This window comes from Myxine glutinosa, chromosome 4, assembly GCF_964187855.1.
Source record: "Myxine glutinosa chromosome 4, kmMyxGlut1.1, whole genome shotgun sequence".
In the NCBI taxonomy this organism is placed as follows: Eukaryota; Metazoa; Chordata; class Myxini; order Myxiniformes; family Myxinidae; genus Myxine; species Myxine glutinosa.
Window position 1 is genome coordinate 888,201 of NC_136264.1, and position 55,000 is coordinate 943,200.

The 55,000-nt window shown below is 47.6% G+C and overlaps 2 protein-coding genes across 2 annotated transcripts in view; both read right to left on the reverse strand.

The window, feature by feature from the left end:
• Positions 1-5,404, reverse strand: part of LOC137424401 (uncharacterized) — a 90,614-nt gene extending 85,210 nt beyond the window's left edge. The window contains exons 1-2 of the mRNA XM_068111820.2: positions 5,349-5,404; positions 5,074-5,196 (exon numbers count right to left, since the gene is read on the reverse strand). Of these exons, the coding sequence (XP_067967921.2) occupies positions 5,074-5,191 (118 nt within the window). The 5' untranslated portion in view covers positions 5,192-5,196; positions 5,349-5,404. The remainder of the gene's footprint in view (positions 1-5,073; positions 5,197-5,348) is intronic.
• A 23,267-nt stretch (positions 5,405-28,671) lies between these two features.
• TSPAN7 (tetraspanin 7) lies at positions 28,672-50,113 on the reverse strand. The gene is made up of 8 exons (XM_068111819.2): positions 49,853-50,113; positions 45,388-45,576; positions 37,782-37,856; positions 37,447-37,548; positions 34,554-34,709; positions 31,717-31,800; positions 29,429-29,500; positions 28,672-29,321 (listed from the first exon to the last, which is right to left on the reverse strand). The coding sequence occupies exons 1-7, from the start codon at positions 49,931-49,933 to the stop codon at positions 29,432-29,434; spliced, it is 756 nt and encodes a 251-aa protein (XP_067967920.1). The 5' UTR covers positions 49,934-50,113; the 3' UTR covers positions 28,672-29,321; positions 29,429-29,431.
• Between the last annotated feature and the right edge of the window lie 4,887 nt (positions 50,114-55,000).

The window sequence follows — 55,000 nt, forward strand, 5'->3', positions numbered from 1 at the left end:
GGGGAGGGGGGAGGATTGGAGGAAGGTGGGAGTGGGGGGTGGGAGGATTGGAGGAAGGTGGGAGGGGGGGGTGGGAGGATTGGAGGAAGGTGGGAGGGGGGGGTGGGAGGATTGGAGGAAGGTGGGAGGGGGGGTGGGAGGGTTGGAGGAAGGTGGGAGGGGGGTGGGAGGGTTGGAGGAAGTGGGAGGGGGGGTGGGAGGGTGGAGGAAGGTGGGAGGGGGGAGGGGGGTGGGAGGGTTGGAGGAAGGTGGGAGGGGGAGGGGGGGTGGGAGGGTTGGAGGAAGGTGTGAGGGGGGTGGGAGGCTTGGAAGAAGGGTGGGAGGGGGGGTGGGGAGGGTTGGAGGAAGGTGGGAGGGGGGTGGGAGGGTTGGAGGAAGGTGGGAGGGGGGGTGGGAGGGTTGGAGGAAGGTGGGAGGGGGGTGGAGGGTTGGAGGAAGGTGGGAGGGAGGTTGGTGGAAGGTGGGAGGCGGGTTGGAGGAAGGTGGGAGGAGGGGTTGGGGAAGGTGGGAGGGGGTTGGAGGAAGGTGGGAGGGGGGTTGGGGAAGGCGGGAGGGGGGTAGGAGGAAGGCGGGAGGGGGTTGGAGGAAGGCGGGAGGGGGGTTGGAGGAACGCGGGAGGGGGGTTGGAGGAAGGTGGGGAAAGGGGTTGGAGGAAGGTGGGAAAGGGGTTGGAGGAAGGTGGGAGGGGGGTTGGAGGAAGGTGGGAGGGGGTTGGAGGAAGGAGGGAGGGGGGTTGGAGGCAGGTGGGAGGGGGGTTGGAGGAAGGTGGGAGGGGGGGGTGGGAGGGTTGGAGGAAGGTGGGAGGGGGGGGGTGGGAGGGTTGGAGGAAGGTGGGAGGGGGGTGGGAGGGTTGGAGGAAGGTGGGGAGGGGGGGTGGAGGGTTGGAGGAAGGTGGGAGGGGGGTGGGAGGGTTGGAGGAAGGTGGGAGGGGGGGTGGGAGGGTTGGAGGAAGGTGGGAGGGGGGGTGGGAGGGTTGGAGGAAGGTGGGAGGGGGGTGGGAGGGTTGGAGGAAGGTGGGAGGGGGGGTGGGAGGGTTGGAGGAAGGTGGGAGGGTTGGAGGAAGGTGGGAGGGGGGGTGAGAGGGTTGGAGTCAAGGTGGGAGGGGGGGTGGGAGGGTTGGAGGAAGGTGGGAGGGTTGGAGGAAGGTGGGAGGGGGGAGGGGTGGGAGGATTGGAGGAAGGTGGGAGGGGGGGTGGAGGGTTGGAGTAAGGTGGGAGGGGGGGTGGGAGGGTTGGAGGAAGGTGGGAGGGGGGTGGGAGGGTTGGAGGAAGGTGGGAGGGGGGGGTGGGAGGGGGGTGGGTGGGAGGTGGGAGGGGGGTGGGTGGGAGGTGGGAGGGGGGTGGGTGGGACGGTGGGAGGTGGGAGGGGGGTGGGGGGGTGGGAGGGGGGATGGGGGGTGGGAGGGGGGATGGGGGTGGGAGGGGGGCTGGGGGTGGGAGGGGGGATGGGGGTGGGAGGGGAGATGGGGTGGGGTGGGAGGGGGGTTGGGGGGTGGGAGGGGGGATGGGTGGGTGGGAGGGTTGGAGGAAAGTGGGAGGGTTGGAGGAAGGTGGGAGGGTTGGAGGAAGGTGGGAGGCAGGGTGGGAGGGTTGGAGGAAGGTGGGAGGGGGAGTGGGAGGATTGGAGGAAGGTGGGAGGATTGGAGGAAGGTGGGAGGATTGGAGGAAGGTGGGAGGATTGGAGGCAGGTGGGAGGGGGGTATGGGAGGATTGGAGGAAGGTGGGAGGGGGGGTGGGAGGATTGGAGGAAGGTGGGGAGGGGGGGGGGAGGATTGGAGGAAGGTGGGAGGGGGGGTGGGAGGATTGGAGGAAGGTGGGAGGGGGGGTGGGAGGATTGGAGGAAGGTGGGAGTGGGGGGTGGGAGGATTGGAGGAAGGTGGGGAGGGGGGGTGGGAGGATTGGAGGAAGGTGGGAGGGGGGGTGGGAGGATTGGAGGAAGGTGGGAGGGGGGGGTGGGAGGATTGGAGGAAGGTGGGAGGGGGGGGGTGGGAGGATTGGAGGAAGGTGGGAGGGGGGTGGGAGGATTGGAGGAAGGTGGGAGGGGGGGTGGGAGGATTGGAGGAAGGTGGGAGGGGGGGGTGGGAGGATTGAGGAAGGTGGGAGGGGGTGGTGGGAGGATTGGAGGAAGGCGGGGGAGGGGGGGTGGGGAGGATTGGAGGGAAGGTGGGAGGGGGGGAGGTGGGAGGCTTGGAGGAAGGTGGGAGGGGGGGTGGGAGGATTGGAGGAAGGTGGGAGGGGGGAGGGGGGAGGATTGGAGGAAGGTGGGAGGATTGGAGGAAGGTGGGAGGGGGGGTGGGAGGATTGGAGGAAGGTGGGAGGGGGGTGGGAGGATTGGAGGAAGGTGGGAGGGGGGTGGGAGGATGGAGGAAGGTGGGAGGGGGGTGGGAGGATTGGAGGAAGGTGGGAGGGGGGGTGGGAGGAAGGTGGGAGGGGGGGTGGAGGATTGGAGGAAGGTGGGAGGATTGGAGGAAGGTGGGAGGGGGGGTGGGAGGATTGGAGGAAGGTGGGAGGGGGGGGTGGGAGGATTGGAGGACGGTGGGAGGGGGGTGGGAGGATTGAGGAAGGTGGAGAGGGGGGTGGGAGGATTGGAGGAAGGTGGGAGGGGGGGGTGGGAGGATTGGAGGAAGGTGGGAGGGGGCGGGTGGGAGGATTGGAGGAAGGTGGGAGGGGGGGTGGGATAATTGGAGGAAGGTGGGAGGGTTGGAGGAAGGTGGGAGGGTTGGAGGAAGGTGGGAGGGGGGTGGGAGGGTTGGAGGAAGGTGGGAGGGTTGGAGGAAGGTGGGAGGGGGGGTGGGAGGGTTGGAGGAAGGTGGGAGGGGCGGGTGGGAGGGTTGGAGGAAGGTGGCGCGGGAGGGGGTGTGGAGGGTCTGGAGGAAGGTGGGAGGGGGGGTGGGAGGGATTGGAGGAAGGTGGGAGGGGGGTGGGAGGGTTGGAGGAAGGTGGGAGGGGGGGGTGGGAGGGTTGGAGGAAGGTGGGAGGGGCGGGTGGGAGGGTTGGAGGAAGGTGGGAGGGGGGGGTGGGAGGGTTGGAGGAAGGTGGGAGGGGGGTGGGAGGGTTGGAGGAAGGTGGGAGGGGGGTGGGAGGGTTGGAGGAAGGTGGAGGTGGTTGGGGTGGGAGGGTTGGAAGGAAGGTCTGGGAGGGGGGGTGGGAGGGTTGGAGGAAGGTGGGAGGGGGCGGTGGGAGGGTGGGAGGGGGGTCGGGAGGGGGGTGGGAGGGTTGGAGGAAGGTGGGAGGGGGGCTGGTGAGGGGGGTGGGAGGGTTGGAGGAAGGTGGGAGGGGGGTGGGAGGGTTGGAGGAAGGTGGGGAGGGGGGGTGGGAGGGTTGGAGGAAGGTGGGAGGGGGGTGGGAGGGTTGGAGGAAGGTGGGAGGGGGGGTGGGAGGGTTGGAGGAAGGTGGGAGGGGGGAGGGGGGGTGGGAGGGTTGGAGGAAGGTGTGTGAGGGGGGTGGGAGGCTTGGGAGGAAGGTGGGAGGGGGGTGGGAGGTTTGGAGGAAGGTGGGAGGGGGCGTGGGAGGGTTGGAGGAAGGTGGGAGGGGGGGTGGGGAGGGTTGGAGGAAGGTGGGAGGGGGGTGGGAGGGTTGGAGGAAGGTGGGAGGGGGGGTGGGAGGGTTGGAGGAAGGTGGGAGGGGGGGTGGGAGTGTTGGAGGAAGGTGGGAGGGGGGGTGGGAGTGTTGGAGGAAGGTGGAGGGGGGGGTGGAGTGTTGGAGGAAGGTGGGAGGGGGGTGGGAGTTGTTGGAGGAAGGTGGGAGGGGGAGGGGTGGAGTGTTGGAGGAAGGTGGGAGGGGGGGTGGGAGTGTTCGAGGAAGGTGGGAGGCGGGGGTGGGAGTGTTGGAGGAAGGTGGGAGGGGGGGTGGGAGTGTTGGAGGAAGGTGGGAGGGGGGGTGGGAGTGTTGGAGGAAGGTGGGAGGGGGGGTGGGAGTGTTGGAGGAAGGTGGGAGGGAGGGTGGGAGTGTTGGAGGAAGGTGGGAGGGGGGGTTGGGAGTGTTGGAGGAAGGTGGGGAGGGGGGGTGGGAGTGTTGGAGGAAGGTGGGAGGGGGGGGTCGGGAGTGTTGGAGAAGGTGGGGAGGGGGGTGGGAGTGTTGGAGGAAGGTGGGGAGGGGGGGGGTGGAGGAAGGTGGGAGGGGGGGTGGAGGAAGGTGGGAGGGGGGTTGGAGGAAGGTGGGAGGGTTGGAGGAAGGTGGGAGTGTTGGAGGAAGGTGGAGGGGGGAGGGGTGGGAGGATTGGAGGAAGGTGGGAGGGCGGGGCTGGGTGGGGGTGGGGTGACGAGGTGGGATGGGCCGGTGGGAGGTGGGACGGGGGGGTGGGAGGTGGGAGGGGGGGGTGGGAGGTGGGGAGGGGGTGGGTGGGGGGTGGGGATGGGAGGGGCGTGGGGGTGGGAGGGTTGGAGGAAGGTGGGATGGGGTGGGAGGGCTTGGAGGAAGGTGGGATGGGGTGGGAGGGTTGGAGGAAGGTGGATGGGGTGGGAGGAGGCTGGGAGATAGGGTTGAGGAAGGTCGGAAGGTGGAAGGTGGAAGGAGGAAGGTGGAAGGTGGGAGGAGGATGGGAGATAGGGTTGAGGAAGGTGGAAGGTGGGAGGAGGATGGGAGATAGGGTTGAGGAAGGTGGAAGGTGGAAGGTGGAAGGTGAAGGTGGAAGGTGGAAGGTGGAAGGTGGAAGGTGGAAGGTGGAAGGTGGAAGGTGGAAGGTGGAAGGAGGATGGGAGATAGGGTTGAGGAAGGTGGAAGGTGGAAGGTGGGAATACAGGGGTGTGAAGAATAACAGCGGAGAATGTAGCGTCAGGTAGTGCATGTCGTGCAACCCATCGTCGTCCTACAAATTAAATCTTCCACATAAAACCCGAGCCGTCATCAAATCGGCTTTCCCTATTCTTCCACACTGTATGAAGCTTTTGACGCTCGAAGCTGATGATAAATAACAGTGTCCAACCTCAGCGGGCCATGAGACACCTTTGTCGATTACGTAAAGCGATCTGAATACGTCACGCTGCGCTCCCAAAACGCAATGACCTGCGGCGGAGCAAATAAATAATCAGCTTCGGTATTCACGTTACCAACGAGGACTTTCTCTCGCATTCACCTCGTTCGGTCGATCGCTCATTCACATCATCCTTTTCTTTCCGAGTTTCTATATCGCCCGAGAGCGGCTCTTGTTTCACCTCGTCCGCATCAAAATCCGTGTCCGTTTCTGCATCCATGTCGCCTGCATGCACAACGACAAACAGCGGCAGACAGGACACTTCCACTCAGCATCTCCCTGTCTCTCAAGGTATGCGACAAGAAAAATAATTACAATCCCCAACATCAACATAAAGGACATCATTATGAAAATTAAATAAATAAAATCCATCTTACACAAAGTAGATATTTTACTGATGCTTCTTCCCCTCAGGCACCAATGTAACCCGGAAGTAAATTCTTTTTTCGATGGAATATGTGTCGAGGTTGTATTTTCATTTGGTTTTATTTTTTTCAACACCCAAACAAAATAAAATAGCAAAGTGTCATTTGGCTAAAGCATGCTTTACATCTTCGCTCGAGTTATACTGTTACGGGATAAGGGAATATTAAAAACAAAAATGTGTGGAATCACAGCCCAACTAAACAATACGGTGATATACATTTCATAGAGAATGCAGCTGTTTACCCCATAAAACTTGTCGATGAAATAACAATTTTAAACTATAACAAACAGTAAAAACAAACCATCCAAAATATATATTAAATCGTTCATACTAATACTTTAAAATCATGTTTGCCATTGCACTCAATTACGTATTCACATCACTGCTGTGAGTACACCATGGGTGTTCCGTTAGCAAGCGGCTTGCTATCGCTTGCCAAGCCATCCGTTCTGTATCAGCCTCTTTGCAAGCCGCTCAGCCCAAACGGAGAAATCGAATAACATTGAGAGAGGCGCTTCGTTATATTAGCAAAAATGGCCACCGTAGTCGCATTCAAAATTCAAAAAGCAGTAATGTTCATTCTAATGAAGCAGCACTTACATACATTCTGCATACATGGAAGGAAGGAAAACGATACCACAACCAATGAAATGGTCAGAGGAATACCCGTTATGTAAACTCATAGTCTTATTACCTCCGCCACCAAAGGTGCATGGAGGTTATGTTTTCACCCCTGTCTGTCCGTTTGTGAACAAAATATCTCAAAAAGTTGTGGACGGATTTGGAGAAAGTTGTGGAGAAAATATTAAATAATTATATCTCAGAAACCACTTACCCCATCAATGCAAAACTTTACAAATGTCATCTAACACCGTTTCTGCATACAGTTTGAAAATGATGATGTCGTAGGTCAAGTGGTTTGGCAGCCATCTTGGATAGAAAAACGAACCTTATCCGATCAACACAAAACTTCACAAACGTGATCCCCTACCCATACCTATGCAGAGTGTACATTTTTGATGTCATATGTCACGTGGTTTGGCAGCCATATTTGCTTGAAAGCCGATACCGTATTTAAAAAAAAAAAACTCCTTTCCGAAACCGCTTCACCGATCGATGTGAAACCTGTCATGTGTGGTAAAAATGTGATACTGAAGAACAGTTTAAGGGATTTAAATCAAACTTGTTTATTTTTAGGACAGTCGACGAGGGCATCTACCTGTTGTCACGGGCAGGGACTACGTGGGGGCATATTGGTGACGCAGACACGTTGTTCTAGTTTTGGTAGTGGTTTTAAGCATTTATAAGTTAGCTTTATCATCCCTGCAATGCCACCTGACAATCATGTTAAACTGCATTCTGTAGTTGTGATGATGAACCCCCATCTTACAAGGGTTTTTGTACATTTTGGGATCCGGTAAATGAATGGTAATTTATGGTATTTATCTGTAGCTGACATTCTTTTTGCTTTTGAGTGATTTATTTTGTTGTATCATATCTATTTTATTATTGTTACTTATTTTGTAGGTCTTTGTAAGTGCAGTCTGAAAGCCCAATTCTTACAAAAGTGTTTGAATATATAATATTTTGCATACAAAATGCAATATTATTATTTGCTTTGTCATTTTGAAGAATAACGTATTGTGTTTGATGGTGTTTTAAATAATAATGTGTCTCCATGTTATTTACATTTACTTTCGGATCCTCAACCAACACAAGAACATATCCTGGCCAGTCGGCCAGCGTGTGTGCAATACAGAATCTTGCAAACTCACTGCAAACTTGCAAACTCACTCAATTCCCCCATACACATAACATCAACAGACATGATACATCCACGCAACAGGGACAATAAACAACACAATAGATAAAATAAATCATCACAATAGTTCGACCTGCGTTCCGCAGGGGCCGAGAGGAAAACCGCACCCAGGAGGTGAGTTACTACAACCCGTACCTTAATGTTGTAGTCACCATGCTTCATCTGGGACCTCAATCGACCACTACTGGAGCAGGAAACCAGACAGCGACGCCACTTGTGGAGCTGTATTTAGATACTTGACGAAGCAAGGTCCAAAGACATTTTCCTTCAGGTTGGAAAGAGATTTATTTACCTATTGCGGAGAAAACTCGAATTCAATCTACATCACCAAATACACGATACAACAGTTGAGTAGACAACAACAACAACAGGTATTTTAAGGCCATTTTCCCTGCTAGAGCGGGGGTTAGCCTTGCGGGCACCATGACAATCTTCTCCATTTTGCCCTATTTTCTGCATCTCTCCTTGTTAACCCCCTTGCCCGCATTTCTTCTTCCACCATCTTTAGCCAAGTCTTTCTCGGTCTTCCCCGTCCCAGAGTCCTGGTTGTTCCAAACTTCTTCCATTTAAGAATTATGGAGGCCACTGTGCTCTTGGGAACCTTCAATGCAGCAGAATTTTTTTTTGTAGGCTTCCCCAGATCTGTGCCTCGACACAATCCTGTCTCTGAGCTCTGCAGGCAGTTCCTTCGACCTCGTGGCTTGGTTTTTGCTCTGATATGCATCGTCAGCTGTGAGACCTTATATAGACAGGTGTGTGCCTTTCCAAATCATGTCCAATCAATTGATTGATTGATCAATTGAATTGGGCATTCGTGAGGTCAGGCACTGGTGTTGAGCTATTCGGCCTGGCTCGCAGTTGGCGTTCCAATTCATCCCAAAGGTGTTCGATGGGGTTGAGGTGAGGGCTCTGTGCAGGCCAGTCAAGTTCTTCCACACCGATCTCGACAAACCATTTCTATATGGACCTTGCTTTTGTGCATGGGAGCATTGTCATGCTGAAACAGGAAAGGGCCTTCCCCAAACTGTTGCCACAAAGTTGGAAGCACACAATCGTCTAGAATGTCATTGTATGCTGTAGGGTTAAGATTTCCCTTCACTGGAACTAAGGGGCCCAGCCCAAACCATGAAAAACAGCCCCAGACCATTATTCCTCCTCCAAATTTTACAGTTGGCCCTATGCATTCGGGCAGGTAGCGTTCTCCTGGCATCCGCCAAACCCAGATTTGTCCATCGGACTGCCAGATGGTGAAGTGGGATTCATCACTCCAGAGAACGCGTTTCCACTGTTCCAGAATCCAATGGTGGTGAGCTTTACACCACTCCAGCCGACGCTTGGCATTGCGCTTGGTGATCTTAGGCTTGTGTGCAACTACTCGGCCATGGAAACCCATTTCATGAAGCTCCCAACGAACAGTTGTGCTGATATTGTTCCAAAGGCAGGTTGGTAGTGTTACGGATTCGTCACTTCTGTTGATGTGGTTTTCATCCACTGTAAATATTTTTGATTCCATGTACTATTATTGTTTTCAAAAGGTTTATTGTTTATGATGTAGCGGTTGCCGCTGAACAGACACAATCGCCTTACACCTGCCGAGGACGCAACCACGGAGCGATCGCTGTGCCGGGCTCGCCCAGACCGCCCGGAGACGCTCAGTCTCGCCTTTCCCGGGCATGCCCGGACTCGCCTTTCCTGGGCTCGCCCGGCCCGTCCGGCGACACCCAGTCTCGCCGTTCCCGGGCATGTCCAGGCACGCCCGGCCCGTCCGGCGTCACTCAGTCTCGCCTTTCCCGGGCATGCCCGGACTCGCCTTTCCCGGGCTCGCCCGGCCCGTCCGGCGACACCCAGTCTCGCCGTTCCCGGGCATGTCCAGGCACGCCCGGCCCGTCCGGCGACACCCAGTCTCGCCGTTCCCGGGCATGTCCAGACTCGCCCAGGTCTCCCGGACACGCCCAGTCACGCCTTTTAAGGGCAAACGCTCCGGCATGAGATATTGGAGTGCTTGTATATAATGCTGCCCGATAAACGGGCTTTTCAGAGTACCCGAGTTGATTTGATGCAATAAAGAAACTCGGACGAATTCCAGCTTTTTGTCGCGTCCATTCTTTCGATTCGAGTTGGAGCACAGTTCCTTCATTGGTGACCTACCGACATGGACATGGCATTTGCCCTCAAACTGCCTACCTTCTGGGAGGCTCACGCGGCGGTTTGGTTCGCCCAGGCGGACTCCCAGTTCGCCCTGCGAGGCATCACCACCGACGACACCCGCTTCCATCATGTGGTAGCAGCACTCGGCTCAGCCACCGCGGCCCGCGCCCTCAGCCTCCTCCAGCACCCGCCAGCCGCTGACAAGTACGGCGCAATCAAGAAGCTCCTCCTCGACGCTTTCGCCCTCTCATCGGCGGAACGCGCACGGCGCCTGCTCGACCTGCCCGAGCTCGGCGACACGCGCCTGTCCGAGCGAATGGATTACATGCTCTCGTTGCTCGGGGAGCACGCCCCGGATTTTCTTTTTCAAGAGCTGTTCCTCCGTCAGCTGCCTAGCCAGGTACGCCTCGCCCTGGCAAGCACGCAGATCACGGATCCCCGCGCCCTCGCCAGGGAAGCCGACAAGATCTCCTCGGCAGGCCAACGCATCGGGGCAGCGACCTGGAGCCCGCCGCCGTCTGAAGCAACGCCCATGGCGCCCGAGCACCCGGCACGGTCGGCGGCCGAACTGCCGGCGCAATTGGCGGCCGCTACGTCGCACCGAACGCCTCCAACACGACGACTGGGGCCTACACCTGACCAGGCATGGTGTTACTACCATGCCAGGTTCGGACAAAAGGCCCGGACATGCCGACCCCCGTGCACTTTCGGCAAGTCGGGAAATGGCCGGGCCGGCGTTCATTACCAGCCATGAGCGCCGGCCACACGGGCAACTTACTTTTTATCAGGGACAAAGCGTCCGGACGGCGCTTCCTGTGTGACACCAGCGCCCAACTGAGCGTCATACCCGCCTCCGATCAGGACAGGCAGTCCGTGGTTTGCGGCCCCTCCTTGGTGGCGGCCAACGGATCAGCCATCCGCACCTTCGGCCCGCGCAACGTCACCCTCTGCTTCGGCAGCCAGCGCTTTCATTGGACTTTTGTGACCGCAAGCGTGCCCATGGCTCTGCTGGGCGCCGACTTCCTCTGCGCACCCGGGCTGCCGGTTGACGTCAAACGGCGTCGCCTCGTCAACGCCGAGACCTTCAGCTCCCTGGCATGCATGTTGAGCAGCTCCGCGCCGACCGAGCTAGCATGCGCCCTCCCGGCGGCGAACGAGTTTGCTCGCCTGCTCGCGGAGTTCCCGGCCCTCACGCGGCCGACGTTTTCGGCCGTCGCGGTACGACATGGTATCGAGCACCACATACCAACTACGGGCCCGCCGGTCTACGCCAGAGCCCGCCGCCTCGACCCAGCCAAGCTCGCCGTGGCCAAAGCCGAGTTCGACGCTTTGGAACACCTCGGCATCGTGCGGCGCTCCGATAGCACGTGGGCTTCGCCACTACACATCGTACCGAAGCCGGGGGGCGGCTGGCGCTCATGTGGCGACTACCGCTGCCTTGACGTTACCACCCCCGACAGGTATCCGATCCCGCACATTCAAGACTTCTCCGCCCATTTGGCAGGACGGGTCATTTTTTCGAAGATCGATTTGATACGGGGATACCACCAGGTACCTGTCAGGCCGGCCGACGTCCCAAAAACGGCCATCATCACGCCGTTCGGCTTATTCGAATTCCTTCGAATGCCATTTGGCCTCAAGATTGCGGCTCAGGCGTTTCAGCGCTTGATGGACGGCATGCTGTGCGACCTGCCGTTCCTCTTCGTCTACCTGGACGACATCCTCGTCGCCAGCGCGTCCCGGGCCGAGCACCTCCTCCACTTCCGAACACTGTTCCGGTGCCTCAGCGAGCATGGCCTAATCGTCAACCCGGCCAAATGCCACTTTGGCACGACGGCCATTGATTTTTTGGGCCACCACATCACCAAGAACGGGGCCGTGCCGCTGCCTACCAAGGTCGAGGCCATCACCGCGTTTCCGCGTCCCTGCTCCATCAAGGCCCTGCAGGAGTTCTACGGCATGGTGAATTTCTATCACCGCTTCGTGTCCCGCGCTGCTCAGCTCATGCGGCCCCTTTACGAAGCCCTCCGGGGCAAGCCGGCCAAACACGACGTCGTCTGGTCCACAGCCATGGACGCGGCATTTACAAGCTCAAAGCGGGCCTTCGCCGACGCAACACTACTCACTCACCCGGTGCTCAACGCTCCCATCGCCCTCACCACGGATGCCTCCGACTACGCGGTGGGCGCCGTACATGAGCAATGGGTGAACGGGGTTTGGCAGCCACTCGCTTTTTTCAGCCGGCAACTCCGGCCGAACGAGCTCAAATTTAGCACGTTTGACCGCGAGCTCCTCGGTCTACACCTGGCCGTTCGCCATTTCCGCCACCTCCTGGAGGGCCGGCCCTTCACGGCTTTCGTCGACCACAAGCCGTTGGTTTACGCAATGGCCAAAGTCACGGAGCCATGGTCGGCCCGCCAGCAGCGCCACCTCTCCGCCGTGTCGGACTTTACCACGGACATCCGGCATGTCGCCGGCAAAGACAATGCCGTGGCCGACTGTCTTTCTCGGGCCAGTGCGAACGCGGTCCACCTCGGCGTGGACTTCGCGCTTATGGCGGCTGACCAGACCACCGACACCATGGTGCAAGCCCTCCGGGCGGCGGACACGGGCCTCCGCCTGGCCGACGTCCCCTTCGCGGACACTGTCCTGCTCTGCGACGTCTCCCAAGGCCAGCCTCGCCCCATCGTGCTCGTTACCTGGCAACGCCGCATCTTCGCCTCCCTCCACGGCCTTTCCCACCCGGGCCGGAAAGCTTCCCAGAAGCTGGTGTCGGCGCGATTCGTCTGGCACGGCCTTCGACGGGATGTCCGCGATTGGACCAGCACCTGCACGGCCTGCCAACAGGCCAAGGTCCACCGACACACCCAGGCCCCGCTGGCACCTTTCACCATGCCCGAACGGCGTTTCGACCACGTCAACGTGGACCTGGTGGGCCCCCTCCCCCCATCACGGGGTTTCACACACCTGCTCACCATGGTGGACAGGACCACCAGGTGGCCAGAGGCCGTTCCCCTCGTCTCCACCACCACCGCCGACGTGGCGCAGGCTTTCATCGCCACCTGGGTCCGGTCACCTGTTTCGGCGCACCTGCGGACATCTCTTCGGACCGCGGGCCGCAGTTCACCTCCGAGCTGTGGGGCGCGGTCGCCCGCAACCTGGGGGTCAGGTTCCACCATACCACGGCCTACCACCCCCAAGCCAATGGGTTGTGCGAGCGGTTCCACCATTCCATGAAGGCCGCGCTCATGGCCGCCCTTCAGGACGGCGGCTGGACCGACCGGCTACCGTGGGTCCTTTTGGGCCTCCGCACGGCCCCCAAGGAGGACCTCCGGGCGTCCACCGCCGAGCTGGTCTACGGCCAGCCGCTACGCGTCCCGGGCGAATTCGTGCCCGACGCCACCAGTGCCTGGTCCGCAGCTCGCCAGCGCTCGGACCTCCAGGAGACCCCCCGACGGTTTGCCCCCGTGTCAGCGTCCCCCCAGCGCTTCGCACAGCGGAGTACGTTTTCGTGCGTCATGACGCACACCGGGGGCCACTCAGGCCGCCGTACGACGGACCCTTCCGGGTCCTGCGACGGGACGACAAGTCCTTCGTCATCGACGTAGGCGGCAGGTCGGACCAGATTTCGGTGGACCGCCTCAAGCCGGCGCACGTGGACATCGACCAACCATCTCGGTTGGCCCTTCCTCCGCGGCGAGGCCGCCCCCGGTCCACGGTGCCTCCCGCTCGACCACCCACCCCCACACCGGACCCCCCCCCCCCACCCACGACCCTCCAGGGGTCGCTTCGGCCGGGTCATCAGGACCCCCCTTAAATTGACCCTGCCGGTGCAAGTCGATTCTGGGGGGGGCGTGTGTAGCGGTTGCCGCTGAACATACACAATCGCCTTACACCTGCCGAGGACGCAACCACGGAGCGATCGCTGTGCCGGGCTCGCCCAGACCGCCCGGAGACGCTCAGTCTCGCCTTTCCCGGGCATGCCCGGACTCGCCTTTCCCGGGCTCGCCCGGCCCGTCCGGCGACACCCAGTCTCGCCGTTCCCGGGCATGTCCAGGCACGCCCGGCCCGTCCGGCGACACTCAGTCTCGCCTTTCCCGGGCATGCCCGGACTCGCCTTTCCCAGGCTCGCCCGGCCCGTCCAGCGACACCCAGTCTCGCCGTTCCCGGGCATGTCCAGGCACGCCCGGCCCATCCGGCGACACCCAGTCTCGCCGTTCCCGGGCATGTCCAGACTCGCCCAGGTCTCCCGGACACGCCCAGTCGCGCCTTTTAAGGGCAAAAGCTCCGGCATGAGATATTGGAGTGCTTGTATATTGTTGCGGGTATGAGGATTGCATTTTTTTTTTATTGTGTGTATTGTATTGTGGTAAATTGTTGTGTAACATTGGTTGGATATGGCCCCTCCGGCCTCCAGAGTTGTGTAAAGGTAAAAAGGGCGTCCCGGTAGTTAATTCCATGAAACACCACATTGCAGGACACTATAAGACCCTTGTTCAGTAGTTTATATCCTTATTATGTGTTTTAGGGTAAGGCCTTGTCGTCCATTAACATGACACTCCATTGCACCGAGTAAAAGAGATAGATTCCCTTCATCCCATTCCCAAAAACCTCCATTTCCCCTTTCGTAATGGCCAAGCCTCAATTTGGCAATTACATCCCCTCCAAAGCCGCCATTGACCACGAGGCAGGGTTGGGGAAGAAAGGCGGGTCTCCACCTCGTCATAGAGGGGAGGAGTAAGTCGGCCCCGCTCATCCAACCCAGAACGAGGGGTTTGGCTTGAGAGGGGGGAGAGAGAATGCTTGGGGGAAGTTCGCAAAGGGTGAAGGGCGGGGCCTATATAACCCGCCGCAGGACGCTCCCCAAGCAGACAAGCAGATGACATGAGATGGGCTGAGAAAGGAGAGGAGCTTTTACGAGAGATGAGTTGAGATCTGAGATGAGCTATGACAAGAGCTGAGTTGTGAGGTCCAAAAGCAGAGGTCATCCAGGGAAGCGCAAAAGCCTGCTATTCGTCACCTTGCTCGCCAGCGGCAGCGTCTACAGCAGCAGCAGCAGCAGCAGCGTCCCCAGCAGCCACAACGCTCGCCAGCCATTTGGGGCCTGGACGGCAGTTTGGAGCAGGGCCGTGGAGGAACGGCGGCTGCCCAACGCGCCGATTCGTGCTGCCGAACCAATTGGACTTTCCTCTCCTTCCAGCCAATTCCTATCATCATTCCCCGTGTGAGTCGTCTTTGTTTGTTCTGTCCTGGGTAGGTAATTAAGTCTGTATAAGCTAGTAATTTGCACTGTGTTACCTGTTTTTTTTCATGTCCGCTGTAAATACCCGTGACTGCTCTTTTTGCTTATGTGTGTGTAAATAATAATAAACCCCGTTACTCTTCTGTATGTCTTCTTCTTCCTCCTCTTTGCATTCGTCGTCTTAGTCTTTTCCATATTGAGTAGCTGTGGCGCGATACGGCCAACGTCTGGGTGAATCGGGTTTAGTCGGGAAAAAACTGTTTGGCCGTGGCGCCTCCGCTCGGCAAACAACATCCTTAACCGCGGACCGTAACAATTGGTGTCAGAAGTGTCGGATTCGGACCTGAAGCGTTTAACGCGCTCAAAATTACAAAGTACCGAAATTGCTTTTGTTTTATAAAACCCGAATTTTGAAATCGCGCCATGGCTGGTCAAGGCGACGGGATGCCGGTGGGAGAGATAGACGGGGTAGAGTCGACCCAGGACCTCGGGGAAATGTATGTGGATGAAAGAGAGGAGGAGAACATTGGCAATGAGGTTGAGGGGGTATCAGGCGCACAAAATGGCGTTCTCGCGCACGAGGTTTCAGGCGCACAAAATGGCGTCCTCGCGCACGTGGGTGTAGCGGCACCAAATTTTGCCGCGCCCGCGACCGTAGCAGCGCCACCGGTGGATTTGAACCTTTTTATGATGCAAATGAAGGCCCTTATGGAAAAGAATAGTGAGCAATTGGGAGACCAAATTAGAGGTTTGAAAAGCAGTATGGGACAAATGGGGAACCGGATGGAGGCTCAGAATGAGCAATTGGGGGTAATGAGGGGCGAAGCGAGGGCTCAGAGTGAGCAATTGGGGGTAATGAGGGATGAAGCGAGGGGTACCGGGGAGGGGTTAGACAATAATTTTAAGGGATTAGACAAGAAATTTGGGAAGTTCGACGACAAATTTGAGGGGTTAGACAACGGGATAAAGGAGGTGAAAAAGGGGTTAATGGGGTTAGAAAATAGGATGGAAGGCAAATTGCGGGAAATAGGGGAGCAATCCGCCCGAGAAATTAAACAAATGGGAGAGCAGATAGAGGAGGTGAAAATGGGGGTAGAAACCAAACTGGATGCTCAGAGGGATGAATTGGGACAGATGAGGGTGGCATCTACAAAAGAGAGGGAGGAGATGAAAGAGGAGATACGACGAGGTGTAAGTGAGGAGGTCTCGGGGGTACGCGAGGAGGTAAAGCGAGGTGAAAAGCGTATAGAGAAAGAGGTGAGAAATGGGACGGCAAAGTTACAGGGGGGAATAGAGGACCTGACGGAGGAGGTGGAACAGCTGACGGAGGGACAAAAAGAACTAACGGAGCAGGTTCAAAGGAACACTGCGGTACTAGGAGGGTTAAAAGCGACACAAAGAGACATCAAGGACGACTTAATAGCGACACAGAGGCAATGTCAGATGGTACGTGAGGGACTGACAACGAGGTTGGACGAGGTGACGGAGGTAATGGAGACGAAGGACCGAGAGGTGAGGACGCACATAGAGACGGTCAAAATAGCCTTAGAGGACGAACTTGAGGAGATGCACCGGGAAATAAAAGAGGTGAAGCAAAAATTAGAGGAAGTGGAAGAAGAGGTGAGTGAAATTAAGAAGAGACGGACAGAAACTAAGAGAGAAATACAGGAGGAGGTGATGGAATATGTACAAGGTCGGTGCTCAACTCATAATGGTGTGCTCACTAACCAAATAAAGAGTTTGCAGGTGGCGAAGGAGGTGCGGAGACGAAGTGCCTAGGTGAGTGGCGATATACGTGGAAATGTACATGATGTGAGGAAAGCTTCAGTCGGCTTGGGGGTTGATTTGGATCCGGGTGTTCGTGAGAGGCCGTTGGTGAAGTGTGCGACAGGTCTGGTGTGCAAAAGAGGAGGTGTGCGAGAATGTCCGACTCTGGGGTGTGTGGGGAAAAAGTGCGCGCCGAGGAGTGAGTGTGCTGTCGAGAGTGAGTCGGTCGTAGCGCGTGTGCGAGGGAGCACATGGAAGCGCGGTGTGGTGAGTGTTACGGAGGAAGTAACGGGAGAGTGTGCGAAAGAGGGTGCGCGAGGAAGGTGTGTAACGGACGGGTGCATGGGGAAAGAGTGCGCTGTCAAAAGTAAGGAAGAATGCACACCTGTGGTGAGTGTTACAGAGGGTGTAACGGGAGAGTGTGCGCAAGAGGATGTGCGAGAAAGGTGTGTAACGGACAGGGGCATGGGGAAAGAGTGCGCTGTCAAGAGTAAGGGAGAATGCACGCCTGTGGTGAGTGTTACAGAGGATGCAACGGGAGAGTGTGCGCAGGAGGGTGCGCGAGAAAGGTGTGTAACGGACAGTTGCACGAGGAAAGAGTGTGCTGTCGAGGGTAAGGGTGAGTGCGCTGTCAAGAGTGGTGGTGAAAGTAGTGAGAGTGACACGGAGCGTGAGTTGGTTGTGACAGGTGAGCGAGGATGTACACCTGGAATGGAAGGATGCACACCTGGAATGGTAGAGCGTGTGTGGGAATGCACACTAGAGTTGGTAGTGAGGCACGTGGTTGGGTGTGCGAGTGAGAGCACACCTGTGATTGTCACGAAGGAGGTGACCGAGGAGGGGGCGCGAAGAGGTGTGTTGGTGAGGTGTGCGAACGACGAGTGTGTGCAAAGGTGTTCGGTGGTCAGGTGTGTGACCAAGTCTGTGAGCGGAATGAGTGTACCGAGGTGTGTAAGAGAAGGTACGACGAGGAGCATAGGAACAGCTGGATGTATGAGCAAGAAAGGGGTAGCGTATGCGTGTACGCATGCAGGTGAGGCATCGACGGTAACCGGGTTAGCGGTTAGAACGACATTTAGCCGAATCGGGCCCTCGGTGCACGTCGGGCAGCGTCGCGTGCCGCAAGGACCAGCGGGGATCCGAACCACGGCGGGTTCGAAAGGACCGCCGTACGTGATCCACGCTGGGCCGCGTTTGGAACGGCCGCGTCCGTGCTCCACTAGGTGGAGCGGGCAGCCCGATAGGAAAGGTCGTCATGGCGACCCACTTTTGTTGAGGCGTTCCGGCAGGTCGAGATCGGGCCATGGGATGGCTCCGTGCCGAGGTGGTGCGTGGGATCTCGGCCCGGGTAAGCGTCCTTCCCTGCACCGAGTGCCGGACGCATCCAGCCGCCGACACCAAACAACCCGCATTCATTGCTCGGCTTTACGAAGCCGGGCTGTGGAAGTGAATTGGCGCACCGAGAGGCACTAGTAAGTAGACTGTAATGATGAGGATGGTGGTCTGGACCCGAAATTAGAAAAACAAAATTTGATGATTGGCAAAGGATTGGCAGAGTGATGATGGGTAATGGTACAGTGATTGGCAGATGATTGGCAAATTTTTGATTTGTTGGATTTGGACGAGCAAAGTTTATAGTGAGAGATCCCCGATGTGGTGGGATGGCAACTCTGTCATCCCTCACAGCGGGGGCAAAGGAGCACTAGTTTATGGGGTTTATGGCAGTGTAAGCTCGCCGAGGGAGGGTTTGGATAATGTGTAGGGACCTAGAAGATGACCTTAGGTGACGTTAAGATTAGGTAGTGACAATGACACCTGTAGTGGGGACGCAGAGAGGGTAGTGTGGATGATAATGACGTGGTATGTGCTTAGTTTAAAGGGAAGACGGGGAGCACTAAGTTAGCAGGGCAACAGGTAGTTTAGATGATGCCGTGTGAGTGTTGGTGTATTCAAGTGTATTGAGCAGGGTATGAGTAACTGATTGTGATTGTGAGTTGTAGTGTGATTGCACAGGTGTGCAACTGGACAGGTGGATGGAGCAGTGTTTGAGTGAGTGATAGTGGTGATGAGTGGTGCTGACCAAATGGTCCAGGAAGGAAGGAGGGTGCAGGTGGCACCAGGTGTGAGTGCACAGGTGTGCACCAACAGGTGTATGGAATAAATGGTAGTGTGGAATATATGGAGTATTGGAATGGATGGTCGTGGAGTGAGTAGGATGGAAACTGTGGAGTGGAGTGGATGGTGCGGAGGTGTGAATGGGGGAAGAATGGACCCCCATCACGAATACCTGGGGCGGGTAGTGTAAGTGTTAGGTAGAGGGTATAGGTAAATTGTGGTTGGATATTGGCATCTGTGGTGCGGGTGGAAGAATGGTGTTTGGATGGGTGCATTAGTGTTTTTTTTTTGTTTTTGTTTTTGTTTTTTTGTATACAAGATCGAGGCTCGTGAAAGAGTGAAGGTATAGGTAAATAGGGTACAGGTAAAGAGGGTATAGGTAAATTGTGGTTGGATATTGGCATCTGTGGTGCGGGTGGAAGAATGGTGTTTGGATGGGTGCATTAGTGTTGTGGAAATGGCTGGGCGTGTAGCCTGTTAGTGTGTGTAGTTGGTTTGGGCACTCCACCACTGTGGGGATGTCGGCCAGGTGAGGCCACAGGTGGGCTCTGGGAGCCGGTAGTTGTTGTGGATGGGGCCCGAGGATCCGGAGGACAGACCCGGGTAGCCCAGTGCCAGAGGGCACCGAGTGGGGTGACAGAGGCAGGAGGGGCCTTCCCCAGTTAGTTAGGTTAGGGTGAGGAGCTAGGTAAGCTCGGGTGGCAACTGCAGTGGTGGAGGTGTGCAGGTGGGTAGACCTGCTGGGAGAGCTACACGCCCCAGCCCAGAAATTGTGCAAGGGCACCGGGAGATGAATCGGGGGAGTGAGACCCCAAATTGAGAAGCACCACAGTTTGGTCAATGGGAATTGGTTTTTAGAACCCATAGTGTAAGTTGGCCAATGGATTGGCAGGGAAAGACCCCGGGTAGTGTAAAGTGTGTTAATGTCATTTAGAGGATAGTTAGGATTGAAGTCTCCTCGCACCATCTACATCCACTCACCTGGGATGACGTACCTCCACACCATGCCATGTTTTTATTATTTTTGATGCAAATGTTTGGAATGTGAGACGCATCATGACGTGGGTGTGACATTGTGCTTGATGTTCCATCTCTTCCTCCTTATGAGGATTGATGATGAATTGGTGATGGCAAATTTTGGATAGAGGGATTGTGGAGACGAATTTGGTATAAGGGAAATATGGGAAGACGTGACGATAGCGACGGATTTGTAAATGTGTAGATTTTTGTAAATATGGGGTAAGGGCAAGGGTCGTGTAGGTGACAGGGGGGGTGACGTACGGTAGGGACGAGCTTTCTCACTTCGCTCTCCGTACGCATTTCGCCTTGCATTGCCTTTGTTGATGTGTACCCTTGTGACCTTACCCCTCGCTCATCTGTCTTCCCCCCTTTTGTCTCCCACATGACCTGTGCGCCATTGGGCGCCGAGGGGAGCGTGCGTGAGTCCGCCATTGTGCGCCCGGAACTCCCAGAACCAGCTGTCTGCATCGATGCACCACATTATGGACCACATGTCTGTGGCCGAGCACCACTAATGGACCCCATGGGTTGGGGCGTGGCCCCTCTGCTGGAACCGGCCATGAAGGCCTGAAATCTTGCTGGCGGACCTTGGCCACAGGGCACCGATGCCCCACAGGTGAACCACACTAGTCGGCCCCTGTGGGCCATAAATAAATAAAAATGGACACGTTGGGTGCATTTCATTTTCGGTTCAAATAGGCCGCCAGTAAGAAAATGAAGGAAAAAGACAACAACTGGAAGAAATAATAATAGCCAGCAGAGGGAGCTGAAGAGCAAGAGACCACCTGCAGGGTTAGGGGTTGTCGATTTATTTTATTATTGAACATTGATGAACTGTGATGACTGTGCACCGATTGGTGCCTGAGGGTGTATTGGTGCATTTTTGGGTGCTTTCATGGTGCATTGATGCAGAGCAGACTGCCTCCCCCCCCCCCCCCCCCCCCCAGAAAGAACAATCACAGGTCCTGGGTTGCGTTTTGTAAATAAAGTAGCGTCAATTGTAAATAATGCTCCCCACCGTCAGTGTGTAGTTTGAAGACCATTCCGCAATTCGGTTAACTGTGGGCGTGAGTCTGTTAGGCAGGGTGCAATGGAGCAGTGGGACATATTTATCTATGTTTTAAAACTGTCGCACTCAGGGTCAGGTTAAAAGTAGAGGGAACTACACCTACGTGTCACACTAAATTAAAGTTATAGGCCCGGGCCGTGCCTAAGAGGAGGAGGGTGCAGTGTTGCGGATATGAGGATTGCATTTTTTTTATTGTGTGTATTGTATTGTGGTAAATTGTTGTGTAACATTGGTTGGATATGGCCCCTCCGGCCTCCAGAGTTGTGTAAAGGTAAAAAGGGCGTCCCGGTAGTTAATTCCATGAAACACCACATTGCAGGACACTATAAGACCCTTGTTCAGTAGTTTATATCCTTATTATGTGTTTTAGGGTAAGGCCTTGTCGTCCATTAACATAACACTCCATTGCACCGAGTAAAAGAGATAGATTCCCTTCATTCCCATTCCCAAAAACCTCCATTTCCCCTTTCGTAATGGCCAAGCCTCAATTTGGCAATTACATCCCCTCCAAAGCCGCCATTGACCACGAGGCAGGGTTGGGGAAGAAAGGCGGGTCTCCACCTCGTCATAGAGGGGAGGAGTAAGTCGGCCCCGCTCATCCAACCCAGAACGAGGGGTTTGGCTTGAGAGGGCGGAGAGAGAATGCTTGGGGGAGGTTCGCAAAGGGTGAAGGGCGGGGCCTATATAACCTGCCGCGGGACGCTCCCCAAGCAGACAAGCAGATGACATGAGATGGGCTGAGAAAGGAGAGGAGCTTTTACGAGAGATGAGCTGAGATCTGAGATGAGCTATGACAAGAGCTGAGTTGTGAGGTCCAAAAGCAGAGGTCATCCAGGGAAGCGCAAAAGCCTGCTATTCGTCACCTTGCTCGCCAGCGGCAGCATCTACAGCAGCAGCAGCAGCAGCGTCCCCAGCAGCCACAACGTTCGCCAGCCATTTGGGGCCTGGACGGCGGTTTGGAGCAGGGCCGCGGAGGAACGGCGGCTGCCCAACGCGCCGATTCGTGCTGCCGAGCCAATTGGACTTTCCTCTCCTTCCAGCCAATTCCTATCATCATTCCCCGTGTGAGTCGTCTTTGTTTGTTCTGTCCTGGGTAGGTAATTAAGTCTGTATAAGCTAGTAATTTGCACTGTGTTACCTGTTTTTTTTCATGTCCGCTGTAAATACCCGTGACTGCTCTTTTTGCTTATGTGTGTGTAAATAATAATAAACCCCGTTACTCTTCTGTACGTCTTCTTCTTCCTCCTCTTTGCATTCGTCGTCTTAGTCTTTTCCATATTGAGTAGCTGTGGCGCGATACGGCCAACGTCTGGGTGAATCGGGTTTAGTCGGGAAAAAACTGTTCGGCCGCAGCGCCTCCGCTCGGCAAACAACATCCTTAACCACGGACCGTAACAATATAATGCTGCCCAATAAACGGGCTTTTCAGAGTACCCGAGTTGATTTGATGCAATAAAGAAACTCGGACGAATTCCAGCTTTTTGTCGCATCCATTCTTTCGATTCGAGTTGGAGCACAGCTCCTTCAATGAACTGTTTTCAAAAGGTGAAAAAGTTAGAGTTAAAAGAAACCGGAAACCGGATCGGGAACCGGGCGACGACGAAGTGGAAGAAGAGGGAGAAGAAGGCGGAGCGAGTGAGTTCGACAAGAAAGCTGAGCTGCTTTGAGGTCTGAGAGAACGCTGACGAACGAGAGTCACGAGTGAACTTTGGGTTTCCCAAGAAAGGGATTCCTGCGACAGAGTTGTTATCGCTGTGACAGATCAACCTGCGTGACAGGTTTTGTGGTTGATTCCGGAGAGAATCATCAGAGTGCCGTTACGCCACGAGACCGGGCCGTCGGCCATTTTGACTCGCGCAGGACTTGCGCTTCGCTCAAGGTTTCATCTCGCTTCAACCATTTTCACCACATTCAGACGTTAATCTGGTGTGTGTGTGTGTGCAACGTGGCTTTTGAAGGTTAATTTGCGGTTCGCCGACTGTGAGCCGTGGAACGTCCATACCCGAGGGTGTGATTTCCCAGTCGCCTGGAGGGCGCCTTTGGATTTCCCCGTCGCATTGAGGGCGCCTTTGCGCAGCTTTGACCGCGTGACTGTGACTGTCATCCGAACGGGATTCTGATCTCGATTGGACATCGTTCTGACGATCGCTGGAGCGGATCGACTTGGGCTTGATGCCGGAATAGAGACATTGGGGAATGTTCTTCTTTTCACTCACTTGGAGCACAGTGAGTTATATTGTACGAACCTGATGGTACCATCATAGGAATGATATACTATTTGTTGTACAATTGATTATTATTGTTTTTGTGTTGTTATTCTTGTGTGACCTTAATACAATATTTGTTTGTTGGTAACAATTGGTGTGGTTTCACCATTGTCTTTGACACAGAATAACACATCTTTCTGCCGTGACTCCTCTCGGGGCTCGGAGGTACACCGTGACCAGGGGGTTTGGGGAGGAGCACATAACAGTAGTCAGTGTTGCAACTGAATACAGTGATTTTTTACGTGCTATGGGCTTCAGCACTCGGCGGTACTGTTCTGTAAGCACGTGTGGCCTACAAATTCGCGGCTGAGCTGTTATTCATTCCAAGACGTTTCCACTTCACAACTAGATGGTATTCATCGAATACTTACCCTGCACCAAGTCGCACCAAGTCAACTTGGTGCGAGCCAACTCTTCTGTTTTTGAACGTTTTTTTTTTCTTTGATCCAATATGGCCGCCAGACCACGTGAGCAATTCCATCATAAATTTATATCCTTCAATATAATTGCTGCATAGATTACGGTCAATAAATTTCAAACTGATCAGGATCAGCATTGTCCCTGTCGAATGTCCATAACGTCATAATTATGGCACCAATGACATCATGAACAAAACCTATTCTCCATATGGAGTTATTTGCAATGAGCCATGTTTCAATTTTTTCCATGCAGCGGTTTTGGAGATAGAGGTGCAACATTTTTAGGTTTTTCCAAGATGGCGCCTGTAACACATGACCTATGACGTCATGATTATCATTCAAATATTCTAAAGGAGGAAGTGCTCCGATGGTGAAAATTTCGTGTCCATCAGACCAACTTACTTACTTACTTACTGCGTCGAGCTTGCTCGGCATTCCATGACACGTTTCTTCCATTCATCTCTGTCACTCATGGCATTAGGTAGTTCGTTAACCAGACACCCAGTATCATTTGTAAGCTGATCGATATATGTTTTCGCAGGTCTCCCTGGTGCCTGTTTGCCGTGAGTTGGTAACCAAAGTAAAACATCGCTTGCGAGCTCGTCTTTGTTTCTCCAACAGTGCCCAGCGAATCTTAATCTACGTTGACGTATGGTTACACTGATTGGTGGGATTTTTGCATACAATTCATATTTTGTGGGGTGCTCTTTCCATGAGATGTTAAGGGCTGCTCTGAGCATGCGAGTGTATGCACCATCCAGGGCCTTTTCTAGTGATGATGTCAAGGTCCATGTAATTGCCCCATATACAAGAACTGATTCAACAGCTGCTCTAAAGAAGTTTCGTTTCAGCTCTATTGGAAGCGCAGATTTCCAAATCTTGCCTGGACTGTTTAAAGCTCCCCAAGCCTTTCCAAGTCTGATGTCAACATCTCTTTTTGTGGAGGCGATGTTGCTTCCCAGGTATGTGAATTCGTCAACCTTTTTGATGTTTTCACCAGTGAGTGATTTTATGTCTACAACTTGATCTTGATTGACCACTATGACCACTGATGTACTCTGTCTTCGAGGCATTTATGTAGAGACCAATTTGGCTGGCTACTTCTTCAATCTTGTGTAGTAGTGTCGCTGCATCCTTGTTATAGTGTGCGAGAACCGCAAGATCATCTGCATAATCTGCATCTGTAATCTTCTTGGATGGGTATCGCCGACTTTTCCGTTTACTTAGGGTAAATCCAAGTTCATTGTTGGTGTCTATTGCTTTGCATAGCACATAATCGAGACATATTATGAATAAGTAGGGAGCGAGGGTATCACCCTGTAAAACTCCTGCCATGATGTCAAAACAGTCTGTATCGCCGTCAGGTGATCGGACTATTGCACGCGAGTTCTTATACAGCATCATGATGGCATTAACTGTCTCCTGAGGTATCCCGAATGCTAGCAGTATCTCCTTCATCTTACCTCGATGGATGGAGTCGAAAGCTTTCGAGAAATCAAAAAAATAGGAAAACAGCAGGAAGATTTTTAGCTTTAACGCCTTCAAGAATACGTCTAATAGTAAGGATTTGCCCGGAGGTCGATCTACTAGTACGAAAGCCATTTTGATTTTTTCGCAGAACTGGTTCTATACGCGGTCTGATTCTGTTTAATAACATCAGGTTGTATATTTTGGCCGCTATTGATGTTTCATGTCAATGAAATTTTCAAATTTTCTATTGATGTTTCATGATTCATGTCAATCAGACCAACAGTTGCTGAATTTTTTTTAAATAATCATCGGATGGATGTGTTGTATTTGTCGAATTATGACATCATCAACATATCTTATTCCCCATGGGGAGTCGTTGACAATGAGCCAGGTCTCAATTTTTTTCCATGGAGTGGTTTCAGAGATTATCGAGGTGCAAAATCTTTCCAAGATTGTGCCTGTACCACGTGACCTGTGATGGCATAATAATCATTAAAATATTCCACAGGAGGAGGCCCTCCTATGGTGAAAATTTCATGTCAATCGGACCAACGGTTGCCAAAAAATTAATTTTTAAAATGGACACGTAGGCACACGTAAGCATCTGACTCCTTAACCCCGCTTTTTTGCTTTCCGAGCGCAGGGTAATAACAGCACTTAGAGTTGACCGGGGCAGCTCTCGCAGGGCAGAAATTTGATGCACTGACTTGTTGGAAAGGTGGCATCCTATGACGGTGCCACGTTGAAAGTCACTGAGCTTTCCAGTATGGCCCATTCTACTGCCAATGTTTGTCTATGGAGATTGCATGGGTGTTCTTGATTATATATACCTGTCAGCAATGGGTGTGGCTGAAACAGCCGAATCCACTAATTAGAAGGGGTGTCCGCATACCTTTGGTCATGTAGTGCACCTCATGCCTTCGATACAGTCTGGCACCCCGCTCTGCTCACCAAACTCTCCTCCTGTGGTATCCATAGAAATCTCCACGCATGGCTTGCAGACATAGTCTGGTCGGTCAACGTGTGGCCTTGAATGGATTTCTCTCATCTCCCCTTCGGGTCCAGGTGGGAGTTCCCCAAGGCAGTGTTCTGGGCCCTGTGATTTTTCTGGTCTTCATTTATGATCTCTCCCACTCTGGAAAATCCTCTATCTTTTTGCTGATGATTCCATTCTCTGCCGCATCATATTTCATCCCTCACATCGGCAGTCTGCAGCCTCCTCACTCTCTGCAGACCTGGACAAAATCACAAACTGGTCAAACAAGTGGAACATGTCTTTCAATCCTGACAAATCTCACACTCTTACTATGTCTCTCCGAAAAGACAGACTGGAAAACCCTCCCATATACTTTCTGAACAATCCTCTCCAAGAAGTTATGTCACTCAAGCTTTTGGGTCTCACTATCTGCCATGATCTTTCCTGGGAAAACCACATTTCCAAGCTGGCCTCCAAAGCCAGTCGCCGTCTGGGCATCCTCCGTCGTGCGATGTCCTTCCTTGGCACACCTGAGCTCCTCACCACATACAAGGCTTTCATCCACAGCTCAATGGAATACTGCTCTCCCCTCTGGGCCGGTGCTCCTGCCTCACACCAAGCGAGTCTTCACGCTGTAGAAAACAAAGCTTTCATAATCATTGGAATCTCCCGCGATGAAGCCGATTCTGAAGGCCTTACTCCAACTCAGCGCAGGCAGGTTGGTGGTCTCTGTCTTCTAATGGCTCTTCTCCGGCCTTGCTTCCCCTCCTCTGTCCCCCAAATATTCCTTCAGGATGCACAAGATCTGTTAGCAACCCTCTTCTGGTGAAACTGCCAAAATCAAGATTCTCTGCTCACCTTTACCTTTCATTCCTATTTTCTCCCACCTCTGGAACAAACTGCCCCACTTTCTTTAATCCCTCTCCCCCCTCCAGGTCTTTTAAACAGCTGTTCACCACCATCTATCTTTCCCATCCAAAAGCTTTATCTTTTCTACCCCCATTAAAACACCCTAAATCCACCTCTTTCAATCCCCAACTTCTTTCCTGAAATTCCTGATAGTGTTCATTTGCTTTGTAGTGTACCTCTTCCTCCTCCCACAGCCCCCTTACCCCTGAAACTTGGTAACTGAATAAACATCAGACATTCTTGAGGCCCGAGCTTAGATCTACTATAATCTATATACCCCACAGACGATATTACCGTTCCTGTCACTCCTGTTCAAAGTGGGTGCACTGGTTGCCTGAAACCACACCCAGCTGTCCGTCACTCGTTAATTGAAGATCCTCGGAGATGAATTGTATTATACTTTCAACAGCAAGGGTGAGGGAGTTGATGGGACAGAGGATCAGCGCCCACCTGCTCTGATATATATATATATATATATATATGTGTGTATATATAATATATATATATATATATGTACTAGCAGAAGTACCCGGCATTGCCGGGCGGGGGAGGGGAGGGGGAGGGGGAAGGGGAGGGGAGGGGAACGGGGGGGCGGAGCGAGCCCCTTGGCAAAGCGAGCGATTTTTTTTTTCATAGCGTCATAGCGTTCATAGCGATTTTTTTTTTTCATAGCGTCATAACGTTCATAGCGTTTTTTTTTTTCATAGCGTCATAACGTTCATAGCGTTTTTTTTTTTCATAGCGTCATAGCGATTTTTTTTTCCATAGCGTCATCACGTGATCGCTCTGAGCGAATCAGCACCCACCTGCTCTGATTCCGTGCGCTGAGGTAAATATGAATAAAAAAAATATGGAACGTCAAATATTTTGAGTTCGGCCATGTTCGTCCCAGGCTCAATGGCCATGTCTATGCCAAATAACAAGCACGTAAGCCTCTCCGTTTAGGAGTCTATCGGTAACATTACACACACACATAAACTGTTTTTATATATATATATATATATATATATATATATATATATATATATATATATATATATAGTGTCGCAGGTTGTGACCAATGCAGTCATTCTTGGTATTTTGATTCACGTGGGGTTATACAAATCGAACGCCTGAATTTTGAATTTGACACGATAGGTTTTCATTTGATTTCCTCATTCATACCCATGCTGTGTATTGTCAGTCATTAGTTTTGTAAATGTTCACTTTACTTGCAACTCAACCCAATGGGAGAAGGGGGAATCAGGAAAAAATATGAAAAGTTGTCAAAGTAAAAAAATATATATATATATATTTTATTAAACAAGTAAAAATGATTTTTAGATCCAATAGAATTTATAAATAAAAAAATTAAAAAAGGTTGAGTGGTTTGGCTTGCCCTGCTCGTGTTTGATTTTCCTTAGTATCCATAGATGGCTCTGTACATACAGTCCCTGCATATACCAGAGTGGAGTTGACATTGCCCTTCTGGGAATAACCAGACTTCATGCTCTGGGAGCAGCAAGAATCTCCCAAGTATATAGATGCTTCCTCTGCCGTGGGATTTTCAAAATTTAAAGGGATTTACTGCCTCCCCCACCTACTCCCCAGTTTGAATCACTTTCCAGCGACATATTTTTATTTTATCAAACCCTTGCCTTCTAGGATAAGGGTCAACTTGTAGTTTGGGAAAAGCAGTTTCATGCCATTTATGGCTTGAGCTTTCATTTTGGAAATATTTTTGTGCAGTGTTTGGAACCATTGTTTCTTTACAAACCGATTTATTACTTAACATGGATGAAACTTCGAGTTATGCGATAGTGTGCATTGGTTAAATAAATAATCATGATCCCTCGCACCAGGTTCACCATCTCGTGTCTTGCAATTTATGCTCCTTTGGGGCCAACAATAGTTGGCCAATAAAACGAATCTTCACACCTCAAACACCCCACAGCTGTGCTATTTCGTAGCCAGATAGCTATTAGTTGCCAGCAATGGCCGGTTGAAACCATGCAAGTTTGCACACCACTTCCCACCAAAGCTCATGGTTTAAAACCGATGACAAAGACAGCCATATACTTCATTTATTTTAAACATACATTAAACAGGGCAGATCAACAAAATAAATGAATTTGTTTCATTCATCCTTTGAATTTCCCCGCAGCGACATTTGAAAATTGTGAAAAATACGGTAATACTAGCGCAAAAGCTCACTGATCCGATCAAACCATGTGACGATGGCGAAGAGCTTCATTACACGGCACGTAGGAAGACACCAAGTGAGTGAATCTGCCTCGATTTAAAAAAAACCCAAAAAAAAAAACCCATCCAATTGCTTCTGCCAGCACAACTGGCAAATAAGCTTTGTACAATACAAATGCACATAAGCCTGTCCGCCTTCGTACTGGGGAAACCCATTAAAAGTACAGCAGCGACAACAAATGGATGACAACGGCGATATAAGCAACAACTGCAAATTATGGATACACGAGAAATTGTTTTAAAAGCAGGTGGACAGGCAGGTGCATAGAAGGAATTGGGAAATGGGAAGACAAAAGTAACAATGAGCCAAGGACACAGGATCCTTCGTGAACTTTCGACAAATATTTGGCAAGAACAATGTCAGATCAGGATGAATCATTCAAGAGTGAAAGAGTCATGCAAGCAGAAGATGGTGGATCATAAGCTGCGAGCTTCCTTTGATGCATCCGGTGACAAGCCTGCGTAAAACAGAAGGCCAGTTAAACTATTGCCGGAGGTCACCAGGTGCAATCTGCTGCTTGCGGAGCCAACCCAGGGCTTTGTGCAAATGGTGTGCTCAACTTGCCTTTCAAACAATCTCGTACTGATTTGAGTTGATGTGCTTGGCAAGACAGCAGGCAAGTATCATTCCAAAAACCTGATCAAAACATCAGTTAAGAGTATCCCAAACAAGACTGAGCATTTAACAATCAGCATTGCCGGGGTGTTCGTCTTCATGGCCACGACAGGCATTGGGTGGGTAACTACCCTCTTGTAGATACATTTTCTTTAGTACAACTTAACATGCGTTTGACAGGCAAAAATTAGAACCCGATTCTATTGTTACACATATCTGCATTCCAACCTTTGTTTTACCAACACCTAACAATGAATGTTATAGATTATATTACATAAAATTGCAGACGAATACCCTCGGGTTTGACCAACAATAGCAATCACACTCAAAATTAAATTGGATGAAAAAAAATTATGGATAAACTGGACTCCCTTATCGAACTATGATCAAGACCGCGACCGCCCTATTTATGTGATAAAATAAATTATTAAAAATAATTACAAATAATTTAATAAATAATTAAAAAAATAAAATTAAAATGTGATAAAGGACACCTAAGCACATGAGTCGAGCCCACGGTCTGAGGTGCACTGCAAATGCTGCCTCAAATTTGTCGTGGCTGCAATTGCTGCACAGAACTTGTGCATTCTTCACTTGTTGTTGCACTGTATTGGAAAACTGTACTCCATTTCATTTTTGGAAAACTACAACTTTTAACTTTAGTGTCACTGGTGTTCTGAGAATGAAGTTTACATTGAAGCTTACCTGTATACATGGACACTACAATCACCCCTATCGTCCCTTTTGGAATAGGTAAAGCTAATTCACAATACAAGTGACAACCTGTGACAAGAACCACACAATTCCAAAAACTGTTCATGACATACATTTTGTGTCCAAAAGTGAGAACGTTTGATAAAGCAACCCAATAAGGCAGAAATTCGTTTTGGCGACTACAAGTTGATAACACATTTGCTGCCATACAGTCGTGGCCAAAAAAAATATTGGCACCCTTGCACTTTTTTCAGATAACTCACAATTTTCTCCAAATATTTTTGTCAATTTCAACTTATTTTTAGTCTCCACAATTCTTTATTTCACTGTTGATATTACAGAACCTTTGTTTTTGATTCAGAACTTAATATATCCTTTTAAATCAGAAGATTTAAAAAATGGCATTGACAAAATTATTGACACCCTCAACTTAATATTTGGTAGCATAGACTTTGGACAAAATAACTGCAGACAAGCACTTCCGAAAGTCATGGTTGGTTCAACCACTTCAAAAAGAGGTACTTTACCAAAGGCGAGAAAAATTCAAATTCTAAAATACGTTTTTCATTTCATGATTGGAATTTTTGTGTATTGTAATACAACTGTCATTACCCAAAATAAAAGAAAAAAAGAAATGTGTGGGTATGTATATATATATACATATATATAAATGGGACAATATCTCACGGCTGTTTGGATATTCGTTCAAACTTTCAGGAATGCTTCTCCGCTGCAAATCGGTGTTGAACAGTTACCTCAAATGTGTTGCTTTTTTTTTTTCTTTTTCCAAGACAATCAAGGCATTGCACCTACAGACTCATGACTGAGGGGTACAAACAAACTTAAACCATTATATGAGAAATGAAAGGAACTGAACGAGCCATAATTATATGAATGTTCTTTTTTTTTTTTAAACATACATGACACGTACCACGTGGACGTATGATGTGGACTTCCACACCTCAAAATGGAGGCTCAGTGACAATGTTCATCAACAAACGTTTATATTATTGTAAGGACAAATAGACGAGTGACTAATCCAAAAAATACAACAGGATGAGATTTCAGCATCACAAGATACATTCTCAGACGGACAAACAGACCAAAGGTTTACAATGTCACAATTTTATAAACCTTACAAAGATAGATCTTTAAATATAACAAGACAACACACTTTACTTGGAATAATTTTATATTCCTGTGTTGTAGGTATTTCACATTTGGAAAAAGGCTCGTTTATGCAAGCGTAATAAAGACAGAGAATTGTTTTGCAATATGTGTTCTCTACCGATGCGATATTTTTTCCAAGTCCAAAAAAGACATAACTGAAACATTGATGAAATTCCCTGTTCGTCGAACTTGGGAACCATAACTTGTCATAATAAAGCTATGTACCTAGTTTCAGGTGAATATGTTAAAGGGTATGGGAAAAAAGTCTGAAAACCCACAGGCAAGATGGACAGACAGATGCATGGAAAGCAAACCCATAGTGTCCCCTCAGCAAAAAAAAACCCAATACATACCTGTGAAAAGGCAATACCAAAGGCACAACCAGCAATCACTGCAAGGTTGCTCTCCATAAATCCAGTTACGAGGCTGAAGCAGCCCTGCACAAGGGAGCCGTGTAGAAGAAGAATGAGCCTTCCATGGTACCAACAGTTCATTACACGATAGCAACTCAAAACTAAACTTTAGTCGACTACAAGTACCCATTCCACTAATATGCAAAGTTATTTTAGGCAACAATGGACAAAAACATGCTGCAACACGTATGGGTCTTATTGGACCACCTAACTGCTGGACTCATCTGCTTTCAGATTACCAACAATCTTTACAGGAAAATTACAAATCCATAGGCATGAACAATCAGATTATCATCCTTTACACTGAAAGCAAAGGTTTTCCGATTTTAACAGGCTGTCCGTCCCACACAGACTCAAGCCCACTGCTGCATATTGTATCCCCAGGCAGAACGAAAGCAAATCCTTCTGTATTGATAACCATGACCTGAAAGGCTGGCCTTCACTGCTGAAGGATTTGGGAGGGTGGAAACTATAATATGGAGTAAGGGTCGAGGGAAATGCAGGTCCATTTGACTCTGGCTCTCCATTAAAAGTCATCCACATGTGCTCATTTTATGTATACAGATATGACGATGCACAAAGATATGATGAATACATGAGGGAGGTACCAATCCTCTCCAATACATTTAAATAGAGAAAATAAAATGGGAGACGTTTGAATAATTAATATATTGTTGTGGTTTTGAGAATAAAGGCAAACCCCCCCCGCCCCCCTCCTCTTAGTTAGTTGCACCACAACATGTAGCCTCACTTAGTTCAGTTATTTCTTATTCAATGTTAAGTACAGTCTCCTTCCCAGTGTTAGTATGCGTTGATGCAGGTAAGTAAGGGTAGGCCTCATTGGGCCTGGAATGCCACGTGCTGGGCCTGGAACAAGTCTAGGAGGCCCAAGGGAGGAGCTAAAGGGGAGTGGCTGGCAAGCAGCGAACAGCCAATAGAGCTAAGGGGAGTAACTGATGGGGGGAGATCACGACACGTGACCCCCGGTGGCCAGTGGGGGCCTTTGGAACATTCTAGTGGGGCTCCGGGTGGATACAAGTCCTGCCCCGGACCCCCAAGCAGAAAAGGTGAGAAAGAGAGGTGTGGTCAAGTCTCTCGGTGGTGGACGTCTGTGCCGAGATCGCTCTCTCTGCCCCAAACAAAATAAGCTCTCATCGCTCTGTAGTCAGCGTTCTGCCCCTGCTCTCAGCTGCCCCTGTTATTAGTGCTCTCGCAGGACGATCTCTCCCAGGGCCGTATACTCCAACGATCTCCCTGCCTGGGCTCCCTGCACGTGCGCATTTGCCTTGTTAACTTCGGGACACGCTGGGCGGATTCCCGTGCATGCCCGACCGAGGCAGACGTCCCGGCTACGAACATCACAAAGGGGGACGCCCAACGAGCTGTCCTGGGCGAACTGCACGGAGCAGCCACTGTGGGTGCGTCCTCTTCTTCATCCTTTTCCCCACGTGAGTGAGAGGGCCCTTGTCTGGGGAATTAAGTTAAGGACGGTTAAGTTTCTACCCTGTCTCTCTTTGCCCTGATCATTGTACAAATTGTAATAAACCCGTGGTCTTTGCTTCCATTTGGCCGTTCACGTCTTTTCCCAATTGGCCTCGCATTGCACGAAATAAAACCGCTCGATCGGGTCAGTGATAATTAACGGCACGGGTTACGTGACACGCAAACAGCTCTGGCGTATCACACCAGAGTAACTCGTGCGAGGTTCAGTCCCCGTCCTCGGGGCGGCGTGTGTATCGAAGGTACTTGGGTATTTGACCAGAGACCCTTCCGCACGCTCGCTACGGGGTTGGCGGCTGGAATTGCTCAGCAATCCACCCCCACGAGTGCAAAGTGGGGAGCGGCCTCGTGGACTCGAAGGGGAGAACGGTTTAACCCCCCTTAGTATGTCGACGGGCTCGAGATCCGCAACAATACAGTAGTTGCTAGACCAAAAGCCACTTGAGAACAAAGTTAAAATACAGCATCAAGATCGCCAAATAAGACCAGCAGAGTACTGTATTATTTGGGGACCAAGCATATGAAAGACTTGGTCCCCTAAAAATAATAGGAGACCGAGTCTAGACGAGACTCGGTCTCCTATTATTATCCTTCTCCAAAAAATCTTAAAAATCTAAAATTCTCCTTTCTCAAAAAATCTTCTCAAAAATCTCCAAAAGCACAAATGCTGTCGATTCGAAACTTGGCAGGTAATTATCGACTAAACATGGTGTAAAAATGTTGTTCAAGATGATGTCATCAGTCATATGGTTTGGCCACCATGTTGCATTTAAGGTGAAAACAAGAAAAATTAAATCTTCGTAACCGTTCAACCAATCAAAGTGAAACCTCACGCATATGATCGAGTACCCATGGGGAATAGATGTTAATGGTCATAGGTCACGTGGTTTGGCCACAATCTTGGAATTAAGCAAAATATATATATATATATATATATATATATATATATATATATATATATATATATATATATACATATATACAGAACCACAACTGATCCAAGCCAAAATTTACAGCTATGATCGACTACCCATGAGAAAAATGTATTGAAAATGATGTCAGTCACGTGGTTATGGTGGCCATTTTGCCTGGAAGCCCATCACTGTTCACAGTTTTTATTATTATTATTATTATCATTATTATTATTATTATTATTATTATAATACAGGGCAAAAGACCAAATCATCACACAAATCACAAACTACAGCTTGCAGTTTTATCATTCTTGTTTTTACCCAAAGAGTGCTGTAAAGAGTGCAAAGTGTAGCACAACTTACCTTTTGAAAAACCAGGCTCCCAACGACTGTGCTGTTGTGCAGCCCACTTGCTGGACAGGCCTCCGGTTTGTGGCAACAGCTGGCTGGAACCCCATAAGTTTGCCCGTATACAGTTTCCTGCCAATCTGTATAGTTGGTCAAGCCACAACAATGGAGCTAAAATGCCAAGGAGGGGGGGGGGGGGGGGGTGGACGACAAGAAAAGGGAAGATTCTTCACAAATGATTATAATTGTCAATAAAACAAGTTTGCAGTTTCTGCACAATTACATTCTCTATACAAATATAATGGTGTCTGTCTCGAGCACTGTTAATTTTTTTTGCAGTGAGAAGAAACGGTTACAAAACATCACGTATAATCAAGTAGAATACAATTCTGCATATGGCATCCGAGTTTACTTACAGCTCCATTTATTCTGTTCAGCCCTGTTGAAAACAAACATTTCTCAAAGCGTTCACGATGTCAGATGATGTGATGGCGTTCCACTGGGCGATTCCTAAACTATATCAGTTGAGCTCATCAAGCCCAACAGTATTAGCGTGGTTTCCATTTATTTTTATATCGTGTTCATGGAAAAGCTACAACAGAATGGATCAGGACACAACAAAATGAAAAGAACAGAAGAGTGGAAGGGGAGAAAACTGCAGAGGAGAGGAGGAGGGCGACAAAGACAGGAAGGAAGAAGAGGGGGGGGGGCGACAACGGGATGATGATGGGGGGGGGGGGGCAACGATCGTTTGGTTTGGCATCATGCACCCAGTGTACATTCAACTGTAGGAGAAGAGGGGGGGGACACGACAACGACGACAGGAGGACGAGAAGGAGGAGGAGCTGCCGGATTGTGCAGTCAGGGTGTTGAATCACAACGTGCTGTCGCTTGGTTGCGCAATGCACCACGGACACATTTGCGAGCATTAGCTGATCGATGTTAAAAGTCATGGTGTCACTTGATAAAGTAGTCGAGTTATCGCTAGCACCAGAGCCAAATTACAAATTCCTGCCCGCTATCGTCAAACATCAGCCTAAATCAGCAGGCACACTTTGGCCAAGTGTGCATGTTCCACAAGGTCAGCAGCTTAGCATATAGGCCACAGACTCCAAATTTATGGGATGTGGAGAGAAAAAAGAAAAAGAAAAAAAAAAGTCTACATTCTGAAATTTCAGCCGACATGGAAACAAAACAAAGCAAACGTTCACAATGGCAAACTTGAGCAAAGGCATCTTCAAAAGGACGATATTAGGAGCGAGGTTCTTCAAGTTCCCAGTCGATGTCCTGAATTGTCCAACATGCTCCTCAAACTTGGTGCTGGAGGGTTTTCCGATACAAAAACTTAGCACACACCATGCTCCCAAAACTAAACCGCAAGCTTGTCCAGAGAAAATCACCGTCACATTGGTCAGACTTAAGTTCGAAGTAAACAGTCAGTTTGATATTATCAATGATATTTTGTCTGTCTATAGATATGAAAAAAAAATGAAAGTTAAATTTGTTCAGTTCTGTTTTGTACCGATTGTCACTTTTCAGCAATGCTAATAAAGGAGAACAGCTGGGAAAGCAGTACGGAGAATGGCAGTGAAACCAAAAAGCTTTACTGGGATTATAATTACTAGGGCATTGCCAGTACGTGGGTGCCCGTTCCTTGCCAAAAAAAAAAAAAAACGCTACCCGTACGCTCTACCCCGCCCGTACGCCCGTAAACAAAAAAAACAACGCTCTTCGCTTCCGCCCTTCGCTCTGACTGAATTGGGAGAAATAATGCGCATAAGAAATCGAATTACGTACCGTAATGGCGGTCAGCTCGTAACGCGCTCAGCTCCGCTCGTCTCACATCGGCCACGCCTACGCAACAAAGCGTTCTGTGATTGGCTGCCGGAAGTGAAGTCTTCACTGTCCGGAAGTTCGCAAATCGCAGTTACGATGAATCGTTTTAATTTAATCGCAGTTTGAATTCGTTTTAAAACATAGTTTAACGGCAACATAGTTTTCCAACGTGAAATAAATGAATACGCTGTCAAATGTGCCGTCCGAGGCAGAGTCTGATCGCCACGTTCGGCACACGTGATAGCTCGCTGCTCTGATTGGTTGAAGCGTTTTTTGGACATAGCTCGGTAAGTACTTGTCCGATTAATTACAAACCTTGAAAAGGCACATCCTCGGGTCCCCAGCAATATACCTGGCAAGTTTAAAGTATATCGGACCCGTGGTTGTCGAGAAACAGCGGTCACAGACAAACACACAGACACACAGACACACAGACATTACTGGAATTATAGATAGATATAGAGTTCATAGTAGGCCAACCTAGACCACCGAATGTCCATGCTGGCAGTGTGGAACAAGACTCACTAGCACCGATCGATTTAAACAAGTTTCTCATCGCCTTCAAAATGACATGCCGTCATGTTTATCATCATAGCATGCCATTCGGCAGCCAGGTACACAGACTGTAGGGAGAGCCGTTCAAAATAATAATGGCATCCAGTTTGGCATCATGCATCCAGTGTACATGCAACTGCAGCTATAAATGTGATATTCGGTTTCATAAAAATCTGACCGAGTGGCTGAACAGGCCACGATTCAAGCTTTTGATTTGTTCGACAATCTTCCTGCTGAAGGCTAGTGTTGATCAGTCAATGGATGGGTACAATTGGTGAACTTAACAGAACATCGATCGAGGTATGCTAACCGCTTTGGACAGCAAGGAGAAGCTTACGTTTTGGCCGTTTGCCCCTTCATCGGACCAAAATAAAATTCCCGACGAAGGGTTAATGCCCGAAATGCCAGCTTCTCTTTGCTTCCCATGGTGGTTAGCATACCTCAATGAAATTCTGTTGATCAGATTTAATTATTTTGGGAGTGTGACCACGTCGGTAAAATGAAGGGCAAAACTTACATTCTTCTGCAGATCATCCACAGCTGTGTCGGTGTTGCTTTGTGAAGATCCCTTGTAGCTGTGGATTGCTTTTGAGAGGTTCTCTCTGAATTGGCCCTTTATCTGCAGTCAAAAACAGATCTACTGTAAAATATAAACATTGTTTGCCATCTTCAGAAAAATTATAGATTACATCTTCTTCTTTATCTTAGGTTACTTTTAATGAAAGGTCCAAGAAATGAACACTTCTCAGCCCAATTTACATGTTCTTACAAGACACACCCACCCCAGTTTCATACTTTTGATTAGTTTCTAAATTCCGAAATCATCCCAAGCTCCCTCCCCAGCCAAGTTACCTCATGGCGGAAGACAAAGCCCGAGATTCCAGCAACTATCTCCACAAGGAAAACCAGGAAGAGGAACAAGGCATACTGCACACCAGCACACAGAAGATTGAAAACAAGTGTGCCAAGATAAAGAACGTCATACAGGAAAATGGTACATGAAAACACCATTACAGGATTTTGAATAGTTGAGATTTTACAGAAATGGAGGAATGGACAGTCTTGTATCAGGGAGGTTTGGAAATGGAGAATACATTCTCTGCCTCAAGGTGAAATTAATGAGACAGCACATGATATGATATTGTGATAGGACTGGCAACCAATAGCTGCAGTTCCCAATATAAAACAAACAAGAAGGGCACTCGGTAGGGCACATACCTCCACCAGGCTCAACAGTTTACGGTTTGTATGGCACCGATAAGCCCGATCTGGATCCGGACCTGAACCAAAATCTGATCGGCATGTTCTTGTCACTACTCATCCACAAAGTTTTGTTAACATCCGTCCGTTTTGAGATATCACGCAATCTAATCGCTTGTGGCCCCATCTCAATGGTGAGGAATCACTTAAAATTCGATTTCAATTATAGTTTCCAGATCAGGATCTTCACGAAAAACAAATCAATTCAACCCCGTCACACCTCCAACCTGTCCAAAGTTTAGTTAAAATCCATCCACAACTTTGAGATATAATGCTCAAAGACAGACAAGTAGGGGGAGGGGGAAGGGGGCGGTGTCATTCCATCTCACATTTCTCATACGTGTCAAAGTTCGGTACAAGTATGAAAACACAAGATCTGAAGTTGTTTGAGCCAGCTCCCAATATTAAGGGGAATCTGGCCACTTCTAGTTTTCCTGTTGCCGACTGCAACGCACAGACCACACCCATTCCTATTCCTATAAACCCATTTCCCCTGACAATTCCAAAACTATCTCAGTTGGACTCACCATACCTGGTGTTCAAGGTGAACTTTTCATGCAGCTTCTGAATCTGCAATCAAAATCATGCCAGCTCAAATACGCTGAGGTGCTGGCAGATTCCGTGTGCTTGCGTACCAAAATGGTCCCGACCTACTTTACCAGATTCCAAGATTCCAGAAGACCTCAGCTTGGACATATATAAAAATAAAAAAAACAATGAGTTTTGTCTCATTTTTCAGTAATAGTCAGGTTCACTATGTTAAATATAATTTCTTTCACAATTTTGGGATTAGCAAACCTGTACATTTTTGGAATCTTCAGAGCATGGAGAATCTGAAAATCAATGTTGGCATTTGCACAGACACCTGCATGGCCGCCATTTTGGATTTTGAAAATGGCCGCCATAAAATACATATTTTGCGCGATCTCGGCTTCGTCAACCTAGAGACTTAATTAAATATGCTAATCCTATGTTTTCTGGGTCAAGGAATCCAATAAAGGCCTCAAAATAGTGCTCAGGATTATAGAAAAGCAACAAACAAAGGTAATTGAAAACCATTGTCTTTATATTTGTGATAACTGTATTACATAATACATGATATTGCAAGTCCTTTGAAGTTATAGGTTGTTATAGGAAGTTATAGGTAGTATCAGATTGAACTATAAGTCCGATACACAGGATCTACGAGGTCTATACCGTTCAGGAATATGCTTTTACAGATCTTCATCACCGTCCTGAGTGTCATTTTCACAAAGGTGTCTACGCAAATGTAAACATTAATTTTTGGATTCCTCATGCTCTGAATATTCCAAAAATGTACAGTTTTGCTAATCTACCAAAATTTTGAACGAGTCTATAAGAGACTTTTGTGACCTCCTACTTTGTGTGTTTAAATTATCGTGTGTGCCAGGATGGAGTTCAGGGTTTCCATTGGGAAACCACACAAGCCACTCTGTATCCATTCACAATTTATCATCAATCTGAAGATTCAGCTACCCTTGAATGTACAAGTGCCTGTATCACGAGTGATGACCAAGATCACAACGTGATAATGGTTCAAAGGTCATTTATGTCAAGTTTATAACTGAAACTATCCAATTCAATCACATCCACTATTTCAGTGATGGGGCAGCTACAGTCATGTCCAAAAATATTGGCCCCCTTGCACTTTTTTCAAATAAGTCATTATTTTCTCTAAAAATAAGTTTCAATTGACAAAGGTATTTGGTCTCCACAATTCTTTATTTCACTGTTAATATTACAGAACCTTTGTTTTGGATTCAGAACTTAATATATCCTTTTAAATCAGAAGATAAAAAGAAATGGCATTGACAAAATTGACACGCAAGACAATATTTGGTAGCACAGACTTGGACAAAATAACTGCAGTCAAGCGCTTCCTATAGCCATGAATGAGCTTCCTACACCTCTCTACTGGCAGTTTGTCCCACTCTTGTTGTGAAACCTGCTCCAGTTCTCTCAGATTTGAAGGGTGCCTTCTCCAAACTGCTGTTTTCAGATCTCCCCACAGGTGTTCAATGGGATTTAGATCCGACTCATTTCTGGCCACTTCAGAACAGTCCAGCGTTTTGTCTTGAACCATTATTTGGTGTTTTTTGAAGTGTTTGGGTGTCATTGTCCTGCTGTAAGACCCATGACCTTCGACGGAGACCCAGCTTTCTGACACTGAGTTGTACATTGCTCTCCAAAATGCCTTGGTAATCTCCTGATGCCATGCACACATTCAAGGGTACCCAGTGCCAGAGGCAGCACAGCGACCCCAAAACAGCACTGAACCTCAATGTTTGACTGTAGAGAAGGTGTTCTTTTCTTTGAAGGCTTCATTTTGTTTCCTGTAAACAGAGATGATGTACTTTCCAAAAAGCTCCAATTTGGTCTCATCTCTCCACAGAACATTCTCCCAGAAGGATTTTGGCTTGTTCACTGTTCAGGTTGTTTTGGAAAACTCCAGTCAGGCTTTCTCATGTCCCTCTCTTAACAGTGGGGTCCTCCTGTTTCTCCTACCATAGAACCCTCTGTCATAGAGTTGCCGATGGATGGTGCGAGTTGAAGCTGTCTTATACCCAACCTTGACACAATCACCTTGAATCTGTTGGGCAGTTGATCGAGGTGCTTTCTCCACCATTTGAACAATCCTCCGCTGCAATCGCCGATAAAGTTCTCTTGCGGCCACATCCAGGGAAGTTGGTTACAGTGCCATGGGCCTTAAACTTCCTGATAATTGTGTACGGTGGACAAAGGCACATCAAGATCTCTGGAGATGGACTTGTAGCCTTGATTGTCCATGCTTGGCTACAATTTTGTGTCCGACCTCAAACAATTCTCTGGTTTTCTCTTTTCTCCATGCTCATGGCGGTACACACAGTGATACAAAACAGCAGAATGACTCCTTTTCTCTATTCAAACTGGTTGTACGAGTGATTTTTATATTGCAGGCACCTGCAACTCACTCACCACAGGTGAGTTCAATTCCAAAGTAAAGGAGAATCACCTGCTTGAAATCGAATGATTTCTAACAACTTCTAAAAGGTGCCAATAATATTGTCCAGGCCATTTTACGATTCCTTTATGGAATAAGCTGAGATCGTTTTTTTTTTTTTTGTTTTTTTTTGTTTTGTTTTGTTCCACTGCAAACCAGAGAAATACATGTTGGATACCAAAATATTTTTTAATTTCAACAATTTTCTGGAAGAAATGGTGCATTAATTGAAAGTACAAGGTTGCCAATATTTTTGGCCACGACTGTAGTCATTACAAGAAATTCAAAAGTTTTTGCAATCTATGTCTCCACCAGTCAGACTATGGTATCACAGATGACTGCAATTTCTTCACTACCATTCATGGTAAAAGTCCGTGTGACGGGATTGGTGGTGCAATCAAACATCTGGTCACACGTGCTAGTTTACAGGCAACTGAACAGGGGCAGATTCTGACACCATTTCAGCTCCATTTTTGGGCTAATGAGCATGGTTCTGGTATAAAGGTAGTCTTTCTTCCTTAAGAGGATGTTGCTGCCCATGGTTCAAAGATTGAATCGAGACTGAAAAATTCCAAGACAGATCCAGGCACACGGATCAATCATATGTTTATACCAGTATCCAAAGATGACATTTGAATGCAACGGCTCTCGAGCGACAGTCAGCACAGTCGTCGTGGTTGGTTTAGCTGAATCCACTGCGATGATGAATTTCCAAGTGAACTAGAACTGAAGCCAGGGCAGTATGTGGCTGTAGTGTACGATAATGAATGGTATGTTGGCTGCATTTCAGAAAGATCTGATGAACAGAGACATGGTCAATTTCATGCACACAAGTGGACCTCCCAATAAGCTTTCATGCCCAGTGAGAAGGGATGAATGTAATGTCCCATTCGATCATGTACTGTGCAGGGTTCCTGTGTCAACTTCAGCAGCCAGTAGTGGCCGCTGTTACAAGATTGAACAAGTGACAATCAAAGTCTTGAGATGCTTTGGACGACACAACGCAAGAAATCTGACTGTCTTCTGGTCATGTTAGGGATCTGGTCATCTTTTGTGTGCATCTTGAAAATGCTATCATGCTATGCAGCACTTTCAGAGATAGAGGTGCAAAGCTTTTCGGTTTTTCCAAGATGCACCCGTACCGCATGACCTATGGTGTCATATTGCCATTAAAATATTCTACAGGAGGAGGTGCACCTGTGGTGAAAATTTCCTGTCAATCGGACCAACGGTTGAAGAGAAAAGAATATTATTCTGTGCGGACAAAAACGGAGTGCGGCGCACGATACTTGCAAAATCCGCCCCCCCACCCCCACCCCCAAGAAAAAAAATTTCCATCGATACAGCAAATTGGCCATTTCATCAAGATTAAAATTGACAATCTTGATCAAAGCTCAGGTCAATAGGAAGAAAAGTGACGATTTTTCAGATGAAAAACGATGATTTTGTAAGGTTGACCTTAAGTTGACCTTTTGACTTCAAAAATAGTTTCCCTATTTAGTGACTCAATGTGCAAATGCTGTTCAATTTTCAAGTCAATCGGATGAAAATTGGATTTTAAAAACTTGGCCTATGTTGACCTCAAAAATACTTGGTGGTTGAATTTAGTGACCAGATATGCAAGTCCTCTTCAAATTTCAGGTCAATCGGATGAAAATTGAAGATTTAAGAAATTTAACAAAATTAGTGACCTTTGGCCTATGTTGACCTTTTGACCCCAAAAACAATAGGCTTCTTGCTTTTGACCAACTTAAGTTTCATGAAGATCGGTTGAAAATTGTGACCTGTACGCTGGTGACAGAACCACAACCGCAACCGACCAATATACTTGAAAAATCTTCGATTTTGCAAGTAACAAAGACAAGCAAACAGACAAACAAGAAGACGTCATGTGGAGCACGATACTTGCAAAATCCGCCCCCCGCCCTCCAAGAAAAAAAAATTCCATCGATACAGCAAATTGTCTATCTCATCAAGATTAAAATTGACGATCTTGATCAAAGCTCGGGTCAATAGGAAGAAAAGTGCCGATTTTTCAGATGAAAAATGATTTTGGAAGGTTGACCTTGAGTTGATCTTTGACATTTTGACTTCAAAATAGTTCATTTCCCAATTTAGTGACTCGATATACAAATGCTATTCAATTTTCAAGTCAATCGGATTTAAAATGGCGATTTTAGAAATTTGACCTCCAGATGACCTTTGACCTCAAAATCAATAGGCTTTTCAATTGGGACGACCTATACAACTTGAAGTTTCGTGAAAATCTGTTGAAAATTGTGACCTGTAGGCTGGTGAAAAAAAAAACAACCACAAACGCAACCGACCAATATACTTGGAAAATCTTCGATTTTGCAAGTAACAGACTCAAATGCAATACCCTCTCCTCTGGCGAGGGTAATAAACCAAGACAGCCGAACAGCACAGTTAACTGGATGGTAACAGTTTCCATGGCTAGTGTTGACATGTGCAGTCTCAGTCAGGAATACAAGATGAACAGGAGAGCCAATGATGTGTGTGCGTGATTTTCCTGAAATGCCTAGCGGCATGACAGACACGGCCTCAGACCCCTCCCCGATCCGGTCTTGTTGTCGGTTGCTGCACGGTTCTGGCAGGGTGTACCTCTTGTCATCTTTTGCGTGCGTCTTGAAAATGCACTCATGTACGAGGTAGCACACTTGGCTACACACTTTGTAAAACCTGTGCTTGAGGCTTGATATGGCACACGTGTCCTCCATGTTGAGGTGCGATTCAAGATGCATGGTTGGAAGATGGGAAAATAACCACGAGACCAAGGATAACAGGGAATCCGACTAGACATCCGATTCTGGTCCATGCGAATTGGGAGTTTACAAACATTATGCAGACTCATTGACCGACAACTACTGAAGTCCCAAATAATTTTCTTAATATCTTGTAAACATGAACAGCAACAGTCTTCCATTTCAGCCATTGCTGACATGACAGCACTTGTTTTTTGTACTCTGTCAAAGCGTCTTTGGGCTTCTTGAAAAGCGCTATATAAAATAAATGTATTATTATTATTATTATCATTATTATTATTACGCATCCAATAGCAGAATGTTTCCAAAGAATTATTAGAACAGTTGGCAATTATTTGTTCCCCAATAATAAACCTTCATGTGCTTTTAAATACATTTTCCTGAGTACGTGATGTAATAACGACGTGGCTCCTCAGAGGGATGACAGTATGGCCAAGAGGTATGCACACCCCATCTAAGCTGTCTAGCCAGAGTTTGAATCCCGACCTAGTTTTAAACTGTCAATCCCGGTGTTTCACAGGCAGCGCAATTAATGTGCGTGATATTTCTCGGATGAACATTCAACAGGGCATCCCGCCCACCACTAATAGTTGGTGGATGTCAAAGGTCCCACGGTGTCCTTCACAAAGAATAGGCAAACTATTCCACATTCCTGAACAAATTCCAACTCTCACCTACAGTGAGTGCATCAGCAGCACAGCTGCATCCTCAGCCAACGATGCTACATATGAAAGAAGAATATCTTCTGAGCCTAGATTCAAGTCTAAAAATAGGGTTGTTTTTTTTTGGTTTTTTTAATTTAAATAGACCAGCAGTTCAACATTCCTGCAAAAATCCTAAAACTTCATAATTATGATAACCAACAAAACATAGCATAACGTGGACAAACCATTTATGATGAAAACTCCATATCAGGACAATGAAGGTACGAATAAAACAAACAAGAAATATGTCGTGCATTAGCACGATACTTGAGAAACCCCTAAAATAAGTTGTTGGCCTATGATGACCTCAAAAGTAATTGGTGGTTGAATTCAGTAACCTGGCATGCAAATCTTAAAATCAAGTCAATCAGATGAAAATTGAGGATTTTAGAAATCAGGCCTATGTTGACCTTTTGGCCTATGTTGACCTCAAAAAGTTTGGGGTTCAATTCAGTGACCAGCTATGCAAGTCCTCTTCAAATTTCAAGTTAATTGGATAAAAATTGAGGATTTTAGAAATTTGGCCTAGATGTTGACCTAAATATAATTTGTGGTTGAATTCCGTGACCAGATATGGAAATCCTCGCTGAAGTTTCGTGAAGATCGGTTGAAAATTGTGACCTTTCGGGGACCGACGGAAACAGAATAACGCACAAGACGAACCAATATACTTGAAAAATCTTGATCGTCACAAGTAAAAAAAGCCATACCAGCTTGAGCATCCATGGGCTGCCCTTGCATGTGGCCAGGCAACCAAAGAGGCCAAAGAGGAGGATGGTGGTGCCCGTGCCTATGAGAACATATGGAGCCGTTGCATTACCTTCAGCAACAAGGTCCACATAAGGACCAAGGCTCAGCTTGCCCCATACTCCAACAGCCAGGAGGACAAGACCAGTGACCTGTTGCACAAATACACATTAGGGATCACATTCGGGATCACATTGTCAAAATCCATTCAAGAGGTTAAACCAGTCTAGACGGCCAGAATTCACCAATATTTTAAAGTAGGTAGTAGTAATAATAATGAATGAACAAGGAAGTGAACAGCACGCACGGTGGGTGATGGTGCAGGGGAAGGTCGTTTCATTAGTAAGAAGGTGAGACTTGGCACAAGGTCACTTGGTGAAACAGGAATGCAAGTTGGAATTTCAATAATCCATTTTAATTTCACTTCCTTAGCTTCGTTCACATTTTCTGATTTTAGAAATGCTCGTCTTGAAAAAAGTACTCCTGGGTTATCTGGCATCAATTTATCAAACACATCAAGCAAGAAACACCAAAAGAAAAGAAAACTTCATCTTAGTACAGCCATTCATCCACAAAAAGCAGCTCAAATCCACATTGGAGGAATCTTCTATAAAATGTTACATAAATATCAGGTTTTGGCAATCTATCTCCTTACCCATATTCACCAATACAATTTCATCAAATCGCAGGTAAACAGAAAAATTTTCACTTTGAACAGGTAGCAATTTGACATTTATATTCTAGCTTAAGCACTTTATCAAAGCCTTCATGTTAACCCCGCTGTGTGAAGCTGTGGCTGATGCTCTGCGAGGGATGCCGACAACATACGAAGCCAAAGAGTACAATATAAACTTTTATTAAAATAAATTAATAAAGCTCTCAACATCTACTTTCAGTGAAGATCTTCAAAAGGTTCTTCACATGGAATGTCTATTGTAGCCCTATCTGAATAACAAAACCAATCGACACCACCACACTCCAGCTACAGCAACAAAACCACCACTCGTACTCAGACCAGCCACCAAAGCTGGTCTTTAAAATCATACACCAAGAACACCCGAGCTGATGTGTAGAGGGCACGAGGGTTGGAGGGGAACACAATGGTGTTCAGAGCTGTTTACTAGCCAAATTCATTACCGTTGGAAGTCAACTATATAAATAAAATAAATAATAAATAAAAAGATAGCCTAGAGATATGAACATTCACATGCCAGCTGTCTAGCCTGTGTTCAAAACAGCCTGGCTACAAACTACCTACTACCCTGTTTTGCAGGCAGGATGATTCACCGAGTGATTCACCATCGGATCGACGTTAAGCAGAGTGTCCGATCTGCTGCCATTAGATCCCACAAAGTTTGCTATGAAGAGTAGGTGAGCTATTGCCGACATCCTGAATTTTTTTTTTTTTGATATTAACAAAGTCCCACCCTGATGAGCACTCGGAAGGCAAAAGAAAACTACCCATTGTAATCCTTGCCGTGGACCAGAAAGATCCATCCAATTGTACGATAAAAATTTATTTTTTGAGAACCAAAATACAATCAGAACCAAATATTTATTTTATCCAATATTTTATTTTTGTAATCCTATTTTTATAATATTTACTAGCAGAAGTACCTGGCATTGCCAGGGAGGGGAGGGGTGGGGAGGGGAACGGGGGGAGGGGAGAAGAGGGGGGGGAGGGGGAGGGGAGGAAGGAGGAGAGGGGAGGGAGGGGGAGGGGGAGGGATGGGAGGGGGAGGGGGAGGCTTTGTGAAAATTGTGAAAAAACGCAATCGCTTTTCGCTCTGAATTACGTGCGAACGCGTAACTGAGTTTATGGCGGCAAGGAACATCACGTGATCGCTCTGAGCGAATCGGCACGCTGCTCTGCCACCTGCTCAGATTCCGTGTATAATATTCCTCGCTGAAATGCACCGAGGTAAATATGAATAAAAAATATGGATCATCAAATATTTTGAGGTAGGCCATGTTCTTCCCAAGCTCAATGGCCATGTCTATGCCAAATATCAAGCACGTGAGCCTCTCCGTTTAGGAGTCTATCGGTATCACACACACACACACTTTTATATATATAGATAATCATTTTTATAATCCTATTTTTATAATCCTATTTTTATAATCCTTTATTTATAATCCTATATTTATAATCCTATTTTTATAATCCTATTTTTATAATCCTATATTTATAATCCTATATTTATAATCCTATTTTTATAATCCTATATTTATAATCCTTTATTTATAATCCTATTTTTATAATCCTATTTTTATAATATTTATAATCCTATTTTTATAATCCTATTTTTATAATCCTATATTTATAATTCTATTTTTATAATATTTATAATCCTATTTTTATAATCCTATTTTTATAATCCTATTTTTATAATATTTATAATCCTATTTTTATAATCCTATTTTTATAATATTTATAATCCTATTTTTATAATCCTATTTTTATAATCCTATTTTTATAATATTTATAATCCTATTTTTATAATCCTATTTTTATAATATTTATAATCCTATTTTTATAATCCTATTTTTATAATCCTATATTTATAATCCTATTTTTATAATCCTATATTTATAATCCTATATTTATAATCCTATTTTTATAATCCTTTATTTATAATCCTATATTTATAATCCTATTTTTATAATCCTTTTGTAATTCTATTTTTATAATATTTATAATCCTATATTTATAATCCTATATTTATAATCCTATATTTATAATCCTATATTTATAATCCTATATTTATAATCCTATATTTATAATCCTATATTTATAATCCTATTTTTATAATCCTATTTTTATAATCCTATTTTTATAATCCTATTTTTATAATCCTATATTTATAATCCTATTTTTATAATCCTATTTTTATAATCCTCTATTTATAATCCTTTATTTATAATCCTATTTTTATAATCCTTTATTTATAATCCTATTTTTATAATCCTTTTGTAATTCTATTTTTATAATATTTATAATCCTATTTTTATAATCCTATTTTTATAATCCTTTTGTAATTATATTTTTATAATATTTATAATCCTATTTTTATAATCCTATTTTTATAATCCTTTATTTATAATCCTATTTTTATAATCCTATTTTTATAATCCTTTATTTATAATCCTATATTTATAATCCTATTTTTATAATCCTTTTGTAATTCTATTTTTATAATATTTATAATCCTATTTTTATAATCCTATTTTTATAATCCTTTTGTAATTCTATTTTTATAATATTTATAATCCTATTTTTATAATATTTATAATCCTATTTTTATAATCCTTTTGTAATTCTATTTTTATAATATTTATAATCCTATTTTTATTTTGGACTAAATGTTAATGCAGGTTATTTTACAAGCCAAATGCCTATAGCAAAGTCTGTTAAAATTCTCACTTTGGTCTATGATCATGATCAGGGGTGTGTTCGGTTACCAGCTAGCGCTTCCCACGCCGGCCGTTCCTCATCGGTTTTGATTGCCTGCTTAAGCTACTTAGCGAGCGCTCTACAAGAAACCTGGTAACTGAACACACCCCTGGTATAACCACATTGCATTCTACTACATGACATGAATAATTACATTTGAATAGAATATTATAAACAAATTCAGAAAACAGTTATTTATATAGCAATTAAGTTTCTTTGGTAACTCGATTAAAGAGAAAATCAGTAAACAACAAACAGGCTTACATACGGTAATAGAATATTAAAAAAAAAAAAAAAAAAAATTACAAATAAATCTATACAAGACAGGTGCGTGCATGCGTCACCATTTCTCAGATGGCTTAACGGATCTTAAAACTCAGTTCATCAGTCGGTGACGGGGAGTGTATTAGGCAAGGAATATATATATATATACATGTATATTAAAATTTTCGAAAAAAATAAAAAATAAATAAAAAGTTCGATATATATATATATATTTTTTTTTTTTTTTTTTTTTTTTTTTTGTTCTATGGTGCCCGAGTCCGAGCCCTTGTAGCTATAGGAAAGGCAATATTACATTATCCCCAATTAGTGTGCGCGCATACCACCCTCCAACAGCGAATATAATCATATGAATTTTCCTTAATGGATGTAGGTAGGGGAGTGTTTCCGGCACCTACAATAAAATCAAAATAAATAAATAAAGATTTTTTTGTTTGTTTTGTTTGATTTCTTCAAAATGTCAACATGATAACATCACCGGGCAACGCCGGTTACTCCTGCTTGTAAAAGTATTAATATTTGATCGTAAAACACGAATACAAACCAAGCAAACAGCGATAAATGCGCGAATCAGTACAAATAGTACAAAAGGTAACAAATGAATGCACTTGTAGGTTGTGTTTTAAACTTAAAGATAAAACAATAAAGATTTTGTAAATAACAATAAGGATACAATGGACGTGTGCACGAACCCAGAACACGAAGCTGTAGAAGATGAGCAGGGTCTTCAAACATCCGATCACCGGCTTCGTCTGAAGTCGCCGCGACGGCATCGCCGATGGTGTGTGCGAGAGATTGCTTCAACAAACCGACAAACTCGCACAAACAAAGGAAGGTGGGAAGGAAACCTCGTCCTCTCACTCGCTCAGACTTCGCACCCAATACTCTGGGAATAGCGGGACGTGTGCACGATGACGTCAGAAGCATCCTCATCGCCTCATTTTATTGTGCTCGGTTTATTGTTTTTATTTTCATACCTTTACAGAAACCTGTGAACATCATGTTGGTCATTTAAAGATATCAATATTTATGCATATATGTATATATATCTAAATGAGAGAGAGAGAGAGAGAGAGAAAGAAAAAAAGAGAAAATGGTTCTAACCAATGCCCTAACATATTGAATTCGTGCTTATACACCGCCCGCAACATAAAGGACATCGATGTATGTTATGTCTTCGTTTTGCTTGAATTTATTACCTTGTCAGTTCAAGAGTTATATAAGAGTTAATTAATTCCATGCGATACAAACATCCCTCTTTAACTCAGGTAAGCACGACAAGCTGCACATGCTGCAGGTAAGGGGTAGTGAGACCATTCATTATATTAAACAATATGCCTTCGTTCTATTTTTATCTACCGCTTCGGTCCATCCATGTATGATGAAATCCTTTTTACTTTTTATAGTTTGTATAATTATCTCACACGGCTCATGTGTGTACATTAATTACAATCAGAATTTGACCTTATTATATCGTATTAACATGAACGTCATTATGACGTGATAACAAAGACACGCCCACAAACACGGGCCGTGGTTATGATGTCATTTGCACAGATAGATCCACGTTGCCAATCGACGCCGCACTCCTACCGCGGTCGTATATAATAAAGCCGGCCATCTCCAAAACTACAACCATGACGTCTCATTACACTTTTATATACACTGGCGTGACTCCGCGCACCTCACCACACGTCGTTTCAGAGGGATAGGGATAGGCATATTTGACCATTTCGGTGTCTTTTGGGTCTGCAGGGTCTTTTGGGTCTTCAGGGGCTTTTGGATATTAAGGGTATTTTGGTTCCTCTGGGTCTTAAAAGGCCTTTGGGGGTCTTCAGGGTGTTTTGGGTCTTCGGGGTCTTTTGGGTCTTCGGTGTCTTCAGGGGCTTTTGGGTCTTAAGGGTCTTTTGGTTCCTCTGGGTATTTAAGGGTCTTTGGGTCTTTTTAGGTCTTTGGGGTCTTTTGGATCTTCTGGGCCTTTAAGGGTATTTTGTGTCTTTGGGGTGTTTTGAGTCTTCGGGGTCTTCAGGGTCTTTAAGGGTCTTTGTGGTCTACAGGGTGTTTTGGGTCTTCAGGGTGTTTTGGGTCTTCGGGGGTATTTTGGGTCTTCTGTGTCTTTTGGGTATTTGGGGTGTTTTGGGTCTTTGGGGTCTTCAGGGTGTTTTGAGTCTTCAGGGTGTTTTGGGTTTTCGGGGTCTTTTGGGTCTTCGGGGCCATTTGAGTCTTCAGGATCTTTTTGAGCCTCAGGGCCTTCAAGTGTGTTTTGGGTCTTTGGGGTGTTTTTTTTTTGTTTTTTTTTGTATACAGAGTCGAGGCTCGTGAAAGAGCTAACATTTATCAAACAAACAAATCAAACAAACAAGCAAACAAAGAATATAAAAAGGGGAGCGGTCGACAATATGGGGAGAGAAGGGGAGGAAGCACACAAACACAACATTTGAGAACAGGGACATCGGCAGATGTTTTTGGAGGGAGAGGGCCTGGGGGGAGGCAGGATAGGTATAAAACGCAAGGACACCAAGGACTTCCAGGAAAGAAGTCAAAAGTCACCTCAAAAAGTGGATTTGGGGTGAAATTAGCAGGGGGTAGAAAAGATCAAGGTTTTGGATTGGGGAAGATAAGAGATGGTGGTGAACAGCCGTTTTAAAGACCTGGAGGGAGGAGTGGGATTGAAGAGAGTGAGGGAGTTTGTTCCAGAGACAGGAGAAAAGAGGAATTGAAGGAGTGAAGGTGAGCAGAGAGTCTTGATTTTGGCCTGTTTAACCATAAGAGGTTTGCAGGCAGATCTTGTGCGACCTGCAGGAATATTTGGGGGACAGAGCCCAGAGAGAGCTGGGGGAGCAAGGCCGGAGAGGAGTCGGTAGAAGACGGAAAGACCACCAACCTGCCTGCGGTGATTAAGTGAAAGGCCCTCGGAGATAGCGTCATCGCGGGAGATTCCAATGATTCTGAACGCTTTGGTTTCAACAGCGTGAAGACGAGCTAGGTGTGAGGCAGGAGCACCAGCCCAGAGGGGAGAGCAGTATTCCATTGAGCTGCGGATGAAAGCCTTGCATGTGGTGAGGAGCTCAGGTGTGCCAAGGAAGGACTTCGCACGACGGAGGATGCCCAGTCGGCGACTGGCTTTGGAGGCCAGCTTGGAAATGTGGTTTTCCCAGGAAAGATCATGGCAGATAGTGAGACCCAAAAGCTTGAGTGACAGAACTTCTTGGAGAGGATTATTCAGAAAGTAGATGGGAGGGTTGTCCAGTCGGTCTTTTCAGAGAGACATCGTAAGAGTGTGGGATTTGTCAGGATTGAAAGACATGTTCCACTTGTTTGCCCAGTCTGTGATTTTGTCCAGGTCTGCAGAGAGTGAGGAGGCTGCAGACTGCCGATCTGAGCGATGAGGAATGGAGCAGCAGAGAGTGGAGTCATCAGCAAAGAGATAGAGAGGATTTTCAAGAGAGTCAGAGAGATCATTGATGAAGACCAGAAAAAGCACAGGGCCCAGAACACTGCCTTGGGGAACTCCAGCCTGAACAGGAAGAGGAGATGAGAGCAACCCATTCAGGGCCACACGTTGACTACGACTAGAGAGGAAGTCCACCAGCCATGCGTGGAGATTTCCATGGATACCAAAGGAGGAGAGTTTGGTGAGCAGAGCGGGGTGCCAGACCGTATCGAAAGGCACGTGATATGTCGAGGGAGACAGCTCTAATTTCCTGTTTGGCATTGAGGACCTCCATCCATTGTTGAGACAGCAGAAGCAGCATGTCCAGAGTAGAGTGACCTGGTCTGAAACCAAATTGATGATCAGAGATCAAGCCATTGGAGAAGAGGAAAGATTTCATATCCGAAGCAATGATGGATTCCATGACTTTGCTGATAATTGGGAGAAGGCTGATTGGTCTGTAGTTGCTAGGATCGGTTTTTGCACCTTTTTTGTGCAAAGCGGTGATGTTGGCTGATTTCCAAGCAGATGGTAGTTGACCTTGAGCAAAAGAGAGGGCGCCGAGAACAAAGAGAGGGAGTGAAAGAGCGGAAGAACAGGATTGTAGGACCCGTGGTCTGATGCCGTCAGGTCCAGTTGCAGAATCAGAGTCGAGGGTTGACAGAAACTTTTCCACCTTGTCAGGAGGAAAGGACACGGAGTCCAGGAGCAGCTGGGTACGACTGGGTATGGTGGGTACAGAGAGTGATGGGTTTGGGACACAAGATTTGGAGGCAAACACAGAGTTGAGGCATTCAGCTTTTTCACGTGCGGAGTCAGCTGTGTAGCCGTTTGAGGTAAGGGGGGGGGGGGGGATGGAGGGGGAACAAACACCAGAAACAGATTTGACCAGACGCCACCAGGATTTGGAAGAGGGAGACAGATAAGAGAGTTCGGTCTTGAGAACGGAGAGATATTGTTTCCTGGCTCTCCCGAGGGTGGACACACACTTGTTTCGGGCTTTGTGAAAGGAAATGAGATTTCCTTCCGTTAGATTTGCTTTCCAGGAGACGAAGGCAAGTTGTTTCTGGGCAACAGCCTCACCACAAGAATCCGTGTACCATGGATGGGAGGAAGGGTATGACAACTGAAGACGAGATGGGATAAATCTGTGCATGAGAGAGAGCAATTTACTTGGGAAGAATTCCCAGGATGAGTTGATGTCAGAGGTGGTAGAGATGGGAGACCAGTCCAGATGATTGATGGCTGCTTGAAGTGAAGACGCTGTGTGCCAGTTGGCCTGAGTGAAATGCCAGACTCGTCGACGCTGAGCAGGCTCCCTGAGAATGGTCAGAGAGATGTCCACTTTAACAAGCACATGATCAGATGATCCGATTGGAGCAGAAGAAGAGCAGCAGACATTTTCAGGGAAGTTAGTCATAACCAAGTCCAGAAGAGAAGATGCTCCGTTGACTGAGATCCGGGTCGGGAAATTGACAGATTGTGTCAGTCCCAGTGAGTCGCAGAAGTCCTTTGCTGAGGAGCCATGGCTGGTGAGAGAGGTACCCACACCCAGCCAACTGGCATGGTGACAATTGAAATCACCACATATGAGGAAGAGAGAGTTGGGATGAGTAGATAGAAGTTGGTCCATATTATCAGACAGCGAGATGTAGATGGAGTCATCACTGTTTGGTGGACGGTACAACACACATATGAACAAGAGGTGGGAGCAAAGGGGAAGCCGTAGCCAGAGGTATTCCTGGGGGTGAGGTGGAGAGAGTGCAGTGCAGGGCGAGTGAGGAAGAGAGTTTTTGATAAATATAGCAACCCCACCTCCAGGACGAGGCTCAGGTCTATCATACCGGAGGAGGGAGTAACCCGGGAGAGATACTAAGGAATCAGAGACATCATGAAGGAGGAAAGTTTCTGTTAAGCAGATCACGTCTGGTTTGACAGAAGCAACCTGTATGGAGAGATCAGTTAACTTTGAACGAAGGCCCCGGATGTTTGAGGTCCATACCGTTAATGAAGAGGAAGGGGGAGCTTCGGATACAGAACAGGGGGGAGGAGGGGTAGGGTAAGATGTGGAAGAGGTGGAAGAGGTAGGGAGAGCTGTTGAAGGTGTGTCAGAGATTTCAGAATAGCTCGGAGAAAGGGAAGGATGGGGCGGACAAAAGGTTTGATGGTGATTGGGTGAGGCACAATGAGGTGTTATTTGAGGAGGGTGAAGAGCGAGGCAGAAGGTTGGGGGAGATGGAGGTGAGAGTTGGAAGGGGGAAGAAGCAGGGAGGACGCTTTGAGGAGGGGGAGTGAGAGGGGAGAAATTGAGAAGAAATTAGGGTGGGGAGATTTGAAGGGGAGGGGCGAGGGGGGAGTTTAGGAGGGAAGGGACAAGGGGAGGGATTTGAAAGGGATGGGATATGGG

What these genes read in the sequence shown, in the direction of transcription:
- TSPAN7 (XM_068111819.2), bottom strand. Translation starts at nt 49,933, where the DNA reads ATGCCGTCGCGGCGACTTCAGACGAAGCCGGTGATCGGATGTTTGAAG. An exon ending in GCCCATGGATGCTCAAGCTG is followed by an intron (nt 37,857 to 45,387) that starts GTATGGCTTTTT and finishes GCTGGTGTGCAG; the next exon opens with TATGCCTTGTTCCTCTTCCT. An exon ending in GCTTTGTCTTCCGCCATGAG is followed by an intron (nt 37,549 to 37,781) that starts GTAACTTGGCTG and finishes TTTTGACTGCAG; the next exon opens with ATAAAGGGCCAATTCAGAGA.